This window comes from Arachis hypogaea, chromosome 19 (assembly GCF_003086295.3).
Source record: "Arachis hypogaea cultivar Tifrunner chromosome 19, arahy.Tifrunner.gnm2.J5K5, whole genome shotgun sequence".
Classification (NCBI taxonomy): domain Eukaryota; kingdom Viridiplantae; phylum Streptophyta; class Magnoliopsida; order Fabales; family Fabaceae; genus Arachis; species Arachis hypogaea.
The window spans coordinates 133,884,320-133,956,408 of record NC_092054.1 but is presented as its reverse complement, the minus strand read 5'-3'; the positions used below and the strand labels follow the sequence as shown (position 1 = coordinate 133,956,408).

The 72,089-nt window shown below is 38.1% G+C and overlaps 1 protein-coding gene and 1 non-coding gene across 24 annotated transcripts; both read right to left on the bottom strand.

The window, feature by feature from the left end:
• Positions 1–26,617: 26,617 nt before the first annotated feature.
• Positions 26,618–26,725, bottom strand: LOC112782183 (small nucleolar RNA R71). The gene has a single exon (XR_003192918.1). It is a non-coding gene; the product is annotated as a small nucleolar RNA R71 (small nucleolar RNA).
• Positions 26,726–38,527: 11,802 nt separating this feature from the next.
• Positions 38,528–48,104, bottom strand: LOC112776677 (uncharacterized). Of its 23 annotated transcripts, none has more exons than XR_011877646.1 (10): positions 47,348–48,077; positions 47,203–47,272; positions 46,976–47,107; positions 42,748–42,836; positions 41,801–42,312; positions 41,089–41,671; positions 40,961–41,000; positions 40,592–40,870; positions 39,532–39,612; positions 38,528–39,332 (listed from the first exon to the last, which is right to left on the bottom strand). XR_011877646.1 is itself a non-coding variant. In XM_072227729.1 (10 exons), exons 1-3 carry the CDS (start codon positions 47,768–47,770, stop codon positions 47,064–47,066), a joined length of 552 nt encoding a protein of 183 aa, XP_072083830.1. In that variant the 5' UTR covers positions 47,771–48,077; the 3' UTR covers positions 38,528–39,332; positions 39,532–39,612; positions 40,592–40,870; positions 40,961–41,000; positions 41,089–41,671; positions 41,801–42,312; positions 42,748–42,836; positions 46,976–47,063. The 23 variants fall into 23 exon arrangements, 18 of the variants coding, with proteins under 18 accessions (XP_072083830.1, XP_072083833.1, XP_072083829.1 ...); XM_072227729.1 differs by having other exon boundaries at positions 46,976–47,122; XM_072227732.1 differs by having other exon boundaries at positions 42,254–42,312; positions 46,976–47,122.
• Positions 48,105–72,089: the final 23,985 nt, after the last annotated feature.

The window sequence follows — 72,089 nt, the reverse complement described above, 5'->3', positions numbered from 1 at the left end:
ACTTCCGGTGAGGGTTCGATGCTCAATTCCTTATTTCCGGCTTTCATGAGCTTTCTTCTTGCAAGTCTATTTGAACTTCATTTTGATATTTGAATTGGTAGAGTTTGTGAGTCGTCATATGACCTTTTCCCTACTTGCTTATATATGTTCTTGGGGAATGATTTACTTTTGACCAAGTAGGTAGAATCATTTTGCATTTAGTTGCATTCATATAGATAGGTGTATATAGTTTATTTGCATTGAATAAAGGTTCATACCCTTTTCTTATCCTTCTTTATTCTTAGCATGAGGACATGCTTGGTTTAAGTGTGGGGAGATTTGATAAACCCCGATTTTGTGGTTTATCTTGTGCTTATTTTGGGGGATTTTATCAACTTTTCTCACATTTATTCAATGAATTAGCATGGTTTTGTAATTCTCCCTTGAATTGTGCTTAAATGTGAAAACATGCTTTTTAGGCCCTAAAATTGGTGATTTTAATTCACTTTGATTCCATTCGATGCCTTGATATGTTTGTTGAGTGATTTCAGGTTCATAAGGCAAGTATTGGATGGAAGAAGTGAGAATAAAAGCATGCAAAGTGGGAGAACTCATGAAGAAATGAAGGAACCGTAAAGCTGTCAAGCCTGACCTCTTCGCACTCAAACGATCATAACTTGAGCTACAAAGGTCCAAATGAGGCAGTTCTAGTTGCGTTGGAAAGTTAACATCTGGGGCTTCGAAATGATATAAATTTTGCCATATCTTGCTTCGCGTTCAGGGGCGCGCACGCGCACTTTGCGCGCGCACGCCGATGCTGTCCGTGGCCCACTTTAATGAAATCGCCCTCAGCGATTTTGCAGCTCATTTTGGGCCCAATCCAACCCATTTCTGATGCTATTGAACCCAAAGATTGAAGGGGGAATGAACCAAGTAGTCATAGTTTAGTTTTCATTATGCTTTAGCTTAGTTTCTAGAGAGAGAAGCTCTCACTTTTCTCTAGAATTAGGATTAGGATTAGGTTTAGTTCTTAGATCTAAGTTTTAATTCATGTTTCCTTCTACTCCTTCTTCTTAATTTCTTGTTGTTACATTTATCATTCTTCCATTGTTGTTATTACTTTCTTCTACTTTGTTTGTAGATCTACTTTTGTTCATCCTATTTTCTTTTAGTGTAATTTGAAGTAATTCATTTAGATCTTGTTTCATTTGATTGTTGTTGTTGATTTCTTACATTCAATTGCTGTTAAATTTTACTCTTGTCATCAATTTACTATGCTTTGCTTTTATGCCTACCAAGTGTTTGATAAAATGCTTGGTAGGATGTTAGAGTAGATTTTGAGTATTCTTGGCTTGGAAAGAGTGATTGGGCAATCTTGAGTCATGAAAACCCAACTTATGTTGGTGATCTAGAGTTGTTAGCTAGTATTGTTTCCATTGACGCTAATCTTTTGCTAATTTAATTAGTGAGTTGATTAGGACTTATGGAAGATTATTTCCATTGACGCTAATCTTTTGCTAGTTTAATTAGTAAGTTGGTTAGGACTTTTGGATTGAGATTAGCTAGTCTCGTTAGACTTTCTCCCTCTTTGTTGGAGTTGACGTAATGAGATAAATTCTTGTTTATTATTGTGACATGATTAGTTAATCTTGTTTGACATTCTCCCTATATGTTGGAGTTAACTAAATAAGATGAACTAATCATGCATGACTAGGATAGAAAGCCTATGATCTCAATCCATTGCCATGAATGTCTCTTTTTATTACTTGTCTTCTTTAATTTCTTGTTTGATTTACTTTCTCTTGTCATTTATTTTCTTGCCCAATATCAATCAAAAACCCCCCCTTGATCCCCATAGCCAATAATTAAGCACTTCATTGCAATTCCTTGTGAGACGACCCAGAGTCTTAATACTTCGGTTAATTCTTATTGGGGATTGTTAATTGTGACAACCAATATTTTTTGTATGAAAGGACTATTGTTGGTTTAGAAACTATACTTTACAATGAGAATTCATTTGAGGAAATTCTAAACCACACAAAAGTTCTTTCAATCACCCAACACTCGCGAGTTTGAAGCTCGTCACAGTCATCCCTTCCCAGATCCTACTCGGAATACCACAGACAAGGTTTAGACTTTTCGGATCTCAGGAATGGCCGCCAATTGATTCTAGCCTATACCACGAAGGTTCCAATCTTAGATTAGAAACCCAAGAGATACGCATTCAAGCCATTGCTAGTAGAACAGAGGTGGTTGTCAGGCACATGTTCATAGGTGAGAATGATGATGAGTGTCACGGATCATCACATTCATCAAGTTAAAGAACGAATGAATATCTTAGAGAAGAAGTAGGCGTGAATTGAATAGAAGAACAATAATAATTGTATTAATTCATGAAGAACAGCAGAGCTCTACACCTTAATCTATGGTGTGTAGAAACTCCATCGTTGAAAATACATAAGAACAAAAGGGTCTAGGCATGGCCGTGAGGCCAGCCCTCAAACGTGAAAAGGTCTATGAAAGTATATATCTCTCTATCTATGTAAATACAATAGCAAAAGGTCCTATTTATAGAAAACTAGTAGCCTAGGGTTACAGAAATAGGTAATTAATGCAGAAATCTTCTTCTGGGCCCACTTGGTGTGTGCTTGGGCTGAGCATTGAAGCTTCCATGTGTAGAGACTTTTCTTGGAGTTAAACGCCAGCTTTTGTGCCAGTTTGGGTGTTTAACTCCAGCTTTTATGCCAGTTCTGGCGTTTTGACACCAGAATTTCTATGCTGACTTGGAATGCCGGTTTGGGCCATCAAATCTTGGAAAAAGTATGGAGTATTATATATTTCTGGAAAGCCCAGGATGTCTACTTTCCAACGCAATTGAGAACGCGCCAATTGGGATTTTGTAGCTCCAGAAAATCTACTTCGAGTGCAGGGAGGTCAGAATCCAACAGCATCTGCAGTCCTTTTTCAGTCTCTGAATCAGATTTTTGCTCAGGTCCCTCAATTTCAGCCAAAAAATACCTGAAATCATAGAAAAACACACAAACTCATAGTAAAGTCCAAAAATGTGATTTTTATTTAAAAACTAATAAAAATATAATAAAAACTAACTAAAATATACTAAAAACATACCAAAAACAATGCCAAAAAGCGTATAAATTATCCGCTCATCACAACACCAAACTTAAATTGTTGCTTGTCCCCAAGTAACTGAAAACAAAATAGGATAAAAAGAATAGAATATACAATGAATTCCAAAAACATCTATGAAGATCAGTTTTAATTAGATGAGCGGGGCTTTTAGCTTTTTGCTTCCGAACAGTTTTGGCATCTCACTTTATCCTTTGAAGTTCAGAATGATTGGCATCTATAGGAACTCAGAATTCAGATAGTGTTATTGATTCTCCTAGTTCAGTATGTTGATTCTTGAACACAGCTACTTTATGAGTCTTGGCCGTGACCCAAAGCATTTTGTTTTCCAGTATTACCACCGGATACATAAATGCCACAGACACATAACTGGGTGAACCTTTTCAGATTGTGACTCAGCTTTGCTAGAGTCCCCAATTAGAGGTGTCCAGAGCTCTTAAGCACACTCTTTTTGCTTTTGGACCATGACTTTAACTTCTCAGTCTCAAGTTTTCACTTGGCACCTTCACGCCACAAGCACATGGTTAGGGACAGCTTGGTTTAGCCGCTTAGGCCAGGATTTTATTCCTGTGGGCCCTCCTATCCATTGATTCTCAAAGCCTTGGATCCTTTTTTATTTCACCCTTGCCTTTTGGTTTAAAGATTTATTGGCTTTTTCTGCTTGCTTTTTCTTTTTCTTTCTTTTTCTCTCTTTTTTTTCGCATATACTTTTTTTTTCTGCAAGCTTTTCACTGCTTTTTCTTGCTTCAAGAATCAATTTTATGATTTTTCAGATCATCAAATAACATTTCTCCTTTAACATCATTCTTTCAAGAGCCAATAATTTTAACATTCATGAACAATCAAATTCAAAAATATGCACTGTTCAAGCATTCATTCAGAAAGACAAAAGTATTGCCACCACATCAAAATAACTAAATTGTTTTAAAATTTGAAATTCATGCACTTTTTTTTCTTTTTTAATTAAAAATATTTTCCATTTAAGAAAGGTGATGGATTTATTTTCATAGCTTTAAGGCATAGACACTTAGACACTAGTGATCATGTAATAAAGACACAAACATAAATAAACATAAAGCATAAAAATTCAAAAAAAAAAAACAGAAAATAAAGAACAAGGAAATTAAAGAACGGGTCCACCTTAATGATGGCGGCTTGTTCTTCCTCTTGAAGATCTTATGGAGTGCTTGAGCTCCTCAATATCTCTTCCTTGCCTTTGTTCCTCCTCTCTCATAACTCTTTGGTCTTCTCTAATTTCATGGAGGAGGATAGAATGCTCTTGGTGCTCCACCCTTAGTTGTCCCATGTTGGAACTTAGTTCTCCTAGGGAGGTATTGATTTTCTCCCAATAGTTTTGTGGAGGAAAATACATCCCTTGAGGTATCTCAGGGATTTCATGATGAGGAATTTCCTCATGCTCTTGTCCATGAGTGGGATCTTTTGTTTGCTCCATTCTTTTCTTAGTGATGGGCTTGTCCTCATCAATGAGGATGTCTTCCTCTATGTCAATTCCAGCTAAATTGCAGAGGTGACAAATAAGATGAGGGAGGGCTAACCTTGACAAAGTAGAGGACTTGTCCGCCACCTTGTAGAGTTCTTGGTATATAACCTCATGAACTTCTACTTCCTCTCTAATCATGATGCTATGAATCATGATAGCCCGGTCTATAGTAACTTCAGACCAGTTGCTACTGGGAATGATTGAGCGTTGGATGAACTCTAACCATCCCCTAGCCACGGGCTTGAGGTCATGCCTTCTTAGTTGAACCGGCTTCCCTCTTGAATCTCTCTTCCATTGAGCGCCCTCTTCACAAATGTCTATGAGGACTTGGTCCAATCTTTGATCGAAGTTGACCCTTCTAGTGTAGGGGTGTGCATATCCTTGCATCATGGGCAAGTTGAATGCCAACCTTACATTTTTCGGCCTGAAATCTAAGTATTTTTCTCGGACCATTGTAAGCCAATTCTTTGGATCCGGGTTCACACTTTGATCATGGTTCTTGGTGATCCATGCATTGGCATAGAACTCTTGAACCATTAAGATTCCAACTTGTTGAATGGGGTTGGTGAGAACTTCCCAACCTCTTCTTCGAATCTCATATCGGATCTCCAGATATTCACCCTTTTTGAGCTTGAAAGGGACCTCGGGGATCACTTTCTTCTTGGCCATAACTTCATAGAAGTGGTCTTGATGCACCTTTGAGATGAATTTCTCCATCTCCCATGACTCGGAAGTGGAAGCTTTTGCCTTCCCTTTCCTCTTTCTAAAGGTTTCTCCGGCCTTAGGTGCCATAAATGGTTATGGAGAAACAAAAAGCAACGCTTTTACCACACCAAACTTAGAAGGTTTGCTCGTCCTCGAGCAAAAGAAGAAAGAAGAGAGTAGAGGAAGAAGAAAATGAAGGAGATGGAGAAGTGGGAGTGATTCAGCCAAGGGGGGAGAAGTAGTATTTATGTTGTGTGAAAATGAGGGAGTGAAGATGGGTTTATATAGGGGTGGAGAGAGGGTTAGGGTTCGGCCATATAGGGTGGGTTTGGGATGGAAAGTGGTTTGAATTTGAATGGTGAGGTAGGTGGGATTTCATGATGGATGGATGTGGATTGGTAAAGGGTTTATGGAGAAGAGAGAGAGAGGTGGGGTAGGTGGGGATCTTGTGGGGTCCACAGATCCTGAGATGTCAAGGATTTTTCATCCCTGCACCAAGTGGCATGCAAAACGCCCTTTTTTGCCAATCCTGGTGTTAAACGCCAGCTCTGTGCCCCCTTTCTGGCATTAAACGCCCAGAATGGTGCCAGACTAGGCGTTTAATGCCCATTCTGCTACCCTTACTGGCGTTTAAACGCCAGTAAGTTTCTCCTCCAGGGTGTTCTGTTTTTAATACTGTTTTTCATTCTGTTTTTGCTTTTTCAGTTATTTTTGTGAATTCACATGATCATCAACCTACAGAAAACATAAAATAACAATAGAAAATAGAAATTTAACATAGATCAGTAAAGATTGGGTTGCCTCCCAACAAGCGCTTCTTTAATGTCAATAGCTTGACAGTGGGCTCTCATGGAGCCTCACAGGTACTCAGAGCATGATGATGGCCTCTCAACACCAAACTTAGAGTTTGGTTGTGGCCTCCCAACACCAAACTTAGAGTTTGAATGTTGGGGTTTTGTTTGACTCTGCATTGAGAGAAGCTTTTCATGCTTCCTCTCCATGGTTACAGAGGGAGATCCTTGATCGTTAAACACAAGGGAGTCCTCATTCACTTGAAGGACCAATTCTCCTCTGTCAACATCAATCACAGCTTTTGCTGTGGCTAGGAAAGGTCTGCCAAGGATGATGGATTCATCCATACACTTCCCAGTCTCTAGTTTTATGAAATCAGCAGGGATGTAATGGTCTTCAACCTTTACCAAGACATCCTCTACAAGTCCATAAGCTTGTTTCCTTGAATTGTCTGCCATCTCTATTGAGATTCTTGCAGCTTGCACCTCAAAAATTCTTAGTTTCTTCATTACAGAGAGAGGCATGAGGTTTATGCTTGACCCTAGGTCACACAGAGCCTTTTCAAAGGTCATGGTGCCTATGGTACAAGGTATTAAGAACTTTCCAGGATCTTGTCTCTTCAGAGATAATCTCTATCTAGTCAAGTCATCCAGTTCTTTGATGAGCAATGGGGGTTCATCCTCCCAAGTCTCATTACCAAATAACTTGGCATTTAGCTTCATGATTGCTCCATGGTACTTAGCAACTTGTTCTTCAGTAACATCTTCATCCTCTTCAAATGAAGAATACTTATCAGAGCTCATGAATGGTAGAAGTAGATTCAATGAAATCTCTATGGCCTCAGTGTGAGCCTCAGATTCCCATGGTTCCTCATTAGGGAACTCCATGGAGGCCAGTGGACGTCCATTGAGGTCTTCCTCAGTGGCGATCACTGCCTCTTCCTCTTCTCCAGGTTCGGCCATGTGGGTTATGGTGATGGTCTTGCACTCTCCTTTTGGATTCTCTTATGTATTGCTTGGAAGAGCACTAGGAGGGAGTTCAGTAACTTTCTTGCTCAGCTGACCTACTTGTGTCTCCAAATTTCTAATGGAGGACCTTGTTTCAGTCATGAAACTTTAAGTGGTTTTAATTATATCAGAGACTACAGTTGCTAATTCAGAGTGGTTCTGCTTAGAATTCTCTGTCTGTTGCTGAGAAGATGATGGAAAAGGTTTGCCATTGCTAAACCTATTTCTTCCACCATTATTGTTGTTGAAGCCTTGTTGAGGCCTCTGTTGATCCTTCCATGAGAGGTTTGGATGATTCTCCCATGAAGGATTATAGGTGTTTCCATAGGGTTCTCCCATGTAATTCACCTCTTCCATTACCTCTATGGAGTTAAAATCTGAGTTTTCTCTGATCACAAGAGCTTAAAATACCTCTTTGATCAGAAAGAACATAATATGCGGCAAAGGAGGTGGATGGAACTACTGAAAGACTACGACTTTGAGTTAAATTACCATCCGGAAAAGGCGAATGTTATGGTGGATGCGTTAAGTTGGAAATCATTGTATGCTGCGTGGATGATGCTTCGAAAAGAGGAGTTGCTCAGGGCATTCGAGAGTTTGAAGGTTGGTGTTCAGGAAGTGTCTGGAACTTTGTGTTTGAGCCAATTACAGAACTCAAGTGATTTTAAATCTGAACTCCTGAAGGCTCATCAGAACGATGATGTGTTACCAAAGGTGTTGCCCTCTATTGAACAAGGAAAGCAGTGGAGAGTGTCATGGGACCAAGATGGATTGTAGAGATTTAAGGGTAGGATCATTGTGCCGGATTTTGGGACTTTGCAACAAGATATATTAAAGGAAGCGCACAAAAGCGGATTTTCTATTCACCCTGGGAGTACTAAGATGTACAACGATCTGAAGGCCATGTTCTGGTGGCCTGGTATGAAGAATGATATGGCGAAACATGTCTCGAAGTGCCCAACTTGTCAAAAGATGAAGATTGAACATCAGAGACCCTCCGGGAGGTTGAAACCTTTGGAGATTCTGCAATGGAAGTGGGAGAGTATTGTGATAGATTTTGTGTCGGGATTGCCGATGACTAGAACTGGTCTTGATGCTGTCTAGGTAGTTGTGGACCGGTTGACGAAGTCGGCTCACTTTCTACCCATTCGGATGAACTATACTCTTGAGGAGTTGGAACGCTTGTACATAAAGGAGATTGTGAGACTTCATGGTGTACCAACTACTATAATTTCTGACAGTGATCCCTGTTTCACCTCGAGGTTCTGGGGTACATTTCAGAAAGCTTTTGGAACCCGTTTGAGCTTAAGTACAGCTTACCATCCTCAAACAGATGGTCAATCCGAGAGGACGATCCAAACCCTAGAAGATATGTTGAGGGCTTGTGTTTTGGACCAGCCAGCGAGCTGGAATCGGTATATGCCACTAGTAGAGTTTGCGTATAATAATAGTTACCATGCGAGCATCGGAATGGCTCCGTATGAGGCTCTGTATAGGATAAAATACCAGTCTCTGCTATGCTGGTATGAAGCCAGGGAAAAGAGCTTCTTAGGGCCGGAATTGATAGCTGAGACTACCGAGCAAGTTAAGAAAATCAGAGATAGGATGCTCACTACTCAAAGCCGTCAGAAGAGTTATGCCGATCAGAGGCGGAAACCCTTAGAGTTTGAGGAAGGAGACCATGTTTTCCTTAAGGTTACTTCGACAATACGAGTAGGTAGAGCGATTAAGACAAAGAAGCTGAATCCCCGATACATCGCTCTATTCCAGATTCTTGAGAGAGTTGGACCGGTTGCGTATCGGATGGCTCTACCGCCTCACTTTTCGAACCTACATAATGTGTTTCACGTGTCGCAGCTTCGGAAGTACACTCCTGATGCTAGCCATGTGTTAGAACCTGAATCGGTTCAGTTAAAGGAAGACTTGACTCTACTGGTGACTCCGGTCAGGATTGATGACACGAGTATTAAGAAGTTGCGCGGAAAAGAGGTTTCCTTAGTGAAAGTGGCATGGAGTTGAGCCGGTGTCGAGGAGCACACTTGAGAACTTGAGTCAGAAATGTGAGCAGACTACCCACACCTATTCTCAGGTAACAAAAATCGAATTTTGTGGGCAAAATTTTCAATTAGGTGGGTAGAATGTAAAACCCGGTTAATTAATGACTAATTAACTCGCAAATTAAAATATATTCTAGAAAATAAGAAAATGAGATTTTTATGGTTTAATGTGATAGAGAAATTTAAAACGAGAATTTTGACACCAATTTTAAAGAAATCGGCCCAAGATTGGGCCGAATAGGCCGAACCGGGCCAATCGGACCCAAGTTGGGTCCAAGGGCCCAGCCAAGCCCTCATTCATTAAAGAGAGTTCAACTCTCTCTCTCCCTCAAACAAACAGACACGCTGAACACAAATTAAAGGGAAAGGGGGAGAAGAAACATAAACCCTTGTTCCAACTTCCATTGATCACAACTTTTGATCAATGTAATGTGATTGTGAAAACGTAGGCTAGTGACCCTAAATGAATTGAATATATACTTGGAGATTTAGATATGAAATGTTGATTATGATGTGAGATTTGATAAATTGAGATTTGGCTAAATATGGTAGAATTGGTGGGTAGATGATTGAATGAGGTTTGGAAATGGTTAATGTTGGGATGGTTGAGTTTTTGGTTGATTTTGAATGGATTTGGAAGTGTATGTTTTGAAATTTGGGAGTTTATGTTTTGGTAAAAATAGAATTTTGATGAACTTCAACGGATCATATCTTGAGCCATTGTTTTTGGAATTTGATGATTTTTATATCAAAGGAAAGATAATTTCATAAGCTTTAAAATGGTTTAAAAATGTTGGTGGAAATCTAATTTTTGCAGAAGGAGATATGATAGTTGCAAGTTTGGGCCAAAAATCTAAATTCTGCAACTTCTGCAGAATTTGTGATTTCTGGTTTGTGTGCGCACGCACACCCCGCGGGATTTTGAACCTGTGCGCACGCACAGCCTTGTGCGTACACACACGCGGGGACAGGGCTACTGATGAGAGCGCTAGCATGCCCTGTGTGCACACACAACCAACGAAGGCTTGCGAGCTGTGCGTACGCACAGGGCACAGACCTGTGCGCACGCACACGTTGGGAATGGCATTCGGTTGATGGTGCTAGCAGACCTTGTGCGCGCACTCAACCCTGGAAATTTAACTTTCTGTGCGTACGCACAAGCCTGTGCGCGCGCACACTTTTTGAAAATGTTTCTGGGCATGCGCACGCACACCCCTGTGCGTACGCACGCAACCCTGTTCTTTTCTAAAGTTTTTGTTTTCAAGTCTTTCGCATTCCCAACAAGCTTGTGACCTTCCGAGGCATTATTTCACACTTATAAACCCCCAATTTCATCCTTTAAATCTTAAATTGATATAGAATGCCTAGTGAATGAGAGTAAGCTAGGGGAGAGAGTAACTTGTGGGTGAAGAAAGGGGATGCTATGAAGAGTTATGATGAAAGATGATGATATGAGTTGTTGAGGAGGATGGTGGAGTGCTGTATATGATAAGAGCCGAATGGCTGAGTGTGATATGAGCCGAATGGATGCGTGTGATGATGATTATGGCTGAGTACGAATTATGATTTGTAGGCCGGATGGATGAGATGAATATTAATATATGGCTGTGATTAAATGCATATATGCCGAATGGTTGATTATTATGATTGTTTGCACTCCACCTATCTGAGATACGAGTTTCCCTGTGTAAAAGCAGTGGCTAGCCACCACGTGCTCCAGGTGGAGACTTAATACTCTGCTGACCCTATGTCGCAAGTGTGGCCGGACACTGTGAAAGTTCCGGATGAGCTCGCCCCCGTAAATATACACCAGTGAGGGTATTGGATATATATATATATATATATATATATATATATATATATATATATATATATATTGTTTATGTTATGAGATAAATCGAGTTGGGGATATACGACAGAGGGACAGTCCAATGGTTAGCTACCAAGACTTGTCGGGCTAGCTTTATAACCGACAGATAAGACTCATCAGTCACTAGGACAGGCATGCATCATATGCATTGTATGTGATTTGTCTGGATTGCCTAATTGATTGCATCATTACTTGCTAATTGCCTAACTGTCTTATCTGCTTCCTACTTGTGCATTTCTTTGTTTGATATACTTGTGTTTGCATCGCAATTACTATTGGCGGTTGGGAGGTTTGCAGGATTTGGATAGAGGATATTTAGTTAGTCTGGAGATCCTTAAGTTAGTCGCCTGTTTTCACTTTTCTCATGATTTAGTTGTATTTATACGCTTTGATTGAAATTTGAGAGTTCTAGGATTGCCTTCGGCTTTCCCAGGACATTACATGTTAGATATTTGGGCATTGTTACCATGTTGAGAACCTCTGGTTCTCACCCATGCAGATTTTGTGATTTTCAGATGCAGGACGTGAGGCTCCTCGCTGAGGCATGCTGGAGACTTATATTTTGGCGAAGATCCTTAGCTCTCGGGATTGTATTTATATATATATATATATATATATATATATATTGTATTGACTCCTCTTAGAGGTTACTTTGGAGAAACATGTTCTGTATATTGTCTTTTGGGTTGTCTTTTAGGAAGTTCCTCATATATGTATGTATAATTTTATGCTCGGACCGGTTATCTTCGCAAACCGAGTCCCGAGTCTTGATATATGTATTTTGGAACTCTTTTGTATATCTCTTCGCGTTAGCTCACTCTTTATCTGTTCGTTTACGTTATCGATCGGAGTGTTGCGCTTTTCGATTTATCGGTTTTGATTTACCCCTTTTTCTTCAAAGGCTCCTAGTTATAAACATTTTTCACACTACTATACGTACTAAATTTTGTTTTTAGAAGTCGTAATACCTCGCCACCTCTGTTTTATGACTTAAGCATAAAACTCTGTGTGGTAGGGCGTTACATTTCCTCTTGTTAATTTCTCAATTTGGTTAGTTTTTATGTTGTTGAACTCTTGTCAATTTTCCTTCTCTTTAATACAATTTGAGGTATTTCATGTTCAATGTTATTTAATTGAGTTGTTGTTATTATTTTCTTGTAATTGGGTAGTAGTAGATTTTACTATTTTCTTGCAATTTATGATGCTTTCCTTGTATGTCTTCTAAGTGTTTGACAAAATGCTTGGTTGGATGTTAGTGTAGCTTTTTGAGCATTCTTGGCTTGGAAATAGAATTGGGCAATCTTGAGTCATTAATACCCAATTTGGATTGGTGATCTAGGGTTGTTAGTTAATATTGTTTTCATTGACTCTAATCTCTTGCTAATTCAATTAGTAGGTTGATTAGGACTTTTGGATTGAGATTAACTAGCCTTGTTTGACTTTCTCTCATGTGAAGATAATTTTGTACCTTCTTCCATTGTTAGAGATGACTAAATAGGATAAGCTCTTGATAATTATTGTTATGATTAGTGACTAGGATAAAAAGCCTTAATTCTCAACCCTTGCCATGAATGTATCTTTTTAGTAATTGTGTTCTTTAGTTGTATACTTTACCATTGTTGCCATTTAATTTATTGCACCCTTAACACCCCACCCCTTTTTGATACCATAACCAATAATATGCATACCACACTGCAACTCCTTGAGAAGACAACCCGAGGTTTAAATACTTCGGTTAATTTTATATTGGGGTTTGTACTTGTGACAAAACACTTTTAAACTTTGATTTGAGCATTACTTGTCGGTTGGGAACTATACTATCAACGAAGTTATTTCTCTTTTATCGAGAAGAAATTCTTAGCCGACGGTTTTGCTCTTTCAGGAGGCGTGGTGGTGATGTTGGAAGCGCGAGAAACACGACGACCACCACCACCATCTCTCCGACGACGACGAGGAATAAGAGGCGAGGGCGAGGGCCAGGTGCGATGAGGCAAGGCGAGACGAGGCGAGGGCGAGGCGCGGTGAAGCATGGGCGAAGGGGAAGGCGAGGCGAGGTCAAGGGGGAGGGCGTCGGCGACCACGACGGCGACGGCGAGACTTTAATTTCTTCTCTCCTTCTCTCTCTCTGAGTCTCTGCTCTCAGTTTCTGCTTCTCTCTTCTCTGAATGTGAGTGAGAAGAAGTGAAGAACAAAGAAGAGCCTTGTTTCTCTCTCTCTATCTTGTGATATACCCAAGGGTAAAATCGTCCAAATACCAAATACAACATTAGGGACGATATTAAATCCAAAATAACGATGGGAACGAATTTGATTCTGACCCTAAATATTAGGGACCAAATCAATGCTTACCCCTATTTTTTATTTATTAAAAAGAATTAAAAAAATTATAAGATAATATATTTCTCACAAATTAATATTTATACTTTACATACATATTTGATACTTCAACATGAAAAAAAATGCATATGGTTATAATCTGATTTTTTTAGTATATTATTATTTTTATTTTTTTTTCAAAATATGAGGATAGTTTAAAAAAATTAAAATCAAGATATGGTTTGCAATTTTTTAAAATTTGACATTCAACAAGGAGGGGAAAAAATCTAAATTCACACACTGCGGTCTAAAACCACGCTACTGCGTTGCGCTGCCCACTACCTTTCCTCGCTTAGAAGTTGTCCCCGTCGTCTACCACCGTCCGTCGAGTCCTTTTTTTAAATTTTCTTTTAGAGGGAATGTGAATTTAAATTATTCTAAAAAAATATTCAACACCAAATAAAAAGAAACATGCAAAATCTAAAAAAAAAATCTAAAATCAAATGAAAACAAACATCCAAAAACCATTCGAAAACTAAAAAAAGAAGCATATAAAACTATTAAAAAAATCCAAAACCTAGAAAAAAAGAAACATCCAGAACATAAGAAAAAGAAACATCCAAAACATATAAAAGAGGTACCTCCAAAATTTAAGAGAAAAAATATCCAAAACTAACAAAATGAATCATCCAAAATCTACAAGAAGAAGAAGAAATCCAAAACTAGTAAAAAGAATCATCCAAAATCTACCAGAAAAATGTCAGGCCGTGTGTGGCGTAACCATTGCAGTTGCTATCTTGTGTGCCGTCGACCGTAGAGGACGCGTTGCTTTTGCCGATGAATAACTAGTGCGCGGTGAATGATGACGGGCAGCGCGGATTTGATGTGGCATGGTGGCGTGGGGTAGAGGAGACACTAAATGACGTTGTGGTGAGAGAATTTTCATGTAGCAGCGTCACAATGGGGAGGAGTTGGAAGAAGATGAGAGGCCGTGCAACGAGAAGGGCTGGATTTGAGGCGGACAGCGTCGCGACAAAAATGGTTAGAGGAGAGGATGCGACATCGTGGTGAAAAGAGTAGGGAAGGAGAAGCTTAGCGACGTGGTGATAAGAGACGAACCAGGAGGGCACAGCGGTGCGACAACACAACTTGGAGAGGGAGACGCGATGTTGTGGTGAGAGAAATTGGAGGGAAACATCACGGTGTTGCAATATTATGGATTAGAGTAATAGCATGCGTATTATTTGAGCGCATACCTAATTTTTTTGAAATTTTAAAATTAATTTTTTTTAAATTGAATGCTAAATTAACTACTTAACTTAACTGCATAGGAGTTAGTTACTTATATTTTTTTTATAGAAGTTATCGCATTGATGTCATTAGCACTAACATCAATTGAAATAATTACTGTCATATATTGCTTGTCAGGAATAACAATCGTTATATTATTCAATCAAAATTTAATTTAAGGAAAAATATAGGTAGATAATAAAAATACTAAATAATGTAAATAATAAATATATTGTATGTTCATTTCACTAGGTGCAGGAATAGTTATTTTAATATTAAAATTTATATAGTAGTTTAAAAATATAACGTGTTTTTATTTAATTGGTGATTGTTTATATTGTCCAAAAAAATCATTGTTTATCTAGCACTCCTCTTAATTTAAAATTGATTAATTTCTCAATATCACTTTACTAATTTTTTTATTTTAGAAAACCTGGATACGTTCAACCAAATAAACAAAACACTACTTTTGCCGATTGTGCCAACGGGTAAAGTGATAATCTCATTTACGTATATATTATGAGCAAGGTTCTGAGAACCGGACCGGTCATCGAATTATTTTATTCACTAGTTTATTGGTTTAAATGGTCCAACCGTAATTCAATCGAAAAAACTGTTTTAAAATAAAATAATAAATAAATTATAGAACACTCTCATCAATACAATAAAAAACAATCAATAAATCATCAAGACAATAAAAATTATAGAATATGTGTATTGCTATAATATAAAATTACAGAACATGTTGTTTACTGGCATGTTACTTATTATTATGACTGCCTCTATCACCAGTTTATTGTACTGATGGTTTTCAATGTTAAGCTACTCCACTCCTAACTTTGAACTGCTCCCTAATAAGTTTCAAGTAGAAATTTCAAAATATTTTAATACTATGGCTCAAAACATATTAAAGCTTGAGGTGTATGCATGTATTCAATGAAATCAAAGCAAAACAAACTGTGAGAAGAACATTAAACTTACTCGTGATTTTTATAGAAAGCATTCTATCTGTTTTACAAGCTTCAAATATAAACAGCTCAAATGCTCATCAATAAAATATGAAAATTATGTAGATATTTTTCCTATCTAAAATGAATAGTCCAATTGTTAAGTTATTCCAGTTGTCAGCATCATTGTTAAAAGAAAATCTCAAAGCTTGAAATCAACCTATTATACATCAAACTCGAAATGATTATCAATTTTAACCTAATGTTAACAAGATCAGCACAATGATTAACAACAAAAAAGCACTGAATGAGGTAATGAGCACAAAATCAAGAAAATTTAATAAAATTTAACATGAGAAAAAAAAGCAAGAGCAAGCCAATAACAGTTTATCAGTACCAATTTAGCATCAATCAATAAGCCAGTAACAGAGTTCATTAATCAAGAACATGCTAGAACAAGCCAGAGTAGTGAGCAAAGCCAATCAAGTTTTTAACATAGTTTTCACAAGGTTAACACAAAAATTAACATACTTTAACAAAGATTAACAAAGTTTTTAACCCAATTTTAACAAGCTCAGCACAATGATTAACAAAAAAAAGCCCTAAATGAGGTAATGATCACAAAATTGAGAAACTTCAAGAAAATTTAACAACAAATAAAAAAAAAGCCAAGAACAAGCCAGTAACAGTTTATCAGTACCAATTTAGCATCAATCAATAAGCCAATGATTAACAAGCTCAGCACAATGATTAACAACCAAAAAAAGCACTGAATGAGGTAATGAGCACAAAATCAAGAAAATTAACAACAGACAAAAAAGTCAAGAACAAGCCAGTAATAGTTTATCAGTACCAATTTAGCATCAATCAATAAGCCAGTAATAGAGTTAATTAGTCAAGAATAGGCTAGAACAAGCTAGAGTAGTGAGCAAAGCCAATCAACCAAGAACAAGCACTAAGCACTAACAGAGCATCCAATTAACTCAAGCACAACGTAAAAAAACAAAATAGCAACACATCACTTAATCAATAATCATCAATCAATGAAAAAAAAACCAACAATGAGTATTAAAAAACGACGATCACTAACCATGGAAGAACAAGCATGAAGAGGGTTTGGTTTATGAACCGACAATAAAAAAAAGCACGAAGTACAAGCACTAGTAGTGAGCATTGACCTTCAACGGACGACGGAGAGTGGTTGAGCGCAATGGACGACGGCAAACAGGCGACTGATGAGAGGGAACAGGGGATGGAGAGCGAACAGGTGACTGATGAGAGCGAACAGGGGATGGTGAGAGCGAAGTAACGAACGCCGATAGCACGAAGACGGAAGTTCTTGAGTGCGACGGAGGAGGCAGCAGCAATCTCTCACTTCGACAGACGGCGACAAGATTGGTGGAGGCTAGGGTTTTCTTTCTTTGGTGGAGGCTAGGGCGTATTTTGCTGATGACTAAGGAGTAAGGAAGGAGTTGGAGAAGGGAGCCAAACGCGTGCAATCCCTTTTTTTCCTTTCAACAAACGAAACGGCGTCGTTTCTAGTAAACCGGCCGGTTCTCGGCCGGTTCAGTGATTTGTGTCCGGTTCTAGAACAGTGGTTTCTACTAGTAAACCGAACCGCCTAAACTACCGGTTCGCAGTCAGACCGGTTCGACCTGCCAGTCCGGTCCGATTTTCAGAACATTGATTATGAGTATATAGGCAGGGACGGATCTAGAAATATTATCATGGGGGCTAATAACATATATAATATTAAAAAATTATGCAAAAAATTATATAATATAAAATGTATTACAAAAATATATCGATAGAGAATATATTTTAAAGTACAAAAAATATGTATGTACTTTTTATTAACGAAGTGATCAATTTTTTGTATCATAAAATTCATCGATAATAGAATCTGCGTGAAATTTTTCAGTAATTTTCTTTTCAATATAATTAAAAGACAATTAGCAAGAAATTCATCTTTTATTTTATTTCTGAATTATTCTTCACAATATTTATAGCTGAAAAAGATCTCTCAATTGTAGTAGTTAAAATAGAGAGAATTAATACTAAATGATTAAAAAATGACGCTCACAAAAAAAATCCACTTTATAAGATTTGAAAAATTTTATTTAATTAAAAAATATTAGTAATAATATTTTTTCAGATTTTTTAATATTATTATTTACTTTTTAGATATTAAAAATCATTAATATTTAGATTAGACTGGACTTTTATTTATATTAGATTAAATACTAAATTATTATTATATATTTTTGTATATTCTTAAATATTAATAATTTTTAATAAATACTTTATAGGTGACGTATTAACTAATTCCAGAGTGTGAAAAATACGAAACCTTATATACCATATAAAATTTGTACATTTACTAAAATAAAACATTTGAAAACTTTAAACTTCTACTAATCAGATGATTTATTTGACAAATAAATTTTTGTGTCAAATGCTTATTGTATTTGAGGAAGTAAATTATTATTTTTTATCTACTACGAAAGCTTAAAATATTAATAAATTTACTGACAAAAAATAAACCTAATTTTGCACTCATAAAAAATAGTTTCGATTGATAAAATTATTTATACCCTAAAATAGTATCTAAATTATCTAAATCACTCCTCCAAACCTAACTTATTCCACTGCTAAAATATAATTCTTTATCGCCACCAGTGGTACCACCAAAAATTTAATAAAAGGACCAATTAAATACAAAATAAAATATAATATAACAAAAAATTAATAAAATATAATTTATAGCATATATATTAAAAGAATAAGGATATTATATAAAAGTTAATATTCAACTACATAAATTAATAAAATATTGATATCATATATATTAAAGTTTTATTCATCGTATATTTTTTCTTTTTTCTTGAAAAATGAATAAATTATTTTTATTTTTGGCATTTTTAGCTTAACTTGAGTTATCTAACAAAAAAAATAATTGCATATATATTATGTTTTAAAAAAAAAACATATTGAACAATAACAAATAATTTTAGAAACACAAATGAATAATAATAAAAAATAAAGTTATTGATTTATCTTATTATTTTTTATTTTAAGTCTCATGCAAAAATAACTCTATTAAGTTTTACTCTCACTTCAATCTTTGAATTTCATTGTCCATTATATAAAAAAATAAATTGATTAATTTAAATAAATAATATAATAATACTTAACATTGTTATTAACTTAAAAAAAATTGAGATATACCTCTTTGAGTCTTTATTGTGTACCTAATTGTCAATATTTTACTCTTCATTTTAATAGTTTTTTTTTGGGATAAGTACTGTTTTGATCCCTAAGGTTTAGAGTTAAAATAAAAATCGTCCTTAACCTTATTTTGAATTTAAAATCGTCCCCAAAGTTAAAATTATTTTTAAAATCATCTTTTTGACCATTTTACCCTTATTCCATCCCATTAATCTTATGCTCTCATCTCTCTGACTTATCTTTATCTCCTTCACTCAAATACACTCAGATCTTCTTTTTCTTCTTCTTCTTAAACCGCTACTCTTTAACGGTGACAGCGGCACTTGATTCTGCTGCCACCACCATTGAGAGAGAGAGAGAGAGAGAGAGAGAGAGAGAGAGAGAGAGAGAGAGAGAGAGAGAGAGAGAGAGAGAGAGAGAGAGAGAGAGAGAGAGAGAGAGAGAGAGCTCGTGTCACAACTGCCGTCGTTGATCTTCGAAATGGTCACTAGAGAAGGGATGAAAGGGAGATCTAAAACCGAGAAAAGGGAGGTCCAAAATTGAAAAACGCGAGGAACATGACCACGACCACCACCATCACCTCCCCGACGACGACGACGAGGAATACGAGGAGGGCAAGGGGCAGGCGCGACGCTGCGAAGGCGACAGTAAATCGCGGCGCTGCAAGGGCGATGGTGAGTTGTGACGGCGATAGCCAAGCGCGACGAGGCTTCCTTCGCTCCAAGTCTCTGCTTCTCTTTCTCCCTCTCTGATTGACGATTTCGAATTCTCTTTCTCCCCCTCTGCATTCTCTCTTCTTTCGACGGTGGTGGCAGCAGCACCACCATTATGTCATTTGAATGTTGAATATTGTGTTATTGTTGATTTGAATGTTATTGTTGATAATGGATTCTTGAATTTAAATATATGTTCTGTTGTTATTGTTGTTGTGGAAAGAAATGGCTGATAGTAAAAATAAGAGGGGTGGCGGTAGTGGAGAATACAGAGAATGCAAAATGAATGGTGGTGAGGAATGCAAAATAAACGGTAGTGTAGTTAGAGTATTGTCGTCTTTTAAAAAAATATTTTATTCAAAAGGATGATTTTAATACTAAATGAAATATTAGGAACGATTTTAAATTTAAAATAAAGTTAGAGACTATTTTAATTTTGACCCTAAATTTTAAGAATCAAATAAATATTTATCCCTTTTTCTTCACTATATATCTTGGTATGGAAAGTGAATTTAAATGGAAAGACAAAAAATCTACAATGGTCCACAATGAAAGCCACTAATAAAAGAGAAAAGTGTGCGCTGCTCTCATGTTTTGATGGAATTTTATTGGGAAAAATATTTTAATTGATAATATGGACTACCATAATAACTTTGTTTTTTATTATTTATTAAAATGGGTTATTTGTTAACAAGAGTCCATAGACAAAAGCCCAATACATATTGCAGACTTTAGTTAAATTTTAGTTTACAAGGTTCTGCAACATATCTTTTTTTTTTTAATCTAACATCATATATCAAAAGCACTTAGAAAAAATTAGAAAAAATTGACGACGGGATAAAATTGAGACGATTTTAAAACGTTAAGGACGTAAATAGGACGAAAACGTTGGGAACAAAAACGATACATAAAAATAAATTTTAATTTTATTCTTCAATAATATCAATTTTTTACGGTACATAGTTATTCAATTATTTTTTAATCACATCTAAGTAAATTACACTTAATCCGCCACGTCGTTGTTTTACACATCCTCCTCTCGCCGGTTGCCGCTACTCGTCGCCGCTACTCCTTGTCTCACGAGGGGGAAAGGAGACGCGAGGCTTTCAGGAAATAGACACAGGAAATAGAGAGAGAGAGAGAGAGAGAGAGAGAGAGAGAGAGAGAGAGAGAGAGAGAGAGAGAGAGAGAGAGAGGGGGGGGGAACACTGAGTGGGGTAGAACTAGGAATTTTCAGGAACGAGATCCTAGGATATGGAATCGAGAAGAGTACCAACGCTTAGAAAACGTTTCTTTTTCAATTTTTGTCAACAATCTACCAAATGATATCTCGAAGAAGGAATTATTTCACTTATTCCATTGGACAGGACGAATTAACGACATCTATCTGGCTCGGAAACTGAAAAATGAAATTGTGTATATGTTTGCGTTTATACGATATACAACAAAAGGGGGAGCGATGAAGGCCATAGCCAAAATGCATCATACACGAATAAAGGGTAAGGTCATCTATGTAGGTGAGGTCAAGTACAGAAGGGCTATGGGAGGAGAGAACACTGGGGTACACGAGGGGAACTTTGTACAATCTGAGGCGGAGATAAGGCAACCTAAGAAGGGTGAAAGCTCTACGAGAGTGGAAGAAACCAAGAAGATAATACCCGTCAAGAATGACCAAGGAAATGGTGGGACGAAAAAGGTTGAAGTGCCAGTAGCAAAAGCGAATTTTGATTGGTTGTTGAGGAGCTTAGTAGGCGGAACCACAAGAGCCATGGATTTCAAAGCTTTACGGAAAGCCATCGTTAACAACTTTTCTCAGATTGTTGAAGTCAGAGAACTTGGAGTGTACAAAGCCCTTTGGTGTTTGATTCTGTGAAGAATGCGGAGGAAGTGTTTACCTTCAAAATGAATAGATTATTACATTTCTTTTACAAGGTATGGAGATGGAAAGAGTCTGAACGTAGTGAGACCAGGAGAGTTTGGCTAGAATGTCATGGAGTGCCGTTACATGTTTGGTCAGTGGAGATGTTCAGTACAATAGGCGGCTTATGGGGAGAAGTTGTCAAGTGCGATGATGTGACGAAGTCTGCCTTATCCTTCAGTGTTGGGAGAGTGTTAATTGATACCTGTGTCTTTGATGAGATCAAGGAAAGGATTCACATCACGGTCGGAACTAGTGGATTTGATGTTTTTGTGAAGGAAATAGGGCGCAAAATATATGGAGATGAATGTCATTTAGAAGACGCAAGCGTGAAGTCAATATGTGCAATCGGTAGTTCACAAGCCGGGAAAAGGTTGATGACGGCGGCAGTGTGGGATCTGGCGGCTGACCTAATCAAGACACGAGATATTGACGATGGTGAAAATAAGGGTACAATGGTCACAATAGACATTTTTTTGAATGAATGCAATCAAGATAATTTAATATCCTCCCAGAGGCAACAAATGACGGATCCGCTCATATTAAAGGGATTTAATGATAATGCTGATTTGGGGGGATTTGATGAGAGCCTAGAGTGTGAATCAGAGAGAACAGTTACACAAATATGTATTGGAAAAGGAAGTGGGACCAAACAACTTGAGAAAGATTTTCACGGTGGGGATGAGATGAATGTGGCTTTACAAAAAAGAAAGGCCCACAAGGATTGTAATGATAGGCAGCTATTGAGGCTCTCAACCAATGGGCTTGAGAAAGAATGTTGGCTTGATGGGCTGAAGGATGGAGTCCAATTGCATCAAGGAGATTTCGAACTAAACCAAGGAGCTGGGCGTGAGGCTGGGCCGGGTACCTTGGGTGCTCGCAGATCTGGGGCAGGCAACCATGTCGGGGCAAGTCAAGAACCAGAAGGCGGAGCGGTAGGTGGGCCTAGTCGGTTGCACCAAGACGGGTCCGGGTTGGAGAAGCATGAGAGGGCAGACCAGCAACAGAAACGCGAATCTGGGCCGGGCCATCTGATGAGCGGATAATTTATACGCTTTTTGGCATTGTTTTTAGTATGTTTTTAGTAGGATCTAGTTACTTTTAGGGATGTTTTCATTAGTTTTTATGTTAAATTCACATTTCTAGACTTTACTATGAGTTTATGTGTTTTTCTATGATTTCAGGTATTTTCTGGCTGAAATTGAGGGACTTGAGCAGAAATCAGATTCAGAGGTTGAAGAAGGACTGCTGATGCTGTTGGATTCTGATCTCCCTGCACTCAAAATGGATTTTCTGGAGCTACAAAACTCAAAATGGCACGCTTCCAATTGCGTTGGAAAGTAGACATCCAGGGATTTCCAGCAATATATAATAGTCCATACTTTGGCCAAGAATAGACGACGCAAACTTGCGTTCAACGCCAGCTCTCTGCCCAATTCTGGCGTCCAGCGCCAGAAAAGGATCCAAAACCAGAGTTGAACGCCCAAACTGGCACAAATACTGGCGTTCAACTCCAAAAATGGCCTCTACACATGCAACACTCAAGCTCAGCCCAAGCACACACCAAGCGGGCCTCGGAAGTGGATTTATGCATCAATTACTTATTTCTGTAAACCCTAGTGACTAGTTTATTATAAATAGGACCTTTTACTATTGTATTAGGCATCCTGGATTGTATTCTAATCCTGTGATCACGTTTTGGGGGCTGGCCATCTCGGCCATGCCTGGACCTTTCACTTATGTATTTTCAACGGTAGAGTTTCTGCACTCCATAGATTAAGGTGTAGAGCTCTGCTGTTCCTCAAAGATTAATGCAAAGTACTACTGTTTTCTATTCAATTCATCTTATTTCGCTTCTAAGATATTCATTCGCACTTCAACCTGAATGTGATGAACGTGACAATCATCATCATTCCCTATGAACGCGTGCCTGACAACCACTTCCGTTCTACCTTCGACTGAATGAGTATCTCTTAGATCTCTTAACCAGAATCTTCGTGGTGTAAGCTAGAATGATGGCGGCATTCAAGAGAATCCGGAAGGTCTAAACCTTGTCTGTGGTATTCCGAGTAGGATTCAATGATTGAATGACTGTGACGAGCTTCAAACTCGCGATTGCCGGGCGTAGTGACAGACGCAAAAGGATAGTAAATCCTATTCCAGCATGATCGAGAACCGACAGATGAATAGCCGTGCCGTGACAGGGTGCGTTGACCATTTTCACTGAGAGGATAGGATGAAACCATTGACAAGGGTGATGCCTCCAGACGATTAGCCGTGCCGTGACAGGGCATTTGGATCATTTTCCCGAGAGAAGACCGAAAGTAGCCATTGACAGTGGTGATGTATCACATAAAGCCAGCCATGGAAAGGAGTAAGACTGATTGGATGAAGATAGCAGGAAAGCAGAGGTTCAGAGGAACGAAAGCATCTCTATTCGCTTATCTGAAATTCTCACCAATGATTTACATAAGTATTTTTATCTCTTATTGTTTATCTTTTAATTATCTAATCCAATCACATTTAACCCTACCTAACTGAGATTTGCAAGGTGACCATAGCTTGCTTCATACCAACAATCTCTGTGGGATTCGACCCTTACTCACGTAATGTATTACTTGGACGACCCAGTGCACTTGCTGGTTAGTTGTGCGAAGTTGTGAACCATGGTATTGGCATCATGTTTTTGGCGCCATTACCAGGGAAAGAAATAGCGATGAATTTTACATAATTAAAGTGTAATCACAATTTCTGCGCACCAAGTTTTTGGCGCCGTTGCCGGGGATTGTTCGAGTTTGGACAACTGACGGTTCATCTTGTTGCTCAGATTAGGTAATTTTCTTTTTGTTTTATTTTCAAAAATTTTTCAAAATTCTTTCAAAAATTTCTCCTTTGTTTTAAAAAAAAAAAACTTTTAAAATAAAAATGTTTTCAAAAATTTTATAATTTTATTCAAAATTTTTAAGAATGAATTCTAGTGTTTCATGAAGCATGTGAAGCCTGGCTGGCTGTAAAGCCATGTCTAAATTCATTTGGACTGAGGCTTCCAATTTGTTATCAAGAGCAAGCTAGTTGGTGTTAATCCACCTACTACTGTTCATGATCTACCTGTTACATGCTAAAGTTTGGCTGGCTATTAAGCCATGCCTGACCCTTTGATTGGAGCTTTAGACTAAAGAGCATAAGATTCCTGGAATTCATATTAAAAACTTTGGAATCCTTATTTTTGTTTTTCAAATAATTTTCGAAAAAAATACAAAAAAATTAGAAAATCATAAAAATCAAAAATATTTTTTGTGTTTCTTGTTTGAGTCTTGAGTCATGTTATAAGTTTGGTATCAATTGCATGTGCATCTTGCATTTTTCGAAAAAATCATGCATTCATAGTGTTCTTCATGATCTTCAAGTTGTTCTTGGTAAGTCTTCTTGTTTGATCTTTGCATTTGCATGTTTTGTGTCTTTTCTCGTTTTTCATATGCATTCTTGAATTCTTAGTGTCTAAGCATTAAAGAATTCTAAGTTTGGTGTCCTGCATGTTTTCTTTGCATTAAAAATTTTTCAAAAATATGTTCTTGATGTTCATCATGATCTTCATAGTGTTCTTGGTGTTCATCTTGACATTCATAGCATTCTTGCATGCATCACATGTTTTGATCTAAAATTCTCATGCATTGCATCACTTTCATGTTTTCCTCTCTCATCATAAAAAAATTCAAAAATCAAAAAAATATCTTTCCCTTTTTCTCTCATCAAATTCGAAAATTGAGTTGAATTTTTCAAAAATTTTTAAAAATCAAGTTGTTTCTTAGGAGTCAAATCAAATTTTCAATTTGAAAATCTTATCTTTTTCAAAATCTTTTTCAAAAATCAAATCTTTTTCATTTTTCTTAGTTATTTTCGAAAATTTTAAAAATATTTTTCAAAAATATTTTTCTTATTTTTGTATCAAATTTTCGAAAATAACAATAACAATTAATGTTTTGATTCAAAAATTTCAAGTTTGTTACCTCCTTGTTAAGAAAGATTCAAACTTTAAGTTCTAGAATCATATCTTGTGATTTCTTGTGAATCAAGTCATTAATTATGATTTTAAAAATCAAATCTTTTTCAAAACTAATTTCAATCATATCTTTTCAAAAATATCTTCTTATCTTATCTTTTTCAAAAAAATTTGATTTTTAAAATATCTTCTCTAACTTCCTATCTTCTTATCTTTTTCAAAACCACCTAACTAACTCTCTCTCTTTAATTTTCGAAAATATCTTCTCTCTTTTTCAAAAATTTCTTTTTAATTAACTAATTATTTTATTTCTTATTTGAATTTTCGAAAAAAAAAAACTACTAACCTTTTTCAAAAACTATTTTCGAAAATCACTAACCCTTTTTTCAAAATAATTTTCGAAAATTCTTCTCCCTTATCTTCCTCTATTTTATTTATTCATCTACTAACACTTCTCTTCATCTCACATCTCTGCTCCTATCATCATCTTTGTGTTTGGATTCTTCATTCTTCTTCAGCCCTATTCCTCTTCTTCTTCTACTAACAATAAGGAACCTCTTTACTGTGACATAGAGGATTCCTCTTCTTTTCTTTTTCTCCTCTCTTTCGTATGAGCAGGGACAAAGAAAAAGGCATTTTTGTTGAAGCTGATCCAGAATCTGAAAGGACTCTGAAGAGAAAACTAAGAGAAACTAAATTACAACAATCCAGAGACAACCTTATTGAAAATTTTGAACAAGTAAAGGAGATGGCAGCCGAACCCAACAACAATAATGCAAGGAGAATGCTTGGTGACTTTACTGCACCTAATTCCAATTTACATGGAAGAAGCATCTCCATTCCTACCATTGGAGCAAAAAATTTTGAGCTGAAACCTCAATTAGTTTCTCTGATGCAGTAGAACTGCAAGTTTCATGGACTTCCATCTGAAGATCCTTTTCAGTTCTTAACTGAATTCTTGCAGATCTGTGATACTGTTAAGACTAATGGAGTAGATCCTGAAGTCTACAGGCTCATGCTTTTCCCTTTTGCTGTAAGAGACAGAGCTAGAGTGTGGTTGGACTCTCAACCCAGAGATAGCCTGAACTCTTGGGATAAGCTGGTCACGGCTTTCTTAGCCAAGTTCTTTCCTCCTCAAAAGCTTAGTAAACTTAGAGTGGACGTTCATACCTTCAGACAGAAAGAAGGTGAATCCCTCTATGAAGCTTGGGAGAGATATAAAGGACTGACCAAAAAGTGTCCTACTGACATGCTTTCAGAATGGACCATCCTGGATATATTCTATGATGGTTTATCTGAGCTATCAAAGATGTCATTGGATACTTCTACAGGTGGATCCATTCACCTAAAGAAAACGCCTGCAGAAGCTCAAGAACTCATTGACATGGTTGCTAATAACCAGTTCATGTACACTTCTGAGAGAAATCCTGTAAGTAATGGGATGCCTATGAAGAAGGGAGTTCTTGAAATTGATACTCTGAATGCCATATTGGCTCAGAACAAAATATTGACTCAGCAAGTCAATATGATTTCTCAGAGTCTGAATGGAATGCAAGCTGCATCCAACAACACTCAAGAGGCATCTTCTGAAGAAGAAGCTTATGATCCAGAGAACCCTGCAATAGCAGAGGTAAATTATATGGGTGAAACTTATGGAAACACATATAATCCATCATGAGAAATTACCTAAATCTCTCATGGAAGGATCAAAAGCCTCAACAAGGCTTTAATAATGGTGGAAGAAACAGGTTTAGCAATAGCAAGCCTTTTCCATCATCCACTCAGCAACAGACATTGAACTCTGAACAAAATACTTTTAATTTAGCAAACTTAGTCTCTGATCTATCCAAGGCCACTGCAAGTTTCATGAATGAAACAAGGTTTTCAATTAGAAATTTGGAAGCACAAGTGGGCTAGCTGAGTAAATGGATCACTGAAATCCCTCCTAGTACTCTTCCAAGCAACACAGAAGAGAATCCAAAAGGAGAGTGCAAGGCCATTGACATAAGCACCATGGCCGAACCTATAAGGGAAGGAGAGGACGTGAATCCCAAGGAGGAGGACCTCCTGGGACGCCCAGTGATCAATAAGGAGTTTTCCTCTGAGGAACCAAAGGACTCTGAGGCTCATCCAGAGACCATAGAGATTCCATTGAACCTCCTTATGCCATTCATGAGCTCTGATGAGTATTCCTCTTCTGAAGAGAATGAGGATGTTACTGAAGAGCAAGCTGCCAAGTTCCTTGGTGCAATCATGAAGCTGAATGCCAAATTATTTGGTATTGAAACTTGGGAAGATGAACCTCCCTTGTTCATCAATGAACTAAGTGATCTGGATCAACTGACATTGCCTCAGAAGAGACAGGATCCTGAAAAGTTCATAATACCTTGTACCATAGGCACCATGATCTTTAAGGCTCTGTGTGAACATGGTTCAGGGATAAACCTCATGCCCCTCTCTGTAATAGAGAAACTAGGAATCTATGGGGTGCAAGCTGCTAAAATCTCATTAGAGATGGCAGATAATTCCAGAAAACAGGCTTATGGACAAGTAGAGGACGTGTTAGTAAAGGTAGAAGGCCTTTACATCCCTGCTGATTTCATAGTCTTAGATACTGGGAAGGAAGAGGATGAATCCATCATCCTAGGAAGACCTTTCCTAGCCACAGCAAGAGCTGTGATTAATGTGGACAGAGGGGAATTGATCCTTCAATTGAATAAGGACAACCTTGTGTTTACAACTCAAGGATCTCTCTCTGCATCCATGGAGAGGAAGCAGAAAAAGCTTCTCTCAAAGCAGAGTCAAACAAAGCCCCCACAGTCAAACTCTAAGTTTGGTGTTGGGAGGCCACAACCAAACTCTAAATTTGGTGTTGAACTCCCATATCCAAACTCTAAGTTTGGTGTTGGGGGAGTCTCAACAATGCTCTGAACATCTGTGAGGCTCCATGAGAGCCCACTGTCAAGCTATTGACATTAAAGAAGCGCTTGTTGGGAGGCAACCCAATTTTCATCTAACTATATTTTTCTTAGTTATATGTCTTTATAGGTTCATGATCATGTGGAGTCACAAAATAAATATAAAAATTGAAAACGGAATCAAAAACAACAGAAGAAAAATCACACCCTGGAGGAAGCATCTGCCTGGCGTTCAACGCCAGAACAGAGCATGGTTCCGGCGCTGAATGCCCAAAATGGGCAGTATTTGGGCGCTGAACGCCCAAAATGGGTATCATCTGGGCGCTGAACGCCAGAATTGCACCCTGGAGAGAAGCTGGCGCTGAATGCCCAGAACAAGCATGGTTCTGGTGTTCAACGCCAGAAATGGGCAACAAATGGGCGTTGAACGCCCAAAATGGGGACCAACCTGGCGTTGAATGCCCAGAGTTGTGTGCAAGGGCATTTTACATGCCTAATGGGTGCAGGGATGTAAATCCTTGACACCTAAGGATCTGTGGACACCACAGGATCATCTCAGGATCTGTGAATCTCACAGGATCCCCACCCACCTCACCCTCTCTGTATCCATTCATGGTCATCCCTTCTGTTTTCCTTTCACCACTCACATCCATACACATATCCCTCCATCTCCTCCATATCTTCTTCTTCTTCTTCTTCTATTCTTTCTTCTTTTGCTCGAGGGCGAGCAACATTCTAAGTTTGGTGTGGTAAAAGCATAAGCTTTTTGTTTTTCCATTACCATTGATGGCACCTAAGACTGGAGAAACCTCTAGAAAAGGGGAAGGAAAGACAAAATCTTCCACCTCCGAGTCATAGGAGATGGAAAGATTCATCTCAAGGGTCTATAGCTCAGTGGTAGAACATGTGGCTGCAAATCAAGAGATCCCTGAGACACCTCAGGGGATGCATTTTCCTCCACAAAACTATTGGGAGCAAATCAACACCTCCCTAGGAGAATTGAGTTCCAATATGGGACAACTAAGGGTGGAACATCAAGAGCACTCCATCATCCTTCATGAAATAAGAGAAGATCAAAAAGCAATGAGGGAGGAGCAACAAAGACAAGGAAGAGACATAGAAGAGCTCAAGGACATCATTGGTTCCTCAAGAAGGAAACGCCACCATCACTAAGGTGGATTCATTCCTTGTTCTTACTTTCTCTGTTTTTCGTTTTCTATGTTAAGTGCTTATCTATGTTTGTGTCTTCATTACATGATCATAAGTAGTTAGTAACTATGTCTTAAAGTTATGAATGTCCTATGAATCCATCACCTCTCTTAAATGAAAAATGTTTTAATTCAAAAGAAAAAGAAGTACATGAGTTTCGAATTTATCCTTGAACTTAGTTTAATTATATTGATGTGGTGACAATGCTACTTGTTTTCTGAATGTATGCTTGAACAATGCATATGTCTTTTGAAGTTGTTGTTCATGAATGTTAAATATGTTGGCTCTTAAAAGAATGATGACTAGGAGACATGTTATTTGATAATCTGAAAAATCATAAAAATTATTCTTGAAGCAAGAAAAAGCAGCAAAGAACAAAGCTTGCAGAAAAAAAAATAGGCGAAAAAAAATAGAAAGAAAAAGAAAAAGCAAGCAGAAAAAGCCAAAAGCTCTTAAAACCAAGAGGCAAGAGCAAAAAGCCAGTAAACCTTAAAACCAAAAGGCAAGGGTAATAAAAAGGATCCCAAGGCTTTGAGCATCAGTGGATAGGAGGGCCTAAAGGAATAAAATCCTGGTCTAAGCGGCTAAACCAAGCTGTCCCTAACCATGTGCTTGTGGCGTGTAGGTGTCAAGTGAAAACTTGAGACTGAGCGGTTAAAGTCAAGGTCCAAAGCAAAAAAAGAGTGTGCTTAAGAACCCTGGACACCTTTAATTAGGGACTTTTGCAAAGCTAAGTCACAATCTGAAAAGGTTCACCCAATTATGTGTTTGTGGCATTTATGTATCCGGTGGTAATACTGGAAAACAAAGTGCTTAGGGCCATGGCCAAGACTCATAAAATAGCTGTGTTCAAGAATCATCATACTGAACAAGGAGGATCAATAACACTATCTGAACTCTGAGTTCCTATAGATGCCAATCATTCTGAACCTCAATGGATAAAGTGAGATGCCAAAACTAGTCAAGAGGCAAAAAGCTATAAGTCCCGCTCATATGATTGAAGCTATGTTTCATTGATAGTTTGGAATTTATAGTATATTCTCTTCTTTTTATCCTATTTGATTTTCAGTTGCTTGAGGACAAGCAACAATTTAAGTTTGGTGTTGTGATGAGCGGATAATTTATACGCTTTTTGGCATTGTTTTTAGTATGTTTTTAGTAGGATCTAGTTACTTTTAGGGATGTTTTCATTAGTTTTTATGTTAAATTCACATTTCTGGAATTTACTATGAGTTTGTGTGTTTTTCTGTGATTTCAGGTATTTTCTGGCTGAAATTGAGGGACTTGAGCAGAAATCAGATTCAGAGGTTGAAGAAGGACTGCTGATGTTGTTGGATTCTGACCTCCCTGCACTCAAAATAGATTTTCTGGAGCTACAAAACTCAAAATGGTGCGCTTCCAATTGCGTTGGAAAGTAGACATCTAGGGCTTTCCAGAAATATATAATAGTCCATACTTTGGCCAAGAATAGATGACGCAAACTTGCGTTCAACGCCAGCTCTCTGCCCAATTCTGGCGTCCAGCGCCAGAAAAGGATCCAAAACCAGAGTTGAACGCCCAAACTGGCACAAATACTAGCGTTCAACTCCAAAAATGGCCTCTACATGTGAAACACTCAAGCTCATCCCAAGAACACACCAAGCGGGCCCCGGAAGTGGATTTATGCATCAATTACTTATTTCTGTAAACCCTAGTGACTAGTTTATTATAAATAGGACCTTTTACTATTGTATTAGGCATTTTGGATTGTATTCTGATCCTGTGATCACGTTTTGGGGGCTGGCCATCTCGGCCATGCCTGGACCTTTCACTTATGTATTTTCAACGGTAGAGTTTCTGCACTCCATAGATTAAGGTGTAGAGCTCTGCTGTTCCTCAAAGATTAATGCAAAGTACTATTGTTTTCTATTCAATTCATCTTATTTCGCTTCTAAGATATTCATTCGCACTTCAACCTGAATGTGATGAACGTGACAATCATCATCATTCCCTATGAACGCGTGCCTGACAACCACTTCTGTTCTACCTTCGACTGAATGAGTATCTCTTAGATCTCTTAACCAGAATCTTCGTGGTGTAAGCTAGAATGATGGCGGCATTCAAGAGAATCCGGAAGGTCTAAACCTTGTATGTGGTATTCCGAGTAGGATTCAATGATTGAATGACTGTGACGAGCTTCAAACTCGCGATTGCCGGGCGTAGTGACAGACGCAAAAGGATAGTAAATCCTATTCCAGCATGATCGAGAACCGACAGATGAATAGCCGTGCCGTGACAGGGTACGTTGACCATTTTCACTGAGAGGATAGGATGAAACCATTGACAAGGGTGATGCCTCCAGACGATTAGCCGTGCCGTGACAGGGCATTTGGATCATTTTCCCGAGAGAAGACCGAAAGTAGCCATTGATAGTGGTGATGTATCACATAAAGCCAGCCATGGAAAGGAGTAAGACTGATTGGATGAAGATAGCAGGAAAGCAGAGGTTCAGAGGAACGATAGCATCTCTATTCGCTTATCTGAAATTCTCACCAATGATTTACATAAGTATTTCTATCCCTTATTGTTTATCTTTTAATTATCTAATCCAATCACATTTAACCCTACTTGACTGAGATTTGCAAGGTGACCATAGCTTGCTTCATACCAACAATCTCCGTGGGATTCGACCCTTACTCACGTAAGGTATTACTTGGACGACCCAGTGCACTTGCTAGTTAGTTGTGCGAAGTTGTGAACCATGGTATTGGCATCATGTTTTTGGCGCCATTACTAGGGAAAGAAAGAGCGATGAATTTTACATAATTAAAGTGTAATCACAATTTCTGCACACCACCATCTGACTCCTTGCGTCTCCGGGTCGAGGATGAAGGAAGCAGAGTCAACAAGGGGCGCTCTTCGCGGGACGAGCTATGCAATGGCTCCATTGACGGATGAGGTGGACGAACAGGGTTTCTCACTTCCCTGTGCGTCGACGAGAGTCGCTGCTGGCTGGACTGGCGACGCAGCTGGCTGGCCTGGCGGGGAGGCAGAGGAACGGAGACATGCTCTGGTGTAGTGGACCGGTGAAGGAGCCAGGAGAATGGCGGGACCAATAAAGCTGGGTGTCTTGGATGGTGAACTGGAAGTGGGGGGGCTGGTTGATGAAGTAAGCGGCCACTCTGAACATGGACATCAACACATGCTATGTCGGGGTAAGGCGAGCGAATTGGAAGAGATAGAAGGGGAAGAGGAAGGTGTGGGACAAGGCGATGTGAATGAACGGGGTAATGAGAATGCGGGATCCGAGACAGAAATTGACAACGCAATACCAGATTCTGATCAGAGGGGTACGTAGGCAGTACAACTAGTAGAGAATAAGGAAACGTTGAAGCTAGCAGTGGAGTCAGGTGCGGTTTTTTATGACGATGAAGAGGATATTATGGCGATTCTACAAAGTCAGAATGAAGCAATCGCAGCAAAAAGAAAGTTGGCGAAACAAAAGGAGAAAGCTAGGAGGAGCAGGCCCAAACAACATAACAAGGTGTGTAGAAATTATTTCAAATGATTTATAGTTGTTGGAATGTTAGAGGGCTAGGAGGGTATGGAAAGTGGAGTATGGTGAAAGAGTTGAAGAAAAAATATAGATTGAATATGCTAGGCTTGATTGAAACCAAGAGGGTGGCGGTGACTAGGTTTGATGTAGCACGCTTATGGGGTGGTGGTACGGTGGATTGGGATTTTGTGGAATCTGTTGGTGCATCGGGCGGCTTATTGTTGATGTGGGATAACTTTTTATTTAAAAGATTAAACTGCTATAAAGGAGATGGCTGGCTGTGTGTTGAAGGCTTTCTGACAAAAAATACTTTCAAATGTGCTTTCTGTTTGGTGTATGGTGCACATGTTCGGAGTGAGAAACTGGTGATGTGGGAGGAGTTAAGCTACATGGTGGGTCTATGTCAGGTTCCATTTTGCTTCATGGGAGACTTTAATGAGATTCTACATTTGGAAGAAAGGAAAGACGCCACTAGTTTCCCGGCATCTGCGGAGGAGTTTAAGGAATGGGTACAAGACTTACAGCTAGTGGATTTACCGTTAACTGACCGAAAGTTCACATGGTTTCGAGGTCGGTCTTGTAGCCGCATTGATAGAATCTTGGTCAGTTTGGAATGGCTAGAGGAGTTCCCAGATACTCGTTTGAAAGGAGGACCGAGGGGACTATCAGATCACTACCCATTGATCTTAGAAGATTCTAGAATTTGTGCGGGTCCAAGACCTTTCCGCAGTTTGGATTCCTGGTTTACACATGAAAGGTTTCTGCAGTTGATAAAGGATGAGTGGAGGAATTTGGGAGACGACATGTTTACAAACAAGCTGAAGGCGTTGACAGTTCCGCTCAAGAAATGGCATCCGGATAATTTTGGGGGCATGGACAACAGGATAAAGAAGTTTTAGGAAGAGATTAAGAAGGTTGATGATAAGGTTAGTGCTGGTAATTATGACGGAACAATAGAGGCTAGGCGTAAGGCTCTGGTGACTTGCTGTGCAAAGTGGTATGTCAGGAAGGAGGTGCATTGGAAGCAGATGTCCCGATCTAAGCATGCTAGAGATATGGACAAGAACACTAGGTACTTCCATAACCTAGCATCAAGGAACAACAGAATTGATTCGTTAGTGATCAATGGAAGATTGGTACGGAATCAGGCAAGAATAAAGACTGCGATTATGGGGTTCTATAAAGAGCTGTATAGGTAGGAGCATGCCCCTTTGATTGGGATCCGTGATGGGCTGGTTAAGCAGATTATTACCGAAGAGGCAGCAGTGCTAGAGGAAATGCCGTCGACGAAAGAAGTACAAGAGGCAGTTTGGGATTGTGAGTCTAGTAAAGCTCCAGGTTGTGATGGCTATAATATGAACTTCATAAAGAAATGTTGGGATGAGCTTGGTCAGGAGTTTACTGCAGCAGTGTTGGATTTCTTTCAGAATGCTAAGCTACCAACAGATGCTAATGTTACTTGGGTGGCGCTAGCACCAAAATTTGTGGGGGCCAAGGAAATCAAAGACTTAAGGCCGATTAGTATGGTTGGCTGTGTCTATAAGGTGATATCCAAAGTGCTGGTAAGAAGAATGCGATCAGTGATGTCACATTTAGTGGGGGAGACTCAGTCTGCATTTGTAAAAGGTCACAAAATACATGATGGTGCTCTCATTGCTTGTGAGACGGTCCAATGGCTTAAGCTGCAAAAGAAGCAAGCGGCAATTGTTAAACTGGACTTTCAGAAAGCCTATGACAAAGTGAGATGGAGTTTTGTGGATATAGTGCTACAGAAGATGGGTTTTGGTCTTAGATGGAGGACCTGGGTGAAGGAATGTGTGACTACAGCATCTATGTCAGTGTTGATCAATGGGTCACCGACCAAGCCGTTCAAGATGGAGAGGGGCCTCAGACAAGGCGATCCGCTCTCTCCTTTCCTGTTTGTTCTTGTTGACGTTCTGCACAGGATGGTGGGGGAGGCAGTTAGAAATGGCAGAATTTCTCCACTACTGGTGGGAAGGGACAATATAGAATTGTCGCATCTCCAATTTGCAGATGACACAATCTTATTTTGTCCCTAGGAAACGGAGACGCTAGTGAATTATAAGAGGCTCCTACGATGTTTTGAGTTAATGTCTGGCATGAGTATCAACTTTGAAAAGTCGAGCCTAATTTCAGTCAATTGTGACAAGGAATGGGTGACGAGTATGTGTGGTCTATTGGGATGTGCCGAGGCGGTATTACCTGTCAGGTATTTAGGAATTTCTCTTGGCGCCAATCCTCAGTTGGTGAAGACTTGGAAACCAATCATAGACAAGGTGGAAGACAAGCTGAGCTTATAGAAAGCTAGATCTCTCAACAAAGTGGGTAAGTTGGTCCTCATAAAATCTGTTCTCAATAGCCTACCGGTTTACTACTTAAGCTTGTATAAGATGCCAAAGGGGGTTGCAGAAAAGATCATTGGACTTCAAAGAAGGTTCTTGTGGAGTAAAGAAGATGGGAATAACGGGATACCACTGGTGAAATGGGAGGTAGTACAAGCTCCGAAAAAGCTAGGTGGCTTGGGGTGGGAGATGCTCTAATTAGAAATGCGTCGCTGTTGTTCAAGTGGTGGTGGCGCTTTTCAAAGGAGGACTGCCCGCTTTGGAAGAAGGTAGTTTGCTCTTGTAATCACTTGGACCCAACTGTAATGTTATCAAGCCAACCTTTGCCATCAAGAGGGGGGCCGTGGAAAGATATCTGCCAGCTCAATATCAAGGAGCAACAGGCAAGAGATATGATGATCAGAGGTCTGTTAATGGAGGTGGGAAATGGCAGAAACATTCGTTTTTGGGAGGATGCTTGGTTACAAGGTGGCTCTTTGAAAGATTGTTTTCCGAGACTCTTCTCTGTTTCAAATCAACAAGGATCCGTAATAGGGGATTGTGGGTTTTGGGATGGGCTAGAGTGGGTGTGGGACTTCCAATGGAGGAGACAACTCTTCCAATGGGAGTTAGAGTTGCTCAACCAACTTCACGACCGGTTACGGGTTGTCAGGTTATCGGTGGATAGAGAGGATTCAGTTGTTTAGAAATTTGATAAAAATAGTGTTTTTTCAACTAACTCCTTTGTGCAGGTACTACAGAAAGAGACTCTCGCAGCCGACATCACGAGCTACAACTTCACAAGCTCCATTTGGAGAGGCTTGGTTCCTCCAAGAGTTGAGCTATTTGCATGGTTTGTGCTAGTAGGCAGGGTCAACACGAATTAGAGGCTGGGTAGACTTGGCATTATTAATCATCATGACAATATTTGTGTGTTGTGTAAAAAAGACATAGAATTTGTACATCATTTATTTTTGGCTTGTGAGTTTACGTGGCAGGTGTGGTGTGCTTGGCTGACGTTTTCTAATAGAGCATGGGTCGCCCCGGGAACAATTAAAGATTTCTTTGAGAGTTGGACTAGAGTAGCAGGTGGTAAGACTGAGCAAAAGAAATGGCTGATAGGATTCTGTGCGGTTATTTGGAACATCTGGTTGGAGCAGAGACAAGTGTTGAAGGAGTAAAGATTCTGTCCTTCTTGAGTTACAAGGAATGGTGTAGAGTTGATCCGTTTGGTTGTTGATGGCAATGCCGGAGATGACTACGGATTACAACTTGTTAATTTTATATTTATGTTTTGCTTTTGTTATCTTTCTTTCTGCTCCACTTGTTGTGTTGAGCTAACTGTGTTAAAAAAAAAGTAAATTACACTTAATCACATTACTTTTATTTTAAATAAATTTATTTTTTTATAATTTTATTTTTAAAGATTTTTACTTAAACATTAAAGAATTTCAATACATTAGAGACAAAAGGTACAATTTATACTATATTGTAGTATCATTTTTTTCTTTTTCGCAAGTTTATGTACTAATTATTTTACAAACATTTCATGATGAGTAAAAATCTTTAAGAGTAAAATTATAAAAAAATAAATTTATTTAGAATAAAAATAAAGTGATTAAGTTTAATTTACTTAGATGTGGTCAAAATATAATTGAATAACTATATACCGTAAAAAAATGATATTATTAATAGATAAAATTAAAATTTATTTTTATATATCGTTTTTGTTTCAACGTTTTTGTCCTATTTAAGTCCTTAACGTTTTAAAATTGTTTTAATTTTGTTTTGCCGTCAATTTGTTAATAGATTCCTAATGGCAGGACAGTATTGGGCCAATTTTAAAATATTAAGGACTTAAATAGGACGATTTAAATGTTAGGAACAATTTTAGAACTTACCCCAAATATTAGGACAAAAATGATATTTTACTCAATAAAATATAATCAGACCAATGAACGTAAGAAATAACACAAGTTAAAGATGAACGTCTTGAAATAGTGGTTTGTATGAATAATTAGAATTGTATTTTAAAGATAATATTAAAGGATATATTTAGTATAACCGAAATTGAAATATAGTCATATAGATGAGGATTTTTACATAATCATGGACATGAGAAAACAAGAATAAATAACTTTATATTATGGACGTTTAGTTGAAATCAATTTGTTTGGATAGTTATTAAGTGATATTTAGATATATTATTATATAAATAATATATCGTACATGTAATTGATTAATATATACTAACCATAGGACATAGAACAAAAAATCAAAGAATCGTTCTGTATTTTTCACTTTCTACTGCAAATATTGTTTAGGTTTTTTTTTTTTTTAATATCTGATTGCTGAAAATATTTGTTTCTCTATATTGCAGGTATTCATCATGATTTTTTCTTGGAATTTATTTTTTCCGTGTTATTATTTTATTTTTTTTATATTAATACAATTAACAAAAAAATAATAACAAAAAAAGAAATATAGTTAAATTACCACATATCATTATAAAGGATTATAAGGCAAATATAATTAACATGCAATATAAAGTAATAACCCCTTATTTTTTTTCTTCGACTACGATGTTTTATTCATGGGGTGACATTATAGATAAAGAGTCACTACAAAAAATACTGTTAAAATTGACGGCGTAACATATCGTTTTTAAATATATCACTATTTTAAAAATCTAATAAAATTGACGGCTTGTCAAACTGTCGATAAATTTTAAATAAAACCGATAATTTTTTCATTGATAATATGAGTTTAAGATTTTTGTCTATCTAGTAAAAGTGACAAACTTGTCATCGATAATATTATATAAAATCGGCAAACTGTCTGTCGATTTTGGATTCATTAAAATTGACAAGAGAGCCGTCGATAACATGATTAAAATATTGACAAGTTCTCTGTCTATTTTTTGTCTTTTTTTTTGTCTATTTTGAATTTAAAAGTGACAATGATACCATCGGTTTTAATAGCCATAGTTTTTGTTTTATTTTTTCATTTAAAAAATAATAGACAATTAAATATTAGATAACGAGGCAAATAAATTTTTAAATACAAAAATAAAATTTATAATAAGTATTAGATAATGAGTTTACAAACTTATCAGAATAATAATAAATAATCCTCTAACTTAAAGATTCAAGACAAGATAAATAATTAAATTCAGACTTATATTCATCTAAATTACAATCCACTAATAATACAAAATATTCAAAACAAAGTAAATAACCAAACTCGTACTCGTCTAAATAGTCCTCATCTGAATCATCGAGATCGTCAGAATTATCCTCCATATGAGCACCGTGTGGCTGTCTTGGTGGCTGTAAGATAGGTGGGAGTTTTCTATCTGGGGATACACTTTTCTGGGAGTTTAGAAAAGTAAAAAGAAGAGGTGGAGGGACACGTGATCCAGAACTATTAGGACCCATAGCCCTCAGATACTCAGTCAAGCTACTGAGTTGATGACTAAACTGATCCATTTGTGAGTTACTGGTGTTGAGATCCTCACACAAGGATTCAACAGTCTGTTGCCACTCCCTTTTCTCCATTTGATAACGGTCTTCAAATTCTCTATATTAGCGGCATGTTCAACTTTCCTATTGAGTATTGTGATTTTTTCTCTAAGATCCAAAACATCAGTGCTGGTGGTCGTGGTTGGCCCAATAAATCGGGATCGCACCATGGAAGAGTTCCTTACCTACCCATGCCATATACCTTACCTCTTTGTTTTTCACCCACTATCTCAATCCATATGCTTTTCTCAGAGTCAAACGGTGGATCAGTTACACCCGCCTCTATAGTATCCTGCCGCTCTTGCTCTGTCTGAAACATGCGCTCTTGAAATATCTCCTACAATGAGAAAAAATGAATGATAAACTACTATAAGTATCAATAATGCAAAAGCTAAGAGGATATGTCACAAAAATAAGTCCAACATTATAATGAAGGAAGGTATAAAGTCATTTCTTTTTGCACATTCCAATCTACAAAAAAATCAATCATAACGAAAAAGGTAAGTTTCCTTTGTCATTCGTGAGTGTTCATCAACCTATTGAGTCATATCCTTTTTGCGAATATGGGTGTGCTAAAAAAACTCGTCCATACGTGATGGTCTTTGAAGCGATTGATTCTACATAATATAAATAATAATCAAAAGAAAGAAGGTGATATTATTGTCAAGATATATAACTGGAAAAAAATTACAATATACATTCTCTCTTGTGTTTTCAAGCTTGCACATAACTTAATGAGAACAATATTTCAAGTCAATATGTTGTCTAGAGGTAGGTTTGGTTTTTAGGCAGAATTGTATCATATTTTTCAAATAAATAAGGACACAGCAAATTTCATGCCCATTAATCCTTCCTGACATTGAGCACCCACATCAATGGATGATTACAGCAACAAGGATAAACATTGTATTATACCAAAACACAGAGTTGAAATATGTTGAACTATACATTTAAAATTAATGGTAATAAGTCAAATAGATTAATTTTATCATCATAATATCATACAAAAGGCACAAGTCTGTTGAAATAATATAAAATCTGTAGCATGCCATGCATCTCAACTCAACCAAAGCCAATTAATTAAATGCATAAAATCACACCATATGATTGATATTATTAGTTATACTAGAAAAAAGATCTCATCTCAACAAACAACGTATGAAAAAAGGGAAGCCTAAAAGTGCCAAAAGAAAAAATCAAAATGCACTAAATATGAATATATTATCACAAGTAACTAGCTAAAGATAACCAACAATAGAAAAGACTATACAATCATAGAAAGTTAATGGCACCTATCATACTATCATGTTACAATAAAATTGATCTAAACAACATACAAAAGGGATACCTATAGAAGAGAATAAAGTGAAAATTTTAACGAATACTGAGCATTAAGTAGATTAAGAGAATCACATTAGAGCATTCAACATTCAAAACAAATTCAATTGCCATATAGGATCAACACGGTTATTTGGACAAATTGTAAGCCCTTATTCATTCACTATCACCACCATTGTTCATCTCCCATTGTCACTTGGCATCTTCTTTCTATAAGCAACAATCCTAAATAAAAAAAGGGTTCTATAAGCAACTTACCAGGCATAACCTCGCTTCTAGAAAGGTGGCGCCTCCTACAGTGTGAAGGAAGGTACCTCGAGTCAGTTTTCTGGCAATTGTATTTCTCGCCTGTAATTGTCTACAGGCATCAGTGTTCTAATGTCTCATTAATTCACTAAGAACTTCTGGTAGGATCCAATATAGACGGGCTCCTTTTTTGCGAATGGCATGGAGCATAGCTCGCAAGCACTTGGCAGCCCTAAACCTCCAAGCTTGATAGATGTCATCCTCTTCCGTATCAAGAATGTCAAAGCCTATCTATTTTAAAAAAGAAATAACATGTTGCTATTATATAACATACTATGATATATAACATTGTAAAATACGTAAAATAATGTAGATAAAAACCTGATAAATGCGCTTTTAGCCAAGCTTAGCTGGGTGTCAACTACATCAAAAACCAAAAAAATGATAAAGACATATTACTTAGTAAAAATGAGATATGCTATTCATAAAATTTAAAGCAAATAACAAACCATTTGGCACCATCATATCTAAGCTTGGGTGCACTTGTGGCGGAGTGACCAGTGGCAGTGGATGTTCCTTGACCCTGGGTATCTTGGGTACCAGTAGATGTGGTTTGCCCCACAAGATCCTGGTCGACTAGGAGCCACAATAGCTGGATCACTCTGCCCACCATGTGAGGCAGAATTGGGAGGCTCATAGGCTTGTTGAGCGCATGATCTTGGTGCACCCCGAGTAGGCATCATGTGTATCTGAGGCTCCTGATGAGAGGGGGTAGTAGTAGCAATAGGTGGCAGTCTCCCACTAGTCGAAACAGTCGTGTTTGATGATGACCCAATGAGAGTGTATGGATCCGCATTTAAGTCAAGGGGACAACCGGTAGAAATCCTAGGCATCCCCTTTCGGCCTCAGCCACGGCCACGATCTCCATCTTTACCAGAGATATCATGTACAATAGTTGGATCACCCTTTCGGCCTTGGCCACGGCCATGACCGCGATGTCCGTCTTTACTAGAGATATCATGTACAATAGCTGGATCACCCTTTCAGCCTTGGCCACGGCCACGGCCACGGCTATGACCGCGATCTCCATCTCTACCAACCATATCATGTACACATTGAAATCAGTAAGTTATTATCCATAACATAACCGATACAAAAAATTACAAAATACGAATTAAAGTAAATTAACAGATTTGTAAACTAAGAATTTACAACTAAAACCTCAATCCGAGAGTTCCAAACTTCTATCATCATCATCATCATTAATATAAGCATCATTGTCAACATAGATCTCAATGTCATCGTCCTTCTCATTGTTTACATTAGGAACCTAGACGTCAGCTACTTAAAGTTGTATCATAACAACATCTCCTGACGTAGATGCTAATGATGGTGGAAACTCTGTTTTTGAAATGATCCTAGCATGTGAAGGCTCATCATTCTGATACACCTCGGTTTTAGGCTCATTTTTTTTTCAACGACAAACCACAACAAATAAAAGTCTTATCATGAATATAATCTATACTTTCACTATAAATGGTTTACGCAAACAAGCATAGATAAGCAAGTATAGAAAAAGCATGCATAATAATTTAACAGCGATAATAAACAAATAAAAAAGTAGAAGGTTAAACTTTGAATAGCCTTTCTGGGAGTCTTAAACTCTACCAATACTTTTTCAAAACTTGTTGCCTCCTTTTCCAAGACTCTTCGCCTTTCTTGATTTCTTTGAGCTGCATCACACAGATTCCAAAATCCTCATTATTATATGGAAATGAATAGCATTTTAGAGAAAGGAAATTAAAGTAGTGTTCATCAGCACTAATTGACGAATACATATTCAAAGAGAAATTATTGTATCCTAATAAATAAAAAGGAGGAGGACATGGGAACAAGATGGAATAATTATGAAAATATATGAAAATAGATTGAAAAAGGAGGAGGAAGTATATTGAAATTTGTTGATTACTTGAATCCAATATCACTGAAGAAAATAAAGGAAGGAACTAGAAAGAAGTAATTATGAAAGTAAAGAGAAAAATGAAGAAAATGAAAGAAATGGATACATTCAGCGAATGTGAAGAAAAGGAGAAAAGCAAAATCCAACTAGATAGGGTATATATAACAATACTACTTATGCTACTGCCTTGGACAGAATGAAGGACTACCTTTAAATTTTTGGTCTTGAAGGAAATATGGACAAAAGCCAATCATAGGGCGTCTCCATATCCAAAGTTAACTCACCTTCTTTGAAGACCTATATCATTGAAAAAAGGTAATAAAGTTAATGCCATAAGGAAAATATATCAAAACTTCATGCTATAGTCTTGCTCTAATAAATTAACATCCCTTTCCTCTCTAATCATTACATGGCTGAATTTTTCTTCTTAAAAAATCAACGGGATATTGAATGCATTGAATTGACTCGTGATGATGAAGAAAACAACCAATCTTCAAACACTATGGTGCACTTGCACCCTCTCATTAATGCACTTCCTGTTCCAAACATTTTCAACTACCTTTCTTTTTCTAATTTAAACTTATGTATATCATCGAATATGTGAAATTAAAAAGTTTGAATACCAATTCTCTTACACCTAAAAGTGGTTAAGATATATGAACTTACTAATACTAAGTAGCACTAAAAATTCAGTAACAAAAAGACAAATAATATAGAGTGATATGCAAATATGCAAATAAACTCTAGTCCATAGTCCCTACCTGGAAGGCAATAAACACTGGAAGCCAATAAACTCCTCAAGGAAATAAGCAAAAAGCAAGGCAATGAATTCGGTAGATATGGAGTGATATGCCTTCGGGTAATACAAAGAGATAGAGTTTCAACAAATATGGTGAATGAAACCCCTCATCCCTAGTCCCTACTTGACAATAAGCAAATATGCATGCATATAAGAAATCAAATATCCATTGACAAGCACATTATATCGTTCCACCAAGATTGAAACAAAGCTTAAGATCACAGAGTCAACACCAATCAATAAAGGAGTTTGAAAATCTTAAAGTGAAGGCAAAGATCCACACTTGGCGGCACTAGAAGGAAGTTGGCTAGAACTTGAGAATCAAACAAAAATGTAATCTATCTACACTCATTTTCTGTAACAGTAACAAAAAAAGATTGTGTAAATAAATACATAGATATCTGGTTCTTGTGAGCTCAACTGTGAGAGAGAGGACGCATAAGAGAGAGCGGAGAATGACCAAAGTAGGATGAGCAACTGATTTTTGTTTGAGCACTGTCAATTGAAGAGAAATTTTAGAGCAGCGGCAACAGAGAGAAGGAGCAACGGCGGCACGACTTTAAGCACCTCATGATCGCACTAAAAGTCTATGCGTTACCTACCTCTACTCCTTTAGTTTCATATTATATTTGTTTAATATTGATCCTTCATGAATACAAACCAAATTTTCAATTAAGAAAACAAAAAGCCTTTTGCCTTAAACCACGTATGCACATAAGTATAATCACATTATATATATAACGTTATTCAACAATCCTCAAATACAAGTTTTGCCCCTCTAAAAACTCAAAATGACAAATGACGAGGGGTAAAATCTCAACTAAACTAACAGCAAAAAATACAAACATATATAAAGCTTTGTAGATTGGTCGCGGCTTTGTGCCAAAGCTTTCTGAACCTGTCACTGAAAAAGAAAATCTGTAGGGGGGTGAGAACATTGTCCTCGCAGGTTCTCAGTAGGGAAGGGAATACCATCAAAGTAAAAAGATACTTGAAAATAGAAAGAATCCCATTATAAAAGCAGTTTCTTTTTAAAATACACTTTGGAAAAGCTTTATAAAAATCTTACTCCGAAATGGTCGTAAAGAATATTCTTTAGTATACAAATCCGTAAAGTAAATCGTTTAAAAAGGAAAAGGACCAAATGTATGCCTAAGGGCTTCCTACCCAACCAACTTACATCACTCATTCTTATCCATCCAACACATAAACTAGAGTATTAGTACAATACCAATTCCAATCTATCTCAACCCCCATCACCACATCAGGAACAACCCTCAACGTCACCACCACCAGCATGAGGGATCTCTCAGTTTTCAAACCCAAACAAAACAATACAAATCATACACAAATAGCGAGTATAGATAGAGCAATTAGATCAAATAGCAGATAGATGTAATTATTCAATTAGGCAAACCAAAAACAAGATTCACACCCAAACAATACACGCAAATGCAAATGATTCATGTCTGTCCTATGACTAATGAGCTCATCTGTCGGTTATACAACCAAACTCGACATGTTCGGTAGCGAACCCTGGACAGTTCCTGCGTGCACGCATCCCCAGGCTCAAAAATTCATATTCATATATCAAATGCATTGGGGGAACATCTGGAAAAGTATAAGTGTCCGGACACATCTTGCGATGGAAGGTCAACAAAATCTCAAATCTCAAACTGGAGCAAGTGAAAATTCGTCAGATAAAGTTTTAAATCGCATATGACTCTCAACCAGGAGCAGTAGGAGTGAACCATTTCATCTATCCCAGGAGACTCAAACCATAACCCAGAGCAAATGGATCAATGCCACTGCATCTACCCAGGCACTATATCTCATTCAGAATCAATTTCATTATCATATTCATCCTCAATCTCATTTCATTTCATCCAAAATCATAACTCATCTCAATCATCATGGTGCGCGAATTTGAGACTCGTACAACTGAACCGGCAAGTGCACCGGGTTGTTCAAGTAATACCTCAGGTGAGTAAGGGTCGATCCCACGAGGATTGTCGGATTGAGCAATCTGTGGTTATCCTGCAGATCTTAGTCAGGCGAATAGAAAGATAGTTGTTGTTTTTGCAGACGCATAAACAAAACAATAAAGAGAAGACGTAGAAACAATGATAGAAAATCAGTTAAGGCCTCGGAGATGCTTGTTCTTACGAGTTAATACTTCTTACTGACTACTTTAACAATGAGTGATTCATTGAATAGAAAGGCTATAAGTGACTAAACTAGGGCCAGTGGTCATTAATCTTCTCTATCCAAACCAAATACCAGGACGCTGATCATTCAATCTGGAAGAGGGTGACGCTCACGCAATTCAATCTCTGTTGATCCTACTCAAAACGCCACAGACAAGGTCGGATCTTCCGGATCGGAGAATGATGCTCTATGATTCTAGCCTTAGCACCACAGGGACCTCAATTACCCATGACTAACGAGATTTTATGTCACATATCTCAATTAGCCCCGATAACTTGTTGGGATCTGTGATGCATTCTCAAGCTACAGCTCAATACTATCTTGCCAAGGACTTGCAAGAACTCATGTAGAATAAGGGGTCATATGCCAGTTCCACCCCAGATTTATAAGGATGAAGAACAAAAATGCATCATAAAATGAAATCAAACACTCTAGACTCGAGGGCAAGGTTGTATAATAACTCAATTAGAACATAATCATTTATAGCCAACAACAATCTAACTCAAACATGGCATAATCCATTCAATCTCATCGAATCACATTTCTCTAATTAATCGCTTTATAGATTGACAAATCAAACTTCCCTAATCCTCAATGTCAAGCAACATTCATAATAACACTTTTCAAACACTTTTCCTTTGAGATCAAAACCATCAAACCTCATCCATGTTCAAGCCTAAACCATATCCATTCTTCCTAACACTCAAAAACTCATTAAATCCCCAAAATTTGTCTTAACCATCTCATGACTTTCCTCCAAATCAAACATCACACAATTTATCATCATATTCCTTAAAATAACTTTTTCTCAACTCTTATGTTTAAAATCCATTAAAACCTCAAACTCACTCTCCTATTCCCAAACCTTTGAATTTATAATTAATTTATTTTTGTTAAAATCTTTAGCTAGTTAATCAAATCTCTTTTCGTTATTATTAAAAATCAAATGAGTTAAAATCACGAAAATTAACAAAATTTTAAGAACCCAATTTTCTTTAAAATCTTTAAAGATATTCAAGACATATTTCTTTGATAAAGTTAATCAAATCGAGCTCTTTTCCTTTAACCAAAACTCTTTAAATTTTTACAAAAATTTCAGCAGATCCTCCTCTAAAAATCAGAGTTTACCACCCTTCACGAGTTCCCTCAATTCAACCTCAACCCAACAAAATCAGCATTTCAAATCAACATTCCCAAATCCGTCATTCAAAACCAATCATTATCAATTTCAATCAAAGAAAACCAAAATCAACATATTCATCAATTTCACTAGAAATTCAGAAATCGACAAATTAATAACAAAATCAGTCACAACTTCAACCACAGTAGAAAATCATTTGCATCACAGGCATTCATTCATTTGCATTAATTCACTAAATTCATCAGGTATTCAAGCCCAAAACATTTTAATTTTAAAACAATCTCCTACCTCAATTAACCAAAATTTGCATAATTAAACGCATTAAATCCATTTTTTCCTCAGCCCGCAATGGCGGCAGCTGCATCCACGACTCCGTTTACTTCCGCAACAATAGTAGCAGCTTTAATTGCAACATGCAACCTAGATAACTCAATCCTAAATCATCAATGTCGTGAAATTCTTAATAACATATAACAGAATACTAATGGCGAGGGTTCCGAAATAGAGAGACTTACTATAATTTAAGAGGAAATGAGGAAACGGAGCAACAACGGCTCTGGTGATGGCGAAAAACCTTTGCGGCAGCTGCAACAACATCGCAGTGACAACAATATCCCTAGAAATTGAAAGAACAAAAATTAAAAGAATGAATACTCTTACCAATGGCAGTGGCGACGACCAGGAACTCCGACAATGGCAGCAACAACAGTCATGTCGATAAGGAACGGCTCTGACAACTGTATGTAACTCGAGGACAGTAGTTGTAACAACAATGCAGTGACAACAATGTTCCAGAAAATTCAAAAGAACGGAGCTAGAAGCAAAAACACTCTTATTGGCAGTGGATCCCGGTAACAGAGACTCAGCGACGAACCCGCAGCGGTAGCGACGGCTTGGCAACGACGGAGCTCCCACGAAGCTCTCTATCCTCTCTCTTACGCGTTCTGTTCCTCGCATCAATGGCGGCCCAACAGCGGTGATGGTAAGACGCGACGGCACGAGACGACGACGACGATGGCTCCACGGACGGTGACTGGCACAACGGCGATGACAGAATTGGATTCTCCTCGGTGATGGTGACATGGACAGGATCCTCGACTGCAGCGGCTTGGTGGCGAGGCAGCTTCCTAGCAGTCACAATGACCTCAACGATGGCAAGCTCGGCGGCATCTTCTTCCTCTCAGCCTTGGCTCGCATCTCCTCTCTCCCAGCGTCGCTCTCCCTCGACCTCCCTCCTACGTGTGACATGACGGTACGGTGGCAGTGATTTCCTCTGGCGCCATCCTCCCTCTTTTCTTTCCTTCTCTCCCTCTACGTTTCTTTCTGAGGGTGGGTGGCGGCTTGGGGAGTTTAGGGTTAGAGTGTGTGTGTGTTTTGGGATTTTAGAGTTAGAGTTTAATTTGGAAATTTTTGGGTTAATTAAGGTTTGGTAATTTTAATCAAATTAAGGTATATTGTATTAACTTGAAATCTAATTTAATCTCTTAAAATTATTTTAAAAATATTATTTAATTATCAATTTGCTAATTGGCTTTCAATCAAGTACTCTAATTTAAAATATAAGATAATATAATTAATATTTTTTATTCATAAAACTTAAAGTATTAAATTCCAAAAATCTCAATTATTTAAATAAAATCATATAAATTCTTATTATTTTATAACTGCTAAGCTTTATAATTTAAATATAGAAAATTATTCAATAATTATAAAATTAGATAAAAATTCTAATTTAAATAGTCAAAACCTCATTATTTTCAAATTTCTAAAACTTTAAATTATAAATAGAAAAATACTCAATAATTGTAAAGTTAGATAAAAACCTTAATTTATTTCAAATTCAATTTATCAAAACTTGTTTTAATCATCTTTAATAAAATAATTTCTGAAATTAAAGTCTTTAATGAATAAATAAATTAAAATTAGTTCATAATAAGATTTTTCCAAAAATTTTGGGTCTTATAATGGCAGTAGCGGAACGACGATGGCGCGAGCAAGAGGAGAAACAATGGCGTGAGCGTGACGAGCAATGGCGCGAACATGAGGAACAACAGGGGCACGACAGCAACAGAACGCGATGGCAGCACGAGCAAGAGAAGCAACGATGGCACAACTGTGACGGAGCGATGACGACAATAGAGAATGACGGTTGAAAATGGTGTGAATTTGAGGTAAAACGAGGGTTGGTGATGAAATGGAGAATTGTCTTTCTAAATTTTGGATGCGTGAAGTGGGTGCAGGGCTGTGTTTTTAGTGATAAAAATATGTGGCATATTTGTCGATTTTAATTTAGAAAAAATGCAATACCCTAAGCGTCTATACCATCTATTAATTGTAGAAAACGATCTAGACCATTTAAATTTATCAGCGGCAAGGCGTTGTCAATATTTTAAATAATAAAATAAATATCATGTTCGTCGATTTTAAAATAAAAGTATTTTCTATTCATAGTTCGTCGACAATGTGACGATAATAAGGACAGGGGTAATGCATCATCAAAAAAAATCGACGACTTGGTGGTTGATTTTAATATTTTATTTTTAATTATCTTTTTTAACAATATCGACAATAAGCTGTCGAAAAATATCGACGGAAGAAATAACTATCGATTTTTTGCATCGGAAAATACGCTTTTTTTTGTTGTGAATATTCAATCTTAGTTATCCAGAATGACTTTCTTTTTTCTCTTTCGGGAAACATTAGAATTTTCGTTGGAAAGAGCTTCAGCATGTGGCTGAACAATTTTCCCATCATCTTTACTCGACTTGACGCCACCGATATCAACAGGAGTGTTTATATTAGAAACAATCGAGTGAGTCATTCATGGCAAAAGAGTCGTGTTCATATTCATTTTTTGTTTTTGGCATAGAAGAAGTAATTGAATCCAATTGCAACCCACCAATGGCTGAGACTTTCATTTACGAAGAATAAGAGGATTCACAACCTTTGCTACCCTTCTTTACAAATTACATATTGGATGAGATCAATCGGATGCAAAAAATACGACCATAAATAAAGAATCGTTTATTACAAAAGTTAATTGTAAAGATAAATCACTGTTCCTTTAGTCAACATAGCAAGGAAATTTCATACTTTGACAAAAAAGAATCTGAGATCAGAATCGTAAGAAATCCTTGATGTAGTAATGATATATGATTGAAATTTGTTGAGATTGTCAAACTTTGCATTGACCGTAAATAAAAATGTCTTGTTAAAAAATAAATTTGGTTCATCTGGAAAAGAATCATTAGAAACTCCCTTAAACATTAGATTAAATTCATGACTAATGAATGGAATGTAAAGTAACATGTGATACATTAATCCAAACAATAAAAAAAGAATATCTAAACCTTTCCAATTGAAAGGGTACGAAGATCAAGTTGGTGGGTCCCAACTAAATAGGCCCACAAGTTAAAACAAAAAATAAATAAATAAAAGAAAGCGGCTGAGCCACGGTGAGTGAAAGAGAGAGATTAGGGATCTTTCAATTTTGAAAAGAAAGCAAACGAAGCATACAGAGGGCTTCGGCCTCGAAGAGGAGAAGAAAATTGGGAGAAAAGCGCAAGTCATTTTTTATTCGATTGAGTCGGTAATTTTGTTCCATTTTATAAAATTTTAGTACGTTATTTTTTGTGTAGAGATGAATATTAGGATATAACTTGTTAGTTGTATTGTTTTCTTTTTTGTCTGATTTGAGATACTTACTTTGTAGAGGGTTTATGTTGATTCCATCAGTTTTGATGATGAATTTTGTTGATTGTTGAGATGTCTTAATGCTACTAAAAAGACTAATTGTGTACCTATTATTTTGATAGTAGAAGATTTTACTGGACTAGGTCCCGTGGATTTTTTGTCCCTTTTTTGGGATTTTTCCACGTTAAAATTCTGGTGTCTGATTATTTACTTTCTGCCATTATATTTGCTATTTGGAGTATCTTTGGTATTGCCTATTTAATCGCACAGGTTGTGAAAAAATTATTTTTAGTACTTCTGCTATTAGTCATGTTTTTGTTTTGAACCATTGTTGAGTTTTCCCAACAGAGCATTGGCAGACATGCCAAAGAAGCTTGAAGAAGCATTTTTCAAAAAGCACAAAGATAGCGTTGTCAGTAGAATCAACAACACAAACTTGTACGCAATATCTAATTTAAACAAAAAATGGCATAAATAGTAAATAAAATAACTACATTAACTATATAATACAAAAATATTGAAAAATAGTGAAACAATAAAATAATAAGTAGGAATTTTTTATATTTGACCTAGTATTGAAAGCAGTTGAATAAGAATCATGCTTAATACAATAGAATCTGTGAGTTAAAATTTGTAACCATTAGCATTTTTTACATGCTTTGTACTACCAATTGTGATTCTTCTCAATATCAATAATTGTTCCACAGGTCACAAGAGTGCTTTTCGGTATTGTGTTTATTTTGGTAGAAATTTAGTGGCTTGGTGCAGCAGAAAATAACATTTGGTTAGCCGCTCCAATGCATATACTGAAATCATACGGCTTGAAAATATTTTTTATGAATTGAACATTCCCATCCAGGGCACGTCAACCATATTCTGTGATAATACTAGTGCTGTTCAAATCTCTGCTAACCCTATTCTGCACAACCAAACAAAACATTTTGAACTCAATCTTCACTTCATTTGGGACAGAGTAAATCAATAGAAATTGCACATTGTTCATGTCCCCGGTCTAGAGCAAGTTGCTGACATTTATACTAAATCCCTCTCCTTGGTTGATATTGCAAAATTTAGGACCAAACTCAAGCTAGTTGTGCAATTGAATCACATGCCATTATAAACCAGAATTTTACTAGCCCAAATGAATTCATAATTTGGCAATTATCGATTAGGACATCCTGGAACAACCATGATGCAGAGAATTAATAAAAATTTCTATGGACATTCACTAAAGAACCAGAAGATTCTTAAATCCAGTGAATTTTGTTGTGCTGTATGTTCTCAGAAAAAGTTAATTTTAAGATCATCACCAGTAAAGATTAGATTTGAGTCACTTGAATTCCTAGAAAGGATTCAAGGCGATATATGTAGATCTATTCATCCACCATGTGGATCTTTTAGATATTTTATAATCTTAATAGACGGATCTTCGAGATGGTCACATGTGTGCATCACCTTAGGGAGCCCCAGTATTACTAGTAAAGAAGAAGGATGGAGAATGAGATTGTGCGTAGACTACCGACAACTAAACAAATTTATAGTTAAGAACAAGTACCCACTTCCTCGGATAGACGCTCTAATGGATCAGTTGAAAGGTGTGACAGTATTTTCAAAGATCGACCTGCGATCGGGTTATCATCATATTTGGGTAAAGGAATCGGATATACCAAAGACGGTGTTTAGAACGCGATACGGTCATTACGAGTATACAGTTATGTCATTTAGACTAACCAATGCCCCGGCAATATTCATGGACTACATGAATCGCATTTTTTTGCCATACCTAGACTAGTTCATGGTTGTGTTCATAGATGATATCCTTATTTATTCCAAGACGAGGAAGAGCATCTGAGAACGGTGTTGCAAATACTGAGAGAAAGGAAGCTGTATGCGAAGTTGTCAAAATGTGAATTCTGGACAAATAAAGTGGCGTTCTTGGGACACATGATTTCTTGAGAAGGAACAACAGTATATACCTCAAAGTTTGAAGCAGTAGTGCAGTGGAAGCAGCCTGAGACAGTAACGGAAGTTCGAAGCTAAGTTTTCTAGGTTTGGCTGGTTATTACTGGCGATTCATAAAGGATTTTTCTCAGATACTACCACTCATCAGCCTCACTCAAAAAGAAGTACTGTTTGAATGAATAGAAAAGTGTGAAAGAAGTTTTGAGACGCTAAAGGGGAAACTAACAACTACACCGATATTGACACTACCAGATTCCCAGAAACTTTTTGAGGTATACTGTGATACTTCTTTGAAAGGATTGGGATGCGTGCTGATGTGACACAAGAATGTGGTAGCATATGCATAAAGGCAGTTGAGACCCACAAGAAGAATTACCCTACTCATGATCTTGAGTTGGCAGCAATTGTGTTTGCGCTTAAGATATGGAGACCTTATTTATATGGAGCTCATTTGAAAGTTTTCTCTGATCATAAGAGTCTGAAGTACATCTTTGAACAGAAGGACCTTAACATGAGACAACAACGATGGATGGAATTTCTGAAGGATTACAATTTCAAGCTGAGTTATCATCCGAAAAAGGCGAACATAATTGTGGACGCTCTGAGGCGAACATAGTTCAGACGCTCTGAGTCGTAAGAGTTTGAGTATTTCTTGGATGATGATGAAAGAAGACGAGTTAATTTCAACCTTTGCAAGTTTGAGGCTGGGAATGAAGGAAACATCAGAAGGAGTTGTCATGGCACATCTACACTTGACTTCGATTTCAAGACACCCATTTGACAAGCGAAATTCAGAAATTCAGAAATGATGAAACTGTTGGCTAGATTAGAGGCGGATAAACCAGGAAAAGTGCAACAAGATAGTGACAGATTATGGAGGTTCAAGAATAGAGTTTTTGTACCTGACCAAGGAAGATTGCGTCAAGAGATCTTGACGAAGGCCCATCAGAGTAAATTTTCGATGCATCTGGGCACGGCCAAGATGTACTAATGAACGAATTTTTGCTAGTAAAGAATTCACAATAAATTCTCGTTGCTAGTATAGTTTCTAAACCAATAAAGAATCCTTTCATACAAAAATTTTGGTTGTCACTTAAGCAAACCCAATAAAAATAATAACCGAAGTATTTAAACCTCGGGTCGTCTCTCAAGGAATTGCAGGGAGGTGTAGTTAGTATTGGTTATGAGATTATATCTTTTTGGGTTTTGAAATAAGGAACAAGGAAATAAAATAACAAGAAAGTAAATTAATAACTAAGAAAGACTCTTGGTAAGGTATGAGAACTGGACGTCTTATCCTAGTTATCCTTATCAATTGTGATGAGAATTGTTCATTGCTCCCACTTAGTTAACCTCTAACTATGGAGGAAAGTCAAGTGGACTAATCAGTTTGATTCCTCAAGTCCTAGTTAACTCCTAAGGAAAGACTAGCTTTAGAGGATCCAAATCAACCAGCAATTGTCAATTATCAATCAACAAGGAGTTTGATAACTCAAGTATCTCCAATTACTCAACCAAAGCCAAGAATAATAACAATCTAACTTAAAACCCTCCCAAGCATTTTATCAAACACTTGGAAGGCATAACATAAAAATATAGGAAACTAATAGGGAATGTAAAATCTAAAACCAACAATTGTAAGCATCAATGATAACAATTAAAGCAAGAAGCAATAAATCTGAAATACCTCAAATTGCATTAAATAGAAAATCAAGTCTAACATTAGAATTCATAAAGCTAAATTGGGAAAATAAATGAACCAACAAGAGAAATAGATAAACTAAAGGACTAGAACAATTAAAACTAGAAGAGAAACTAAATTAAAGGAACATTGAACCTAGAATTGAGAAGAAATAAACCTAAAACTAAGAGAAATCCTAAAATCTAGAGAGAGGAGAAAGCCTCTCTCTCTTGAAACTACATCTAAAACCTAAATTTGTGCGAATTGATGAATGAATGAATGATTTCCCCACTCTGCAGCTTTTAATATGTGTTTTTTGGACCGAAAATTGGGTCAAAAATAGCCCAGAAATTGCCCCCAGTGTTTTTTGATACGTCCAGCACATGGCTTTGTCACGCGTACGCGTCGTCCACGCATGCGCGTTGCCTAACATCATGGCAACTATGGCAAATTATATATCATTTTAAAGCTCCGGATGTTAGCTTTCCAACGCAACTGAAACCGCCTCATTTGGACCTCTGTAGCTCAAGTTATGGTCGATTTAGTACCAAGAGGTCAGGCTTGACATCTTTAGCAATTCCTTCAATTTCTTGTATTCCTTCCACTTTTGCATGCTTCCTTTCCATCCTCTAAGCTATTCCTGCCCTATAAACCCTAAAATTACTTAACACACATATCAAGGCATCGAATGGTAATAAGAGACGATTAAAATTAGCAAATTTTGGGCCAAAGAAGCATGTTTTCAATCATAGCACAAAATTAGGAAGAAAAATGTAAAACATGCGAATTCTATGAATAAGTGTGAGAATAGTGGATAAAATCCACTCAATTAAGCACCAGATGTACCACGAAATAGTGGTGCATCATGTACCAAGATTTGAAGAGTATGTTCGGGTGGCTGGGACTAAAGAGGGATGTGACGGAATATGTATCTATATGCTTGACTTGTCAGAAGATTAAGGCAGAACATCAGAAACCCTCAGGAAGACTACAGCCTTTAGAAGTGCCCTAATGAAAATGGGAGAGAGTCACCATGGATTTTGTCACAGCTGGGCATGATGCTATATGGGTTATAGTGGACAGATTGACAAAGTCGGCTCATTTTCTTCCAATCAGAACTAACTATACATTGGAAAAGCTTGCACGTTTGTACATTCAAGAAGTGGTGTGACTACATGGAATACCTTCTTCAATTGTCTTTGACAGAGATCCAAGGTTTACATCAAGGTTTTGTGAAGCTTTTCAGAAAGTATTTGGCACATAGCAACATCTAAGTACAACTTATCACCCACAGACAGATGGACAGTCAGAACAAACAATTCAGATATTAGAAGATATGCTGAGAGCATGTGTAATAAAACAGCAAGGAAACTGGGACAAGCAATTTCCATTGGTAGAATTTACCTACAATAACAATTATCAATAGAGTATTGGAATGGCCCCATATGAAGCTCTTTATGGACGACTGATAAACCACTATTTTATGATTTATCTTGTGCTCAATTGAGTGGATTTTATCAATTCTTCACCCACTTATTCATATAATTTGCATGGTTTTACAATTCCTTCCTTATTCTGTGATATATATATGAAAACATGTTTCCTAAGCCTTAAAAATGTTAATTTTAATTATCCTTCATTACCATTCGATGCCGTGATCTGTGTGTTAAGTATTTTCAGGCTTCATAGGGTAGGAATGGTTTAGAGGACAGAAAGGAAACATGCAAAAATGGAAGGAACGCACAAAATAGAGTTTTGAAGAAAATGGCAGCGACGCGCACGCGTGACATACACGTATGTGTGACTGACGCCACGTGCAGAAAGTTGCAGAAGTCACCCCCAGCGATTTCTGGGCTCCTTTTCGGCCCAAATCCAAGCCCAGAAACACAGAATAGAGGTTGGAGAATGAGGAAATCAAATCATCCATGAATCATTCATTTATTATCGAATATTTTTAGGTTTTAGATGTAGTTTTCTAGAGAGATAGGCTTTCTCCTCTCTCTTAGGTTTTAGTATTAGGATTTCTTTGTTTACTTCATTCCAGGTTCAATGTTCCATTAAATTAGTTTCTCTTTTACTTTTATTTGTTCTAATACTTTGGTTTCTCTATTTCACTTGCTAATTACTTATGTTGCCAAATTGGCTTATGAATTCCTATGTTTAATTTGATTTCTTTATTTAATGCAATTTGAGGTATTTCAGATTTATGGTTGCTTTCTTCTATTTATGATATAAATAATTTGGATTTTTCCTTTTTTGGCTTTGGTTAAGTAATTGGTGACACTTGAGTTGTTAAACTCAGCTGTTGATTGAGAATTAGAAATTGCTGATTGATTTGGATCCCTCTAAAGCTAGTCTTTCCATAGGAGTTGACTAGGACTTGAGGAATCAAATTGATTAGTCTACTTGACTTTCCTTTATTTAGTAAGGGTTAACTAAGTGGGAGCAATAACAATTCTCATCGCACCTGATAAGGATAACTAGGATGGAATTTCCAGTTCTCATACCTTGCCAAGAGTTTTTCTAGTTATTAATTTAATTCCCTGCCAATTTATTTTCCTGTTCCCTATTTCAAAAACCCAAAAATATACCATTTTCTATAACCAATAATAAATCATACTTCCCTGCAATTCCTTGAGAGACGACCCGAGGTTTAAATACTTCGGTTATAAATTTTATTGGGTTTTGTTACTTGTGACAACCAAAATTTTGTACGAAAGGATTCTTTGCTGGTTTAGAAACTATACCTACAACGTGATTATTTTTATGAAATTCTTTACTAGCAAAAGTCATCTCGTCAAAATGGCGCCGTTGCCGGAGAATTGCAAACGTGTGCCTTATTATTGGTTATTGTAAATATTTTCTTTTGCTTGTTTATTTGTTTATATTTTTGTTTTCAATTTTTATTAGCTACTATGAGTTCTCACCCCTCTGGCTTTAAGTTTGGTTCCAATATTGTTGAAAGGAATGGAAGCTATAACAAGAATGTGCATCAAGGTCAAAACAATCAAAGATGGAAGGAGCCACGAGGATCTGATCAACCCTTTCGGCAACAACACCTTCCAAGATACCATGGACAACGACCATCCTACAATGCATGCCAAGACAATAGTTATGGTGTACCCTTTCGTGACAAACAACCTCCACCAAATTACTATGGTCAAGAGCCATTCCGAGGTGCATACCAAGATGATAGATATGGTGGACTCCCTTGTAGTTACCAACAAACCCCATCATATGCCTATGAACCACCTCCTCAACATAGCTTCGAACCACCATACTTACAAGCCAACCACAACCATTCACCTCCATATGACCTTAACCCTTATCTACCCCACTTCCAATCCAATTACCCCCAAGAACCACCACTTCCATATGCACCATGCCCATATCCAACAAAACAAGAATCAAAGGATCGTCTCAAGGAAACAGTAGATCAATTTCATGCAACCCTTCATCAACTGGAGAAAGCAATAAATCAATTAGCTTCCCGACGTTTGGACACTCAAGGAACTCCCATGGCTTCATGTGGAGAATCTAATGAAGAACGAAGCATGAAGGAGACACTAGAAACTCCGATTGACAGTACGATGCATGACTTTGTACTGAAACAGGTAGAGGAAGCTAAAATTATCAAGAAAGAAGAATTGGTTGAGGACTTAGGAGACGCTGAACCTCCATGGAAATCAAGAATTGTAGAGAATTCTGCCAAGAAATTTGCAATTGATGCTAAGGAGGATAGTGCACAACCCCCAAAGCATGTATCTTATGAAGAAATGGACGGAACAGATCAAGAAGCGAGCTTCCTTGGTAATGATGATCATGAACTAAGCTCTCCTAATGATGAACTTGCATCCGCAATTGAATTCTTTGAGATTGAAGAATCTTCCCCAAGTGAATATGAAGATGATGTGGAGGTAGACTTTTCTCAACCTCCAACTTATGACTTGAGTGATGAGGAAGAAATCGAAGACTTTGATCAAGACGTGGTTGCAGTTGAAGAGGTTTGTAAGAAAGTGGAATTATTCACAGAAGAGTACAAGGAAATGGAGCTTAATAGACCACTGGAAACACCTCTCCCAAGGCCATTACCACCCAATACAAACTTCAAGTGGGTAAAATCCTTAGCCTTTATCTTCACCTTTCCACTTGAATATGGTTTGCTTAAAACCGATGGCCAGCTTAGAGTTCTTTGCGGCTTTAAGAGTAAGAGGGAGATGGTTAGTGATAGAAGTCGGCATCCAAAGTTCAATATGGTTCCACGCTCCAAATGGAAGTGCAAGGATTGGTATAGAGCTCGATTGAATGAATTTCAGAAGAAGTTTGGGTATCTCGGTGAAAATTCAGGTTGTGTACCACCCGGCTGAAATAATTTAGATCAGAACGGAGATGGGTACAAAAGAAAAGTTTGGAATCCTGGAATTTATCCTGATAATCAGTGCTCCAGGAACCTGATCACCTGCTTTAACTTGCTCAGAGGCTTTACGTGCCTAGTTTGGGACCCAGGAGGCTATTGGAATTACAAACGTTGGTGGAGATTTCTGGATGAGTTCAAGCACAAGCCACCATAACAATGAGCTCATCAAATGTCCAACTTAAGGACTTTAACTAAAAGTGCTAGGTGGGAGACAACCCACCATGGTATGATCGTTCCTTTTTCAGTTTTAATTTCATTTCGTTTTGTTTGTTTTTAGTTTTATTTTATTTTATTTTATTTTCCCTAGAATCATTCATAACATCCGCATCAGCATCTGCATTTTGCATTCTACATATTCTAAAAAAAAAATCACACCACACGTGCGCATGGGCTACGCGTGGGCGTCGATTTCAAATCGGCGTCACCATCCAACGCCTAGAGAGTTAGGCTGGAATCGTGCGGCTGGTATGCGTTAGGCACAATTTGGGCCACGCGTGCGCATCATTTCAATGACGCGTACGCGTCAATTTCATTTACACACACCACGGGTGGGTGTGGACGACGCGCACGCGTCGCCTGAAAATTTTTGCCCCCGAATTGAAACAGAGAGTTGCACCAAAACGACGCTGGATTTGTGCGTTTAACACAATTCTAGTCGACGCGTACGCGTATCTCACGCGTACGAGTCATTTTCATTATCCCCTGTTTACGCATTCGCATCAATGACGCTTCCGCGTTGTTTCAATTTTACTTTATCCACGCGCACGCGTGGATTTAAATTCCCTAACCCCCTGACGCGAAAACCCTAGCCCCAGCGTCACTTTTCTTTCCCCCCTTCCCAACATTCCACCTCCATTCTTCTCTCTCTCCCTCCAACCTTCCACTGCCACCAGCCACCACCGCCGCACCACCACCGCCATTGACCCCCAAACCCGCTGCTATTCACCCCACCCTCACCCCTCCTTCTTCTCCTCTTCTCCTTCTCCTTCCACCGTCACTGACCCCACTGCCCCCTGCCCAACCCGCCAGACCCAATCGTCGGCCACCACCACCCCAACGCCACCCTTCCCTCCTCGCCCCTTCCCTTCTTCTCTTCCTCTCTCTATCCCTCCTTCCCTCTTCTCACCCCTGCCCCATCACCAACCCCAAGGCCGCCACCACCGCACCTCCTTGCGCCGCCATAGAGCTGCCGCACCGTCACCACTTCCGGCGACACCAACCCTCTTTCTTCTTTCCCCAATTCTAGTGTCACAACACCCCCCATGTTTCACTGCGCTCTATCTCTGCAAACTCAAATTCTAATTCTGTTAAATTAGATTAATTAGCTTAGTTACATTTTGTTAGAATTAGGATAGTTAGAAATGCATGTTCGTAGTGGATTTTAGGTGGTTAGGTAGCTAGGATGTGGTTAGTGGATTTAGGTCTGATAATTGTGCCATTCTTGCTGCTTGCTTTATCTGTTTTGCAATTTTGAAATTGTTGTGCTATTGATGCTGCTAATATGCTGTTCATTACTGTTTAATGCTGTTTTGACATTATTCCACCTAAATGCATTTCTTGCTGTAAATTGAATTTGTTTCTTTTCTGAATTCATGTGACTTGCTATTTGCCACTCTTTTATGTACTACTTTAACGTCATATGAACTGAATTTCTGCTGCTGTTTATTATCCGGGAACGTCCAATTTATAGCCGGCATGCTGCCAAAATTTTTGAAAAATTTAGTTTTATTGAACTTGATACTTTTGAACTTGAGACTTCTCCTACTCATACCAAGGAATTGGTTGCGTTTAGGGATTAACCAGCTACTTTGTTCTGCTTAATGCTGCCTGTGTCATGTGAATCACCTTGTTCTTCATGATAATTGACAAATGTTGCGGTTTATATGAGCCTGACTTGATTTGTTGATGCTGTTGAGATCTTATTTGTGCTAACTTGGTTCCTTCATTTTAGATTCTTAATATCTGATTTTAATGAAATTCAAATCTGAATTACAATTGACCTTTCATTGCTATTTTATCAGTGACCATTAATTCTTTGAATGCATATTCTTTGCTCATTATCAATTGCTGGATTTACCATAAGAGAAAGCTGGCTGCATTTAAGAATCATTGCTTCTTGCTATTTTATTGACTCACTCACTTGATTCCTATAAATTTACACATGGTTATAGTGTTTCTAATTGATAAGGAATTCGTACGATTTCCTGAATGCTTGATTGAGTTTCAAATTAGCCAACTGCTTCGCCTTGCTTTATGCTTCCTGATTTATTGATTTCTTGTTCTTCATGCTATCTTCCACTCACAACATTCATCTGGCTGTTGATTCTGCTATTTATTTTTCTCGAAAATGTTCTTTTAACTGTCGGAATGCTGCCCGATTTTTCTGCAAATTGTTTCACTCAACTCCTATTCATGAATTGGCTTTGGTACTTTTTGAATTCTGAACTAATGGGTTTCAACCAAGCCAACTCATGGACGGATGGGCTAGCATTCTTATTCCTTCTGGTTCCCTTCTTAGTTAAATCGCATTATTGATGATTTTATTCATTTTTGCACTTCTTTTATCACACGGTTTATCACCAATAATGTGCATTGTATGCTTGAATGTGAGCCTGCTTGTTCTTAAACCATTTGCACTTCTAGGAACTACATCACCATGCCACTAATTCTAACCTACTTCTTTGGCTTTTAACTTAACTGACCATTAACCTAACTGCCTTTCAACCCCTTTCAAGGCATGTTAATAGTTGTTTCCTGACAAACAAGCATTCTACATCTCTTAGTTTTTAGACTGTACTTTTTAATTGAATTCTATGACTTTTATCTTGCATTCAGTCCAACATTCTATATCTTTCTGACTCACTTCATGCTTATATTGCTATTTTATTCCTATTTTGCACATCTATGCTTATATTGCTTGAATTCTATTTGACTTCTTATTTTCCTGCTTTAGTTTAATAAATTGTATCCTGGAACCTCTGCTTTTCAGAATGTCAGATCCAAAAGGAAAAGGAAAAGCTAAAGCAGGCACAGGCAAAAGAAAAAGAGGAGAATCATCTACCACCATTTTATATATAATACATGATGATTCCTAGTGTGAGAAAAATTTTACTCCGCAAGAAAAGGTAGATCAACTAGTGCCTGCCACTGATACGATCAAATTCGCAAACCGCTACTGTGAACTAAAATATGAGGTCTTTGGGACTAAAAGACACCTATACTTGGAAAAGACCCTCCGAATTCCAGCTGAACTACAACAGTACACCACAGACCAGATAAAACAGAGAGGCTAGTTCTTTCTGGAGAGGAATTTGACTGAGGTTAATGCATCTTGGGTCAGGAAATTTTACTGCAACTATTTTAAAATGACCCTGGATGCAGTCCAGCTCATAGGAAAACAAGTTTGAGTTACTGAGGAGGCAATTGAAGATATCCTCCATTTCCAGCCTAAGTCAGATGAACCAAATGGTTACCAGAAGGCTGAGGAAGATATGAGGTTTATGCGTTTTGATTGGGAAGCAGTGAAGCGCACCATAGCTATTGACCCTGCTGTCCCATGGGTTATGGGTAAGTCAATAGTGCACCCAAAAGGCATAAAAATTATTTATCTGAATGATGAGGCTCAGCTATGGCAACGAATTCTGAGCAACTATATGATGTCGAGCACTCACGAGACTGAGGTGCCAGCTGCCATGATTACTCTTATCTGGTGCGTGATGGAAGGCAAGGACCTGTACCTTCCCCGATTCATCCGTCACTCCATGGCTAAAATCCATGTTCGAGCCACTCTACCTTTTCCATATCTGATTATCCAGTTGGGCCGCCGAGCTGAGGTACCCTGGGAGTCTGAGGATGAGAAGCCACCAGCTGCAGACTGCAGGAAGATCATCCCACATGGTAGGAAGTTCGAGGCTCTGGGCTACAGACCGCCCTTTCTCACTACCTCCGCTGATGCAGCCACATCCTCTGATGCCCCTTTAGCACTTGCCGCACCACCCACACCCACAGCACCCTCACCTGCCTCCCAGCCCATTTACCACCTTGTGCACTGCCTATTTGAGTGCCTAGATCAGATGGAGCGCCACAACCAGCGGTGATATGAGCGATTTGAGCGTTGCAGCAAGCGACGCTATGAGCATTTAAAGCTGATGATCAGATCGGGACACACTGACATTCCCTTCGAGCCTGACACACCATTAGAGCCATCTAAGGAGGAGGCGGATGAGCATGAGGAGGATGCACGGGCAGAGACTGAGCAGGCAGTGCCCCAGCATGAGGAGCCCCAGCAGATACAGCCAGCAGATCCCCAGGCACCCACATAGATTACATAGCCCACACACCCTACAGAGCCAGCAGAGCACCCTTCCAGAGATGACGCTTCTTCTCACCCAGCTTGATTGAGCATCGAGGACGATGCTATTATATAAGTGTGGGGAGGTCGCTATCTCTGGCGAATGTTATTTTGGTGAACTAGTTTCAGACTTTTTATCCTATTTTATTTCTTTTTCTGTATTTTTATTTTATTTTTATTTTATTTTATCTTATTTTCCTTTCAGTACTTGCACAATTTCTTTTACTGTACTTTTTGTCTATTTCTACTCTATTACATTTTGCACTTTGGGCTGTATATATATATATATATCTTAGATAGTTAGCTTAATTTGCACCCCTAGCTATTAGTTGTGATATAGAAAATATGGATTATTTAGTTTAGTTTACCCTTTTAGCATATGATAATTTGGTTTAATTGAACATAAAGAGTAAACTAGAAATTTTTAAATTTTCATAATCACAACAATCCACTTAGCATATATATATATAGTAATAAATGTTGGTAATTTGACGACATTTTTCAAGGAATATATTTATTTTTATAAAAGCCATTCAAACATTCACATTGATTAGAGTTGGAACTCTTTACTCTTACTTGCATGATATACATAACTAATATATGATTTTTGAGTCAAAAAACACACAACCCGTGAGTTTTTGAGCTTAATTGTATGGTTACATTATTTAACCATAGTTTTCATTCTTGTGTGTTTCCTTCTCTATGCTTGCAATCTCTGCTTTGTTTCATTCTATATGTCCAATATTCAATGTATTTACATGCTTGCATATGATTGAGGCCATGTTTCTTTAAAAAGCTCACTTATCCCCAAATAGCCTACCCTTTCAATCGCCTTTGTTTGCCACCTTGAGCCTTTTAATCCCCATTTATTCTGTATTTTACCACACCACTAGCCTTAAGCAGAAAAACAAATGAAATACCCCAAATTGAATCTTTGGTTAGCTTAAGATAGAGATTGTGTATTAATTAACTGTGGGGAACTGTGGGAACATGGGTTGATAGGAAATGATTAAATTGACAAAATAATCAGAATTTGGGTGCATGCTCATGAGAAACTTAAACAATTAAAATACCATGTGCATTGATATTTTATGTTTATGTTACAAAAAAAAATTCCTTTAAGTAAATAAATAAATAAGGGGACAAAATTACCCCAATAATGAGTTTAGTAAAAAGATCAATGCACATAGGATAAAATTAAAAATAATTTGATGCATGAGTATGTGATATAAAAATGAGAAAATTGGGAAGTTAAGCATAATGTTAGAATTGTATAGAGTATGTATATATTAGGTGAGATCTTAGACTAATCAAGGATTCAATTTATAGCTCACTTGGCCATATATATATATATATACTCACCCTTGCCTTAACCCCATTACAACCTTGAAAAGACCTCATGATGTTTGCATGTGTACATTAAATAATTGTTGATTGGTTAGATGAAGAACAAAGTTTTAGAAAGCACGACTAGAAAAGAGTAGAGTGATTAACCCCAAACACTGAGTGATTAGAGTGTATAGACAAATCCAGTGAGGGTTCAATAGCTCATTTCCATATATCCATGATTGATCACTGATTGTCTTGCAAGTTTGTGAACTCTTTTGACTAACTCAACTCAATTGTGAATGTGTTTTAACATGATTTAACCTTGGCTGTGCATATATGTTTCCTTGAAGAATTTGACTCAATTTAACCACATGTAAGCTTTATATATATATAGGTGGATAATAATTAGAATTGCATGATTCATTTAGGTAGCTTGCATTTAGAATAGATTGCATTGCATAGATCCCACCATTCTACCTTCACTCTTTTTCCGTTTCTCTTGAATTTAGCATGAGGACATGCTAATGTTTAAGTGTGGGGAGGTTGATAAACCACTATTTTACGATTTATCTTGTGCTCAATTGAGTGGTTTTTATCAATTCTTCACCCACTTATTCATATAATTTGCATGGTTTTACAATTCTTTCCTTATTCTGTGATATATATGAAAACATGTTTCCTAAGCCTTAAAAATGTTAATTTTAATTATCCTTCATTACCATTCGATGCCGTGATCTGTGTGTTAAGTATTTTCAGGCTTCATAGGGCAGGAATGGCTTAGAGGACAGAAAGGAAACCTGCAAAAATGGAAGGAACGCACAAAATGGAGTTTTGAAAAAAATGGCAGTGACGCGTACGCGTGACTGACACGTACGCGTGACAAGGAAAATCTCCATATGACGCGCACGTGTGAACTACGCGTACGTGATAAACCCATATTTCATGAGTTATTTTGTGCTTAGTTTGAATGATTTATTCAATCCTTCACCCACTTATTCATATTAATTGCATGGTTTTACTTTTCCTTCCTTATTATGTGATGTACGTGAAAAATATGTTTCCTAAGCTTTAAAATTAATTATTTTAATTACCTTTATTTCCATTCGATGCCGTGATTAGTGTGTTGAGTAGTTTCAGATTTTCTAAGACAGAATGACTTAAAGGATGGAAAAGGAAACGTACAAAAATGGAAGGAAAGTGCGAAACGGAGTATTGAAGAAACTGGCATCCACGCGATCGCATGGACGACGCGATCGCGTGCCAGGAGCGAAGAAGCAGCGACGCGGCCGCATGACTGACGCGGCCGCGCGACTTGAGCATAGCGCATTCGATGCGGACGCGTGACCCACGCGGACGTGTGACAGAGGCCACGTATCAGAATTTACAGAATACGCCCCCAGCGATTTCTGAAGCCCTTTTGGCCCAGATCCAGGTACAGAACACACAGACCAGAGTCTATAAAGTGGGGGAATGCATCCATTCAAAGGGAGCTCGCATTTTTATTACTTTTCATGATTTAGATTTAGTTTTGAGAGGGAGATTCTCTCCTCTCTCTCTTAGGATTAGGATTTAGGACATCTCTTAGTTTTTAAGAGTGACTCTCGATCTAGGTTTAATATTTACTTTAATTTATGTTTCTATGCTACTTTTACTTTAATGCTTTTATTCGTATATACAGATGTTGCCCAATTGGCTTATGAATTATTCCATGTTACAGATTATTATTTGAATTAATGATTATTTGAGGTATTTCAGTTTATTATTGTTCTCTTTAATTTAAGTTATTATTGCTTCCCATCTAAGGACATTTTTATTCCAACAATTTTACTTTTTCCCTTTTTGGTCTTGGTTAAGAAATCAGTAACTCAACATTATTAAACTCAGCATAATTGATAATCGTTATCTTGCTAATTAAACTGAACTTCAATAATCCCAACTTTTTCTTAGGAAATAAATAGGATTCGAAGGTCAAACTAATTAGTCCCTTGACTTTCCTTTACTTTAGTAAAGGTTAACTAAGTGGAATTAAGATTCAACTTTCACTATTGTTGAGAGGAATAACTAAGTTGGACTTCCAATTTCTCTTACCTTGCCAAAAGTTGCTTTACAGTATTTATTTACTCTACTTGTCATTCAAATCACTTGCTCTCACCTTCTAAACCCCGATTACAACCTTTATAGCCAATAATAAGAACATACTTCCTTGCAGTTCCTTGAGAAGACGACCCGAGGTTTAAATACTCGGTTATCAATTTTAAAAGGGGTTTGTTACTTGTGACAACCAAAACGTTTGCACGAAGGGATTTTTGTTGGTTTAGAGACTATATCTACAACGCGACTATTTTTATGAACTTCTTTACTGGCAAAAATCTTAACGTCAAAATGGCGCCGTTGCCGGGGAACTGCTAACGTGTGCCTTATTATTGGTTATTGTAAATATTTTTCTTTTACTTGTTTATTTATTTCTGTTTTTCCTTTTTATTTTTCATTTGCTACCATGAATTCTCACCCCTCTTACTTTGAGTTTGGTTCTAACTTTGTTGAAGGAAATAGAAGTTACAGCAGGAATATGCATCAAGTTCAGACCAATCAAGGATGGATGGAGCCAAGAGGATCTAATCAACCCTTTAGGCAGCAACACCCTCCGAGATATCCTGGACAAAGACCATTCTACCGTGCATACCCAGCTGAAAGATATGGTGGACAACCTTGTAACTACCAACAAGCCCCACCCCGTGCATATAAATCATCCTTTCAACATAACCTCGAACCACCACACTCACAAGCTTCTCTTCACCATTCGCCACCATATGATCCTTCCTTACCCCAGTACCAATCCAATCACTCCCAATCACTGCCACTTTCCTATGTATCATGTCCAAATCCGGCAACCCGAGAAGCAGAGGTTCGCCTAAAGGAAACAGTAAATAAACTTCAAACAACCATTCGACAACTGGAGCAAGCAGTAATTCAATGGGTTTCTAGGCGCTCAAATACACAAGGATCAGCCACAGCCCCATGTGAACAGTCTAACGAAGAGCGTAGCATGAAGGAGACACCAGAAACTCCAGTGGACAAGACAGAGCATGAATTTGTACTAGAACAAGTAGAAGAAGCTGTCATTGTTCAAGAAGAAGAGTTGGTTGAAGATCTAGGAGATGCTGAACCTCCATGGGAATCCAGAAATAAGGAGAACTCCGTCAAGGACGCTACAGTTGATGCTAAGGAGGATATTGTACAATCTCCAAGGCAAGTTGTTTATGAAGAACTTGACGGAATAACCCTGGACACAAATTCCCTTGATGATGATAGTCACAAGTCAAATTCTCTTAGTAATGAACTGGCATCCGCAAGTGAATTCTCTGAGGTCAAAGAATCTTCCGCAAGTGAATATGAAGACGATGCGGAGGTAGATTTCTCTCAACCTCCAATCTATGACTCAAGTGATGAGGAAGACATAGAAGACTTTGACCAGGACACAGATATAATTGTAGAACCTTGCAAGGAAGTGGAGGAATTCACAAAAGAGCACAAGGGAGTAGAACTTACAGAACCACCGGAAACACCTATCCCATGGCCATTACCACCTAATACAAGCTTCAAGTGGGTACAATCCTTAACCTATAACTTTACTTATTCACTTGAATATGGTTTGCTTGAAACAGATGACCAGCTTAGAGCTCTTTGCGGCTTTAAGAGTAAGAGGGAAATGGCTCGTACTCAGAGTTGGTGCACAAGGTTCAATAAGGTTCTACGCTTCACCTCGAAGTACACGGATTGGTATCATGCTCAATTGCATGGATCACAGAGAACGTTTGGTCACCATGGTGAGATTCTACTCTTTAAACCGCCCGGATGGAGACATGTAGATCAAGACGGAGGCGGATTTAAAAGCAAGGCTTGGGATCCTGGAGTTTATTCTGACGTTTGTCACCCCGGGAGCCTAACAATCTGTTTGAAGCTGTTCAGAAGCTTTGCATGCCTAGTTTGGGATCCCGGAGGCTATTGGCATTCCAAGCACTGGTGGAGATTTTTGGACGAATTTAAACATAAGCCACCATAGCAGGAAGCTCCTCCAATGTCCAACTTAAGGACTTTAACTAAAAGTGCTAGGTGGGAGACAACCCACCATGGTATGGTCGCTTTTTTTTCAATTTAATTATTGTTAATTGCTTTCATTTTTATTTTCTTTTCATTTTACTTTATTGAACCTGGAATCATGCATAGCATTCATATTAATCATTGCATTCTGCATTTATCTTACATACAAAAAAAGGGATGCACGACGCGACCGCATGCCCCATGCGATCGCGTCATATTGCGAAAACACTATCCATGCGACCGCGTCACCCACGCGGCCGCGTGCCCTGGAGATCGGCATTAAGATCCAACGTCCAGAAAGTTAGGCTGGAATCGTGCGGCCCTTGTGCATTTTGCACAAATTGGCCCACGCGATCGCTTGCCCCATGCGATCGCGTCACTTGCACAAAAACAATCCCACGCGACCGCGTGAGCGACGCGATCGCGTCGCATGGATTGCACAACACACTAGAAGGAGACAGAGAGTTACACCGAAACGACGCTGGAGTCGTGCGTCTAGCACAAATTCCAGTGATGCGATCGCGCGACCCACGCGATCGCGTCACCCCCTCTTCTACCCCCTCCATGCAAATGCGCGACCCACGCGATCGCATCACCTCCGTTTTCACCCCCACCACGCGACCGCGTGCACCACGCGGCCGCGTGGATTCCAATTTAAAACCCCTCAGATCACGCAAACCCTATTATCGCGCCGCCCCCCCTGAACCCCCTTCCTTCCCCCCTCTCCTCCTCCAAGCCACAACCACCACCAAGCCACTTCCGCGCCACCACCCGAATGCCGCCGGCCACCCAGACGCCACCGCCAACTATCCCCTCCCTCCTTTTTTCCTTCTTCCTTCCTTTTTCTTCTCTTCACCCCATCTCCTCCACTGCCCCCCTCCGCACCACCACCCACCGCCGCCATCCGCCCCCCATCCGACCACCCACACGCACCCACATTGTAACCCCTAACCCCATCACCCCCTCCCTTTTCCCCTGACCGAACTGCCACGCAAACACCACCGCGCCGCCGTGCCCGCCACCGCGACGGACACGCCGCTGTCACCACCCAGCCACTTTTCTGCCCCGTTTTACTTCCTCCGCTTTCCAGGTTCCGCAGCACGCAATCCCTTTTATCCGTTCGTAGTTCTTCTTATTTTTTTCCGTTTCTGTTCATAATTAGGATAGATAGTCTTGCATGTTGTAGTGGATTTTAGGTTGTTAGGTAGCCTAGGCTGTGGTTAGTGGCTCTAGGTCTGTTTATTTGCACTGTTCTTGCTTCTGTTTTATCATATTTGTGAATCTGCTGTTGCTGTAATCTTGTTCATATGCTGTATTTCTTGTATATTGCTGCTCTTTACATTGAATTTTCATGTTTATATTATATATATGTACCTGTAGCTTGACTTTTTAATTCATATGAACTGCTTTTATTGTGGTTTATTTTCCGGGATAATCCAATTTTAGCCGGAATGCTGCCCAAATTTCTATAAAAATGTTTTCCTTCATATTTCGGTTTGGCAATTTGAACTCTGTTTTCCACTGCTTTAACCAAACCATTTCATAATTGCCAGGGCATGCTTTCTTATCCTTTTGATTTCCTAGTTTATAAACTGCATTTGTGATGTTTTGATTCCCAATTTTGCTTTCTTTATATCTATTTGAATCAGCATCTACTTATTTTTCTTGTTTGGTTATGAGTCACTATAGTTCTTACCTATGAATCCTTGTTACATGGAATATTTTCTTTATGCCACTTACCTTAACCCACTTTTTACTGACTCACCAATTTTAATTTACTGACTTCTTTTTCAAATTCTCACCATGCTAACCTTTTAAAATATCTTTTCTGATTTTTCACTTTCCTCTAAATTTCTAACCATGGCATAATGACAATTTTTCTATTTAACTTGAATTCTGATACATTTTGGATTGTAACTTCTTCCTTTCAAACTTTTAAACTACTATACAATCCTTAATGCACATTTACTTAACTCATTTACCTCATTCAAATTCTCCCATGCCACTTTGTGTTTTCTTTGCCTATATGCCTACTTGCTTTCCTATTTTTATATATCCTGGTTTTCCATTTTTCAGGATGTCTGCCTCACAGAGGAAAGGAAAGGGCAAAGCTACTGGCAAGCGCAAAAGAGGAGATTCATCCCAGTCTATCATTGACCTAATGTATGATTCCTCATGGCGGGAGAAGAACTTTACACAGCAGGAAAAAGCTGACCAGTTGCTCCCTGCAAATGATTCAATAAAATTTGCAAACCGATACTGTGAGCTGAAGTATCCGGCAATTGCAAACTCCAGGAATCTATACCTGGAGAGAACTTTGAGGATTCCAGAAGCACTCCAACAGTACACCACTGAGCAAATCAAGCAAAGAGGCTGGTTCTTTCTGGAGAGAGCACTGGCAGAGGTCAATGCATCTTAGGTCAGGGAATTCTGCTGCAACTACTACATCACCACCCTCGATGCAGTGAACCTGAGAGGAAAGCAGATTCTGGTCCCTGAGGAGGCCATAGAGGACATTCTCCGGCTCCTAGCCAAGTCCGATCATCCTGATAGTTATAAAAAGGCTGAGGAGGACATGCGCCTGGTGAGGTTTGATTGGGATGCTATGAAGGCACGGATAGCTCTCGACCCAACTATTCCTTGGGAGATGGGTCAAGACACCACTATGCCTAGAGGGATCAAGAGGGCGTACTTAAATGATGAGGCTCGGTTATGGCACCAGATCTTGAGCAACTATGTGATGCCGAGTACCCATGAGACGGAGATCCCAGCTACTATGATCACCCTTCTATGGTGTGTGATGGAGGGTAAGGACCTTTATCTACCACGCTTTATCCGGCATTATATGGCCAGGGTCCACGTCCGAGGCACCCTCTCTTTTTCGTATCTGGTTACACAGCTAGGCCGTCGAGCTGACGTGCCATGGGAGGATGCCGATGAGAGACCACCAGCGGCGGACTGCAGGAAGATCATTCCTCACAGCAGGAACTTCCTAGCTTTGGGCTACAGACCACCACCCTTCACTGCTACTGATGAGACATCCCCACCGTCTGCTAGACCCTCTTCATCCACGGCTGCCCTTGCTGCCACCACTGCACCTCCACCTGCCTCTGAGCCCGTATACCGCCTCGTGCACCGCCTATTCTGACAGCTTGATCAGATGGAGCGCCGTAACCGGTGCCAGTATGAGAGATTGGAGCGTCACAGCCAGCGACGCTATTCGCATCTGAAGCTGATGATCCAACAGGGTGGTGACATCCCTTCCGAACCCGACACACCATCAGAGGACGCAGAGGATAAGCACGAGGAGGATGAGCACGAGGAGGCGACTCACTTCCAGGAGGAGACCCATCAGCAGGCAGGCACAGAGCAGGCTGCACCACATTAGGAGGTTACGCATCAGATCGAGGCTGCAGATCCGGAGATCCCGATCCAGTCAGCACTGCCCTACAGCAGCCAGACGCTCAGCCCACCACCACCACAGAGCCTCCAGCTACCATCCCTACCAGTGATGACACCCCTTCACACCCGGCTTGACTGAGCATCAGGGACGATGCTTCATTTTAAGTGTGGGGAGGTCGCCATCTCTGGCGTTTTATTTTGGTGAACCACTACATCTCTTTTTTCTTTTATTTTGGATATTTTTCTGTATTTTTCTTTTTACTGTTATTTTCTGAGTACTTATACATTGCTGCTTTTATGTATTTTTACTCTATTTCTGCATTTTGCATTTTTAGTTCATATTTTTAGTTATTTAGTTTAGTTTGCAATTCTGACTTATTAGTGGATTAATTAGTATAGTTTACCCTTTTTAGCATAAGATAGCATAGTTAAATTGAAAAATATAAAAAGGAAGTAAGCTAGGAAA

Bases quoted from the DNA above. Each gene is read 5' to 3' on its own strand.
- LOC112776677 (XM_072227724.1), bottom strand. From the start codon at position 47,770: ATGTCACCATCACCGAGGAGAATCCAATTCTGTCATCGCCGTTGTGCC. The intron at 47,273-47,347 runs GTAAGAGTATTC...ATGTTGTTGCAG, and splicing joins GGTCGTCGCCACTGCCATTG to CTGCCGCAAAGGTTTTTCGC. The intron at 47,123-47,202 runs GTAAGTCTCTCT...TTGATGATTTAG, and splicing joins TCATTTCCTCTTAAATTATA to GATTGAGTTATCTAGGTTGC.